General features: G+C 44.0%; 1 protein-coding gene across 1 annotated transcript; it reads left to right on the forward strand.

Moving 5' to 3' along the window:
• The first annotated feature begins 13,987 nt into the window (after positions 1–13,987).
• Positions 13,988–56,923, forward strand: LOC122934326 (zinc finger protein 850-like). Its single transcript, XM_044289707.1, has 3 exons — positions 13,988–14,259; positions 20,810–20,912; positions 52,209–56,923. The coding sequence occupies exon 3, from the start codon at positions 52,241–52,243 to the stop codon at positions 55,295–55,297; it is 3,057 nt and encodes a 1,018-aa protein (XP_044145642.1). The 5' UTR covers positions 13,988–14,259; positions 20,810–20,912; positions 52,209–52,240; the 3' UTR covers positions 55,298–56,923.
• The last annotated feature ends 15,166 nt before the right edge of the window (positions 56,924–72,089 follow it).

Raw genomic sequence — 72,089 nt, forward strand, 5'->3', positions numbered from 1 at the left:
GCGCATAGACCAAAAAGTAGTTGTCTCGCATCTATATTCAGCATGCAATGGGCCCGCTATCCACCTCTAACATATAGTTAGATCACGTTGATAGCAACAGCGACTCGTTCTTAGAAGTCAGAGTTATTATGTAATGCACAATAGTATGCCTCTCCGACAGATGGTTAGATCTTACTGTAAAGCTCCAGTCGTTTGTTCCATACAGGTCGGAATTACCGTGCGATGAACCAGCTATCCGCCACTAACATATAGTCAGATCTCGCTGATAGCACCAGACACCCGTTCTCAAACAAGTCGGGATTATCCTGCAATGGACAATGCTCTCCGTCTCCAACAGGTGCTTGAATCTTGCTGCAAGGAACCAGGTGTTCGTTCCAAACAAATCAGGATTACCTTTTGCAAAGGACATGGGATTACAAATCATACCCAGAACCTAAAACAAGCTATACAATACCTTAAATAATACAAAATACACGCGGACACCTTGAATGGGTGGAATAAATAAGGCCACGGCCACTTTATTAAAGATTAGCTTAAAATTTAATTAACAATAAATCATCATAAAATAAATTACCAATGAATTAACTCATCATCAATATCTTATTAACAAACCAATCATTAGACCAGCCATAAGCTCGGCCTAAACTACTGACTCAACTCGTCCGCTCACCTTATCAGTGAGCGACTTTTACCCTCCTTCTAACAAAGCGGCCGTGACAGAAAACAAAATAAAAGAGGGAAGGGCGGGTGGGGCAGCAAAACTTCCCTCAGGTACTTGTTCTGACAGCCCTCAGCTGTCCAACTCCTCTTTTTATCACCCCAACCTGGTCCCAGCCCCAAAACTTCCACCCAATCCCGAATCTGTTGCTGGGTATCCCTACACAATTCTGCCCAGCAACCAATCCCATAGGTCCCTTCCTGACCCAATCACTGACCTCCCATACTCTGCCCAGCAACCTTCCTATTCTTAGCCATAAACCTTATCTTTTCGGCGGGAAAACTTCCCGCCAAAATCACCTAAGTAAAACCTCTGGGATGATTATAATCCCATGAGGATCCCTCCATATTTCATTTTCGGGATCCCAACATGGGATTATAAATCATACCCAGAACCTAAAACAAGCTATACAATACCTTAAATAATACAAAATACACGCGGACACCTTGAATGGGTGGAATAAATAAGGCCACGGCCACTTTATTAAAGATTAGCTTAAAATTTAATTAACAATAAATCATCATAAAATAAATTACCAATGAATTAACTCATCATCAATATCTTATTAACAAACCAATCATTAGACCAGCCATAAGCTCGGCCTAAACTACTGACTCAACTCGTCCGCTCACCTTATCAGTGAGCGACTTTTACCCACCGGAGCATGCCGACTAAACAGGCGGCATGGGCCCCACCCCACCAACTGCTAATTCAATCATCGCCTGCAAGTTTAGGTTGAAAATATCCAAACCAATTGCTGACAAATGGATTCTATCCGAAAAATAGAGGCCGGGCAAACCACCTTCAAGGTCCACATGGCGAAAGGAAAATCCCCATACTAGCGGCATAAAACGAGCCATGATCCGATTAATCCTAATTCTGATCTTATCCAAATACTTAAAATTTGGACAAGACAACCATAGCAAACGAGGAATCATTTCAGAAAAAACAAGACGGGCGTCAGGAAACAACCGTCTTGTTCTGACCATAGTACTTTTCATGCAGAAGGCCAATTCAATAGTACTGAACTTTCCCACATCATTGCCTCCCGCATGAAAAATAATAACATCAGGATCAGGGTATAAAGAACACATTTCCAAAACTACATCCAACAAACCATCCCAACGCAAGCCCCTGACCCCGTTCCAATACACTCTAACGATGTCTGTAGACCAGGACAGGTTGTCACCGTATGACCTTTCCAAAGCTCTTCTATGTGCCCAATGCACGAACGAATGGCCGACGATCCATACGGTCAGTCCTGTAAAAGCTATAAACAAAAACACATTAAACAATGATAAAATCAGGACGCACATATAGCTTAAAACGATTAGATGACCATCTACCGATATTCTTTATTATGGACGTACTCAAACCAGACTCCGCTGCCGACGTGGCAGCACCGATCCGAAAGGAATGCGATGTGAGGCGGAAACTCTCAAGTCCCAAATCCCTTAAGCATTTTGAAAGAACAGACCTGAACTGATACTGAGTCACTGGAGAAGCATTCGCATGAATAAAAAACCTGCTACCACCCACCGGTCTGACATGCCCATACCGAGATAACATACTCACCGGACAAATAGAAACCGACCTGATCTTGTCCATACGAATCCAGGTACCCTTACCCAATTGATCTACTTTGGATGATGGAAGAAAAATTAAAACATAATTAACATGAATATGAACGTGCTGAGCCTCTAAGCCCAAACCTGACCTTCCATTCTTGGGAAACAACTCCCCAATTCTAAACGCACCAAAAAACATACAACAAAATGCCGTGGAAAAAAGCAATGCTTCAAAATCATCCAAGCAAACCCTAGAAGTAGCGTGACACAAAGCCTCCAACAATACTGGTGAAATAGGGCATCTATTGTCAGGAAAACAATTACCTCGCCTGTATCCTTTCAAAACCTGCTTGATCAGGAAATAATCTAAAACGGAAGGGGAGCCTAAAATTCTAAGAAAAAAGGAAATCCCAGACAAAACTCTCAAAACTGTAGCATAAGCCAAACCATCCTGAAATAATGCTAAGCAAAAAGCTAAAGCTGAAACTTCGCCACAGACATAAGGGGACCAACCTCTACCTTCAGCAAACCGACACCACCGACCCCATGACCGACCGTAATCCAACCACGTTGCAGGAGCCACCGATGACTGCAAATACGACATGCCTAGGACCAGATCAGATTCCACAGATGCCCTGGGCATAGCTCCCCTTCTGGGTCGGCCCCTTTCGCCAGCCGATGAAATCTCTGAAACTGAAAACGTGACAAGGAATCAGCAATAGAATTATCTATCCCAGGAACATGACGAGCCTTCAGCCAAATATTCAACTTTAAACACAAAAGAACTAAATGACGCAACAACTTAACTACCAACGGGCACTTAGATGACAAACAATTAACTGCAAATAAAACACCCATATTATCAGAATGCAAAATAATCCTCTTATTAGAGAAACAACTACCCCATAAAACCAAAGCCACCACAACAGGGAATAGTTCCAACAGAACAATATTCTTAGTGACCCCATTCGATACCCATGCCGGATGCCACTCTGCAGCACACCAATGCCCATTCCAATACGCACCGAAACCACACGAACCGGCAGCATCTGTAAACAAGTCCAAAGATGAAGCCACAACAAAATCCTCCTGCCAAAATGACCTACCATTATACTGCTGAAAAAATTCCAACCAAACCACGAAATCCTCTTTAACCTCTCTGCACAACCGAACATGAAAAGCTGAATTCCTAATACCTGAAATTTTTGAAGACAATCTCCTACAAAATACTCGTCCCATCGGCATTACCCTACTAGCAAAAGCTAACATACCCAAAATCGACTGAATCTCTCTCACTGTAGCTTTATGCCTTTTTAATAAATCAGACAAAACTGCGCATATCTTGGCAACCTTATCCAATGGGAGACAACACACGCCCTTCTCTGAATCAATGACTATTCCTAAATACTCCAAACGATTAACCGGGTAAATCGTCTTATCCACCGCCAGCGGAACACCGAAGTCAGAACATACCGCAAAGAAGGACTCCAACAATTCAGAACATACATCAGAACCCGCCGGACCAACAAACAAAAAATCATCCAAGTAATGCGTAACTGCCCCTCGCATGCATCTCACTGAAACCGCCCATTCAAGAAAAGAAGAAAAAACTTCAAAATAAAAACATGATAAAGAACATCCCATAGGAAGACATTTATCAAAGTAAAACAAACCATTAAGTTGGAAGCCTAGAGAATTAAAGCATGAAGGATGGACCGGCAATAAACGAAAAGCGGACTGTATGTCCGCTTTTGCCATTAAAGCGCCTTTGCCACAACCCCGCACCAAATCTACAGCAGAATCAAAGGTGGCATACTTAACAGAGCATAATGCTTTATCGATTTCATCATTCAACGACGCCCCATAAGGAAAGGACAAGTGGTGAATCAAACGATAAGCATTAGGCTCCTTCTTAGGCACCACCCCTAATGGAGAAAGGCGAAAATTAGCAAAAGGAGGAGAGGAAAAAGGACCTGCAATCCTGCCTAAGGCCAATTCCTTTGCTAACTTGGACTGAACCACTGAAGGGAACTGATCAACAGAAGATAAATTATTGACCCATTCACAACCAGAGCCACAAAATGACGGTAACCGAAAACCCAAAGCAAAGCTATCCAGAAGCAACTCCGCCATCATTAAATTTGGGTAACGCTCGAGCCAAGGACGCATGTTCTCCAGCTTTACTGGCGTCCAAGCTCTTAGACACATACTCTTTTGTGGAAGGCTGGGCCGGCATGTTAGCTCTTTTATAACACCGAACCAGCGGGTGGCTACCTCCACAAAAAGCACACTCATGTCGGTACTTGCAAGATGCAGGCCACTTACACTGCGATTCATTAAATGCAAAGCAAGTACCTTTCTTAAATAACTGCGAATGCGAGGCTGACGGAGCTGCCTGCTGCCTCACAGTCGCAAAGGATGAACGCTGCGGCAACAATAAGTTCAGCCACAGACCAACATCCTTTGCACCCCAACGCATGCTAGGATACACCGACAGCCTCTGTCTGAAACGTTCGTCATATATAAACCAACCAATTCCCCCGAAATTTTTATACGCCTCTAACACATTATCTAAATGCTGAAAAAGGCCAGAACACTTCATAGGAAATTTCTCTCCCATCACGCTACAAAAAATACAGTAAGCTTGAAGCCAATTATTAAAAGTCCGTGGAATGGGACGCCTTCTGTCCTCCTCAGACTTATCTTCCCGCTTCTCAAGTTTTGAAACAAAATCTTTAGAAGCGGGAAGAAGAGATAACATATCTACAAATTCATTTCTCCATATCTTCTCCTTTACCGACATGGAGAGATGAAAACCTAAAGGAGATAATTCACATGGCAATGTTTCTTTATAACACAATTCGGAAACACCTTTCCGTTTTGCAACTGGCCTTGGGAGAGATTCCTCACTATCCGACTCCCCACCCACCTCCTGACCGGAAAACCGCCAAGCGTCCAAAAAATCGCCTGTCACACCAGCCGGCTCAGGAGGTGGGGGAGGGGGGGGAACAAAATTCTTTAAGGAGGAAAGCACAGAGGATAAGGAAGCAATCACAGCACTCAGACCACTGGTGCACTCACCACCCCCAGAAGCCGAAGCCTGGACACCTGAAGAAGATCCCGGGACATCCTGCAGCTGTGGTCCATCCTCCAGGCACGCACTCCCCCCGCGCTCAACACCTAAGTGGAGCTGCTGGGAAGAATGCTGCACAGGCCGCCGTCCTTCTCTGCGCCTTCCCCTTCTTCTTGACTGGACCGGAACGTTGGTGGCATCAGTGGAAGCTCTCCCAGCCTCAGGGACCTCAGGAACAGGAACTAGGCTCCGAAATCTGCCAGAGGAACGAAAATTCTGGTCCACGATTTCCGGGGACATCAAATCCTGCTGCACCGCCGACGTCATCAAACTGCTGCTGCTTCCGGCGCCCACGCTAGCCGATGCCCTGCGTCTCTCCGCCCTCTTCCTCTCCTGACCTGGACCTGCATGGGGAAGGAGAAAAACGGGTGCGCTGCCTCTTCTCTCTCACAGAAGAGCGCAGCGCAGGCGATCTGGAGGGAACACCGGAATCCTCATCCACCATCTCAGACTGCTCCGCCGCCGCACCGGACCCGCCGACCACCACAGGGACCGCAGAAAGGGATGACATCTCAGCCAGGCAGGACTCCAGCCAGGACGCAGTATCGCCATCTCCCGCACGCCTCCGAAGTTCTGCGACGAAATCCTCCATCATGAAAGGCAGCAGACAGGAACAGACCGCAATTTTCCAACAGCAGCAAACGGGAACGGACAGCCAATCCTCACAGGAGAGCAGCAAAACTTCCCTCAGGTACTTGTTCTGACAGCCCTCAGCTGTCCAACTCCTCTTTTTATCACCCCAACCTGGTCCCAGCCCCAAAACTTCCACCCAATCCCGAATCTGTTGCTGGGTATCCCTACACAATTCTGCCCAGCAACCAATCCCATAGGTCCCTTCCTGACCCAATCACTGACCTCCCATACTCTGCCCAGCAACCTTCCTATTCTTAGCCATAAACCTTATCTTTTCGGCGGGAAAACTTCCCGCCAAAATCACCTAAGTAAAACCTCTGGGATGATTATAATCCCATGAGGATCCCTCCATATTTCATTTTCGGGATCCCAACAAAAAAGATGGTACAATACCCTCACGGTTTAGAGTTTTTTTTATACAAAGTTGGCATTTGACCAAGATATTTTTCTCACCCAGCATGGGTATATGTAAAATGACACCCCAAAACACATTCCCCAACTTCTCCTGAGTACGGCGATACCAGATGTGTCACACTTTTTTGCTGCCAAGGTGGGCAAAGGGGCACATATTCCAAAGTGCACCTTTCGGATTTCACCGGTCATTTTTTACACATTTTGATTGCAAAGTTCTTCTCACACATTTGGGCCCCTAAATTGCCAGGGCAGTATAACTACGCCACAAGTGACCCCATTTTGGAAAGAAGACACCCCAAGGTATTCCGTGAGGGGCATGGCGAGTTCCTAGAATTTTTTATTTTTTGTCGCAAGTTAGTGGAATATGAGACTTTGTAAGAAAAATAAAAAAAATAAAAATCATCATCATTTTCCGCTAACTTGTGACAAAAAATAAAAAGTTCTATGAACTCACTATGCCCATCAGCGAATACCTTAGGGTGTCTACTTTCCGAAATGGGGTCATTTGTGGGGGTTTTCTACTGTTTGGGCATTGTAGAACCTCAGGAATCATGACAGGTGCTCAGAAAGTCAGAGCTGTTTCAAAAAGCGGAAATTCACATTTTTTGTACCATAGTTTGTAAATGCTATAACTTTTACCCAAACCATTTTTTTTTTGCCCAAACATTTTTTTTTTATCAAAGACATGTAGAACAATAAATTTGGCGAAAAATTTATATATGGATGTCGTTTTTTTTTGCAAAATTTTACAGCTGAAAGTGAAAAATGTCATTTTTTTGCAAAAAAAATCGTTACATTTTGATTAATAACAAAAAAAGTAAAAATGTCAGCAGCAATAAAATACCACCAAATGAAAGCTCCATTAGTGAGAAGAAAAGGAGGTAAAATTCATTTGGGTGGTAAGTTGCATGACCGAGCGATAAACGGTGAAAGGAGTGTAGTGCAGAAGTGTAAAAAGTGCTCTGGTCATGAAGGGGGTTTCACCTAGCGGGGCTGAAGTGGTTAATAGCCCTGAGGGTCATTTTAAAAATCTGGTCATGTCTTTTGGGTCAACCAATGCTCCAGCGGTTTTTCAACACTTTGTCAATGACATCTTTCATCATCTGGTGGGGAGATCATAGTAATTTATTCTCCAGACATGGAGACTCATCAGGATCATGTGAGACAGCTGTTACAGATCCTAAGACAGTGCTCCAGACAAAAAAATATATCAAGGAGCCATTGGCTCCTAACCTGAAAAATTTAGGAGCCAAATGAAATTTTTAGTCGCCAAATTATTTAAAATACATATACTATAGCTGGGATGCTTAGGAGCATGGAGTTTTCTAAGCTACAGCCCACTCAGTTAAGGGGGTTGTGCACTCATTTCCATGGCCTGTCAGACTAGCCAGATTCGCTTTGGTAATCCCTAGGTGCTGGGTCCTGGCTCATTCACTTCCAGGCCTCCGCTGCTTGTCTTGGGTTTTTCCATGAAAACGTTTGGCTGCAGTGGTATCAAGACCATCACTGGCCACAGTGTGAGGGCCGGATCTTCACCCAGCAGACGTCTGCAGCGTGTGTCTGCTGGATGAAGGCCTTTTTTCTTAAACAGGCAGAGCAGCGGAGGGTCCATTTTGGTTTCCATCTGGAGCTCTGGCATCCGCAAATTGCGGATCAACAAAATGGATGACGTCCGTATGGCATCCATTTTTTTGTTTGCGGATCCATTGTAACAATGTCTATCCTTGTCCGCAAAACTGACAATTTCTATCTTCTTGGCGGGGCTACGTAACGGACATACAGAGACGGAAACAAAATACGTTTGAGTGAATGTAGCCTAAGGGTGTATTCACACGCAGCAGATTTGTTATAGAAATTTCTGTGACAGAAACGCACTTCCAATCATCTGAATGGGGTTGTTCCTGCAGCAGGTGCATAGTTTACTGCCTTCAGTTGAATGGGACAGTCACAGAAATGTCTCCAATAAATCTGCTACGTGTGAACACACCCTTAGACACCAGAATTACTGTAAAAGATTTACTAAAAACTAAGGAGGTTCATCAAACTGGTGTAAAGTAAAACTGATAAAAATAAATGTAACGCACAAGAGTAACTACAGCCCCAAGAGGTGCCCTCAGTCGGGTGGACTCACCCTGTCCACTCCCAGAAGTAATAAATATAGAATAAAATTGGCTGGGCACTCTCAGGATATCTGCACCAATTGAAATTTTATTGGCATATATTACAATAGCACTGAACAGCAGTATATATTGGCGGTAATAATAAACACTATATAGCAATATATAAAAAAACACACACAACATGCAGTAATATCTTGCAAAACAACTGGAAAATAGAAATCTAAAATATGATAAAAATCGAGGAATAAAATGGAATACTTGATAGTAAAATGATCGTATAAATATTCAACCGAATATTTATATGGAAAAGTCACCTCGGATACTGGTCGCAATAAATGGTGTCCTCTAATATTGTCCTATTCGATTGAATCACAGGGGTATCCAAAACTACAGTCCCAATACGTGGTCCACTGAACCAACTTTAAGCGGCGTCCCGCTTATCACATCCACCAGCAGCGTCTCACTGGACTAAGAGTCATATGAATAAAAGTGATGGATAAAATCGCTGGATAAAATCAAACGGTCTTACCGTCTCCCTTGTTAGTTCAGCGAAGGTAATAATAAGGTCCTCTGGGTCTGTGGACCGATAGTTCGTCAATAGCTTTGCACACTGGCAATTGTTTGGCACATGTGTTCAGGCCTTCCACATGGACTCAGGCCTTACAGGTTATATTCCAAGTGAGCCATTCGTGTGACAGACGATTCCTTAACAGATATCCAGTAGATTCTCCAGATTCCCAAGTGGTCCAAGTTTCTGGGGTCCTGTCTAGGCTAGACGCGTTTTGGGATATCACATTACCCCTTCCTCAGTAGCGTTTATTGCGACCAGTATCCGAGGTGACTTTTCCAGATAAATATTCGGTTGAATATTTATACGATCATTTTACTATCAAGTATTCCATTTTATTCCTCGATTTTTATCATATTTTAGATTTCTATTTTCCAGTTGTTTTACAAGATATTACTGCATGTTGTGAGTGTTTTTTTTATATATTGTTATATAGTGTTTATTATTACCGCCAATATATACTGTTGTTCAGTGCTATTGTAATATATGCCAATAAATTTCAATTGGTGCAGATATCCTGAGAGTGCCCAGCCAATTTTATTCTGTAAAGTAGAACTGGCTGAGTTGCCCATAGCAACCAATGAGATTCCACCTTTCATTTTCCAAAGGAGCTTTGAAAAATGAAAGGAGGAATCTCATTGGTTGCTATGGGCAACTCAGCCAGTTCTACTTTACACCAGTTTGATAAATGACCCCCTAAGGGTTTTTCTATAATCATAAAACCTTCATAAGGTCGTATGCAGGTTTCAGTGTATTATGCGGCAGTGCACACATCACCACTGAGGTGCACCAAAAACTGCAGGTGTCCAGCCTAAACAGTCACCCCCAATTATTCCACCAGACAAGAACATTTTGGGGCGTCATATCCTCTGTGCGGCAGTTGCCCATAACAACCAGTCAGCCTGCAGCTCAGAGAACATGAACGGGTCCGATTGGTTGCCAAGGGCAACTGCTAACAGTCTTCTCCTACCTGCCGCAGTGAGCGCCTCACTCACCGCCATCTGGAGCTGTGGCCAGCTCTCCTAGTGTCCCGGTGTGGGCGTGGCGGCCTGGACTTCAGCAGTCACCAGGAAGACGGAGAGGATATCGGACACCGCAGACCCGGCACACACTAGGCCCACCTCTGTTATCGCCTCCTGGCCATTCACCTTACTGGCAGGCAGCATAACCACCCCGACCACAGCGCCCCCTGCAGGCAGGCGCTTACGGATATCCCTCAGTATTTCGCGCAGCTGGCGCTGTGATGCCGAGAGTACCGGCAATTTCGGGTGGCACAGGAAGAATACCAGTCTGAAGCGAATAGTCCGGTTGTGGGGTGGCTGCAGCTGGTCTGGGCCCGGTTTCTCCCCCTTGCAGTGGTTGTCATATTTCGGGGTTCCATGCTGTGAGGCCCCCTGTTTAAATATATCTCCTCCATTCACCAGCTTGGCCGGGAAGAGCTCCTGCAGAAAGTTCTCCTGCAGATGTTCGCTCTCCGCCCGGTCCCACAGTTCCCCGACCACCAGGACTTGCTAAGGACCCTCGAAGCGCTCCAGTACCTCCCTGAAGTGGCTCTCCGTGCAGTCTCTCGCCATGCTGGCCTTCATGATCCTAGCAGCATCCTGACCTTACAGCCCCGTACACACGATCCACTACCCGCAGAGCTTAACCACTTCAACCCCGCTAGCTGAAACCCCCTTCATGACCAGGCCACTTTTTACACTTCTGCACTACACTACTTTCACCGTTTATTGCTCGGTCATGCAACTTACCACCCAAATGAATTTTACCTCCTTTTCTTCTCACTAATAGAGCTTTTATTTGGTGGTATTTCATTGCTGCTGACATTTTTACTTTTTTTGTTATTAATCGAAATTTAACGATTTTTTTGCAAAAAATGAAATTTTTCACTTTCTGTTGTAAAATTTTGCAAAAAAACCGACATCCATATATAAAGTTTTCACTAAATTTATTGTTCTACATGTCTTTGATAAAAAAATAAATGTTTGGGTCAAAAAAATATGGTTTGGGTAAAAGTTATAGCGTTTACAAACTATGGTACATAAATGTGAATTTCCACTTTTTGAAGCAGCTCTGACTTTCTGAGCACCTGTCATGTTTCCTGAGGTTCTACAATGCCCAAACAGTACAAACACCCCACAAATGACCCCATTTCGGAAAGTAGACACCCTAAGGTATTCACTGATGGGCATAGTGAGTTCATAGAACTTTTTATTTTTTGTCACAAGTTAGCGGAAAATGATGATTTTTATTTATTTTTTCTTACAAAGTCTCATATTCCACTAATTTGTGACAAAAAATAAAAACTTCCATGAACTCACTATGCCCATCACAAAATACCTTGGGGTGTCTTCTTTCCAAAATGGGGTCACTTGTGGCGTAGTTATACTGCCCTGGAATTCTAGGGGCCCAGATGTGTGAGAAGAAGTTTGCAATCAAAATCTGTAAAAAATGACCGGTGAAATCCGAAAGGTGCACTTTGGAATGTGTGCCCCTTTGCCCACCTAGGCTGCAAAAAAGTGTCACACATCTGGTATCGCCGTACTCAGAAGAAGTTGGGGAATGTGTTTTGTGGTGTCATTTTACATATACCCATGCTGGGTGAGAGAAATATCTTGGCAAAAGACAACTTTTCCCATTTTTTTATACAAAGTTGGCATTTGACCAATATATTTATCTCGCCCAGCATGGGTATATGTAAAATGACACCCCAAAACACATTGCCCAACTTCTCCTGAGTACGGCGATGCCAGATGTGTGACACTTTTCTGCAGCCTAGGTGGGCAAAGGGGCACACATTCCAAAGAGCACCTTTAGGATTTCACCGGCCATTTTTTACAGATTTTGATTTCAAACTACTTCTCACGCATATGGGCCCCTAAATTGCCAGGGCAGTATAACTACCCCACATGTGACCCCATTTTGGAAAGAAGACACCCCAAGGTATTCCGTGAGGGGCATGGCGAGTTCCTAGAATTTTAAATTTTTTGTCACAAGTTAGTGGAATATGAGACTTTGTTAGAAAAGAAAATAAAAAAATAAAATCATCATTTTCCGCTAACTTGTGCCAAAAAAAAAATTCGAGGAACTCACCATGCCCCTCACGGAATACCTTGGGGGTGTCTTCTTTCCAAAATGGGGTTACTTGTGCTGGGTGAAAGAAATATCTTGGCAAAAGACAACTTTTCCCATTTTTTTTATACAAAGTTGGCATTTGACCAAGATATTTATCTCACCCAGCATGGGTATATGTAAAATTACACCCCAAAACACATTCCCCAACTTCTCCTGAGTACGGTGATACCACATGTGTGACACTTTTTTGCAGCCTAGATGCGCAAAGCGGCCCAAATTCCTTTTAGGAGGGCATTTTTAGACATTTGGATCCCAGACTTCTTCTCACGCTTTCGGGCCCCTAAAATGCCAGGGCAGTATAAATACCCCACATGTGACCCCATTTTGGAAAGAAGGCACCCCAAGGTATTCCGTGAGGGGCATGGCGAGTTCCTAGAATTTTTTTTTGGCACAAGTTAGCGGAAATTGATTTTTTTTGGTATTTTCTCACAAAGTCTCCATTTCCGCTAACTTGGGACAAAAATTTAAATCTTTCATGGACTCAATATGCCCCTCATGGAATACCTTGGGGTGTCTTCTTTCCGAAATGGGGTCACATGTGGGGTATTTATACTGCCCTGGCATTTTAGGGGCCCTAAAGCGTGAGAAGTCTGGAATATAAATGTCTAAAAAAATTTACGCATTTGGATTCCGTGAGGGGTATGGGGAGTTCATGTGAGATTTTATTTTTTGACACAAGTTAGTCGAATATGAGACTTAGTAAGAAAAAAATAAATAAAAAATTTCCGCTAACTTGGGCCCAAAAAAATGTCTGAATGGAGCCTTACAGGGGGGTGATCAATGACAGGGGGTGATCAGGAAGTCTATATGCGTGATCATCCCCCTGTGTAGTGGTGTTTGGTGCTACTTTGCACAGCTACCTGTGTCCTCTGGTGGTCGATCCAAACAAAAGGGACCACCAGAGGACCAGGTAGAAGGTATATTAGATGCTGTTATCAAAACAGTGTCTAATATACCTGTTAGGGGTTAAAAAAATCACATCTCCAGCCTGCCAGCGAGCGATCGCCGCTGGCATGCTGGAGATCCACTCACTTACCTTCCGTTCCTGTGAGCGCGCGCGTTCACAGGAAATCTCGCGTCTCGCGAGATAACGCGTATATGCGTGACTGTGCGCAGCGCTGCCACCTCCGGACCGCAGATCTGCGTTAGGCGTTTTAGCCAGCGGTAGCCTGGCCTGCACACATATCTGAGAGAGATACAAAGTATAAGAGCATAGTCCAGAAAGGCGGCACAGTAGCTAACACGCTGTGGAAATAACAGCGTGCAGTACACAAGGAGAGAGACGCCTGAATAATAAGGACGTATGAAACAAGCAGCTGCAGGTGCATAGAGCCATCTAGTGGACACACTCGATAATTACAGATTATACTGTCATAACCATTAAGAGGCAGGCAGGCAGGCAATGCTGACAATTTTAACTATAGTGGCAATATCCAGGCCGACACCTCACACCCCGATACATGAGAAAGTCAACAGAGAGAAGGTCCTAGAGCTCACCAACAAGATTATTGAGCTGCTGACTAGAGAGGTGACATTGCTGGGAATGCCGGGACATTATACAGTAACGGTATGAAGGGATCTGGGTGATGACTGTATTATTGTGTTGTCAGGTTCCTATAAGATGTCAGGATGTCGCCGTCTATTTCTCCATGGAGGAGTCTGAGTATTTAGAAGGACACAAAGATCTGTACAAGAACGTCATGATGGAGGATCACCAGCCACCAAGTAAAAGACATGACTAAATACACACATCCTCTCACTAGTTATATGTAAGAAATTAATTGTCACCGTATGTTTTGCCTACAGTTAAAGAAGAGAGAAGAACTCCCAGTCCAAATCCTCTACAAGATGAGAGATGTCCCAGTCCTCTTCCTCTACAAAATGAGATATGTCCCAGTCCTCTTCTACTACAGGATGGTTCAGAAGAACATAAAAGCATTCCATATGATGATCAGATAGATGGAAATAAGGTCTCATGAAAGGTTCCCTATGATCTCTAGAAGTGCTGTGAAGATCTTGTGTTCAGTCTTGTTTTATAAACCAGTATTATATGTTATATCCTTGTATAATGTGAAAGGTAGAGATGGCAGGATTACAGCTAACTATAGACCTTGCATGTCGTCTGGATCTTCTCTCACAGTTTTCTGGTCAGTAGAGACTGCTGGTTGGAATAAGGAACCAGCTAGATGCATATATACAGGAGACAAAGCAAAACTTGGTAGGTGTGGATAAATGGACTTTTAGAGCTGCGGTAACCTTAATGAAGTAGGTTCAAACGCTTCTAAATAGAAAATATAACAAAATAACGGATACCGCGCTAATAATCTAAGGCGATCTATAGAGATAGATAGTATTAAGAACCTAAAAATCAACTGAGTAATCTGCTACAAAGTGGATATTAAGCATGCGAAAAAATCAGATGTGAAAAATTCAAATGCGAAAAAACAGATGTTATGAGTCTATGTTTCTCACATGAATTGGCAACCACTTCACTTTGCTGCGCATAGACCAAAAAGTAGTTGTCTCGCATCTATATTCAGCATGCAATGGGCCCGCTATCCGCCTCTAACATATAGTTAGATCACGTTGATAGCAACAGCGACTCGTTCTTAGAAGTCAGAGTTATTATGTAATGCACAATAGTATGCCTCTCCGACAGATGGTTAGATCTTACTGTAAAGCTCCAGTCGTTTGTTCCATACAGGTCGGAATTACCGTGCGATGAACCAGCTATCCGCCACTAACATATAGTCAGATCTCGCTGATAGCACCAGACACCCGTTCTCAAACAAGTCGGGATTATCCTGCAATGGACAATGCTCTCCGTCTCCAACAGGTGCTTGAATCTTGCTGCAAGGAACCAGGTGTTCGTTCCAAACAAATCAGGATTACCTTTTGCAAAGGACAAAAAAGATGGTGCAATACCCTCACGGTTTAGAGGTAAGAAATTTTTTAATCTACTCACAAGCATAAGTTTTCACATGCGTATAAAATACCCGACCCGGGTTTCGCACTTAGCTTCATCAGGGGCTGCGGTATAAATGCCGCCAAAAGTCCACGGGTATTTAACAACCCTTAACCCCGGAACAAGTACGGACTTCCGTTTGTCCAGGCAATATATTAAAACGTCAACAATATACAGATACTAAAATGACTATAATAATACATAGAAATTATCATTAAGATACAATAAATATAGAAAAATTTTAAATGACATTACATCCACAATAACTTAAAACAATATTAAATATACTTAATTTTGACAACTTGCTTGCATAATTAAGAACAAAATTAAGAAAAATTATTTTTATTTATTATTATAGGGGTTCAGGCCATACAGACTGATTTGATGTCCCATTCAATATCATGTCCATGTGGCTGCAACGTATTCATTTCATAAATCCATTGCGCCTCCCTTTTGTTAATTTGTGTGGCGGGATTACCTCCTCGCCAATGGGGTTTTACTAATTCCACACCGCAGAATTTGAGGCCAGCAGGGTCTTTTTGATGGAATTTTTTATAATGTGCAGAAACACTATGTGTTTCTAATCCCTTTCTAATATTTTTAATGTGTTCTGCGACCCGAACTTTTAATTTTCTCAGCGTTCTCCCAATATACTGGAGACCACAAGGGCACTCCAGCATATAGATAACACCCATCGATTCACACAAGATGTTTCCACTGACTTTTTTTTAAATGGATTTCGAGGTAGACACAATATCCTCTTTTTTGCTCAATTTTTTATCATCTCTTGAGCGGTTCCTGCAGCATATGCAGAAACCGCACCAAGTGAAAACATTACGCAATTTGGATGTATTAGAGGACTCTTTGACATAACTATGAACTATGCGGTTTCTGACAGTGGGGGCTCGTCTAAATAAAAAGGGCGTTTTTTTAGGGATGAGTTCTCCTATAATGGGATCATTCAGCAAAACATTCCAATTTTTTTGGATTATATTTTTAATTTGTGGACAATTAATGGAATAAGTGGTTGAGAAGGCGAATTTATATTTTTCTTTATTTTGTATTCTTTGTTCTTCAGACATATTTTCTTTTATACCTGATGTTTCTAACTTAATTTCTTCCTTCTGGTTTTTTAAGACTTCCTTTTTATATCCTTTTTCCACAAATCTATTTACTATGATCTCACTTTGTTCCTCATAATCCTCAATATTGGTACAGTTTCTTTTTATACGTTTTAATTGTCCCTTCGGCACATTACAGATCCATGGTTCATGATGACAACTACTCCTTTCAATGTACCCATTACGGTCAGTGGGTTTGAAATAGGTGTTAGTTTTGATTCTTCTTTCATCCACCTTTATCTCAAGATCCAAAAAATGTATAATCTTTCTACTAACCTCCTGGGTAAATTGAATATTCCACTGATTTGAATTGATTCGAGATATAAATGCTGTTAAACCTATTTCTGTCCCATACCAAATGCCAATGCAATCATCTATATATCTTCTCCAGAGTTGGAGGCTACCACCCTCCGTCTCTTCTCTAATAATCGGGTCAATATGTACATGTTCCCAATAGGACATAAAAAGATTGGCGAAACTGGGTGCGAATTTCGCACCCATCGCCACACCAGACACCTGTAGAAAGTAACTGTTATCATACCAAAAATAATTGTGTCCCAGACAATACTGTATGCAGTCTAGTATAAAGATTTTTTGTTCTTCCCGCATTTGATCATCTCTGTTCAAATAAAATCTTATTGCCTCCATACCTATGTCATTTGGTATGATGGTGTATAGTGAGGTAACATCTAAGGTCATCAAAAAGGCATCTTCAGGAATATTTTCAACTTTTTTCAAGACCTCTAAAATATGTCCTGTGTCCCTTAAATAGGATGGTGTAGTAATCACATACTTTTGTAAAAAAATATCTATATATTCTGACACACGACTAGTTATTGAGTCGATCCCTGAGACTATTGGTCTCCCAGGGGGACGTTCTGCATTTTTGTGTATTTTTGGTAAGTAGTAAATGGTAGGAGTCTTCGGATATATATTATTTAAATATTGATATTCTTTATCATTTAATACTTTTTGCATCAATATCAATATTTAAATAATATATATCCGAAGACTCCTACCATTTACTACTTACCAAAAATACACAAAAATGCAGAACGTCCCCCTGGGAGACCAATAGTCTCAGGGATCGACTCAATAACTAGTCGTGTGTCAGAATATATAGATATTTTTTTACAAAAGTATGTGATTACTACACCATCCTATTTAAGGGACACAGGACATATTTTAGAGGTCTTGAAAAAAGTTGAAAATATTCCTGAAGATGCCTTTTTGATGACCTTAGATGTTACCTCACTATACACCATCATACCAAATGACATAGGTATGGAGGCAATAAGATTTTATTTGAACAGAGATGATCAAATGCGGGAAGAACAAAAAATCTTTAAACTAGACTGCATACAGTATTGTCTGGGACACAATTATTTTTGGTATGATAACAGTTACTTTCTACAGGTGTCTGGTGTGGCGATGGGTGCGAAATTCGCACCCAGTTTCGCCAATCTTTTTATGTCCTATTGGGAACATGTACATATTGACCCGATTATTAGAGAAGAGACGGAGGGTGGTAGCCTCCAACTCTGGAGAAGATATATAGATGATTGCATTGGCATTTGGTATGGGACAGAAATAGGTTTAACAGCATTTATATCTCGAATCAATTCAAATCAGTGGAATATTCAATTTACCCAGGAGGTTAGTAGAAAGATTATACATTTTTTGGATCTTGAGATAAAGGTGGATGAAAGAAGAATCAAAACTAACACCTATTTCAAACCCACTGACCGTAATGGGTACATTGAAAGGAGTAGTTGTCATCATGAACCATGGATCTGTAATGTGCCGAAGGGACAATTAAAACGTATAAAAAGAAACTGTACCAATATTGAGGATTATGAGGAACAAAGTGAGATCATAGTAAATAGATTTGTGGAAAAAGGATATAAAAAGGAAGTCTTAAAAAACCAGAAGGAAGAAATTAAGTTAGAAACATCAGGTATAAAAGAAAATATGTCTGAAGAACAAAGAATACAAAATAAAGAAAAATATAAATTCGCCTTCTCAACCACTTATTCCATTAATTGTCCACAAATTAAAAATATAATCCAAAAAAATTGGAATGTTTTGCTGAATGATCCCATTATAGGAGAACTCATCCCTAAAAAAACGCCCTTTTTATTTAGACGAGCCCCCACTGTCAGAAACCGCATAGTTCATAGTTATGTCAAAGAGTCCTCTAATACATCCAAATTGCGTAATGTTTTCACTTGGTGCGGTTTCTGCATATGCTGCAGGAACCGCTCAAGAGATGATAAAAAATTGAGCAAAAAAGAGGATATTGTGTCTACCTCGAAATCCATTTAAAAAAAAGTCAGTGGAAACATCTTGTGTGAATCGATGGGTGTTATCTATATGCTGGAGTGCCCTTGTGGTCTCCAGTATATTGGGAGAACACTGAGAAAATTAAAAGTTCGGGTCGCAGAACACATTAAAAATATTAGAAAGGGATTAGAAACACATAGTGTTTCTGCACATTATAAAAAATTCCATCAAAAAGACCCTGCTGGCCTCAAATTCTGCGGTGTGGAATTAGTAAAACCCCATTGGCGAGGAGGTAATCCCGCCACACAAATTAACAAAAGGGAGGCGCAATGGATTTATGAAATGAATACGTTGCAGCCACATGGACATGATATTGAATGGGACATCAAATCAGTCTGTATGGCCTGAACCCCTATAATAATAAATAAAAATAATTTTTCTTAATTTTGTTCTTAATTATGCAAGCAAGTTGTCAAAATTAAGTATATTTAATATTGTTTTAAGTTATTGTGGATGTAATGTCATTTAAAATTTTTCTATATTTATTGTATCTTAATGATAATTTCTATGTATTATTATAGTCATTTTAGTATCTGTATATTGTTGACGTTTTAATATATTGCCTGGACAAACGGAAGTCCGTACTTGTTCCGGGGTTAAGGGTTGTTAAATACCCGTGGACTTTTGGCGGCATTTATACCGCAGCCCCTGATGAAGCTAAGTGCGAAACCCGGGTCGGGTATTTTATACGCATGTGAAAACTTATGCTTGTGAGTAGATTAAAAAATTTCTTACCTCTAAACCGTGAGGGTATTGCACCATCTTTTTTGTCCTTTGCAAAAGGTAATCCTGATTTGTTTGGAACGAACACCTGGTTCCTTGCAGCAAGATTCAAGCACCTGTTGGAGACGGAGAGCATTGTCCATTGCAGGATAATCCCGACTTGTTTGAGAACGGGTGTCTGGTGCTATCAGCGAGATCTGACTATATGTTAGTGGCGGATAGCTGGTTCATCGCACGGTAATTCCGACCTGTATGGAACGAACGACTGGAGCTTTACAGTAAGATCTAACCATCTGTCGGAGAGGCATACTATTGTGCATTACATAATAACTCTGACTTCTAAGAACGAGTCGCTGGTGCTATCAACGTGATCTAACTATATGTTAGAGGCGGATAGCGGGTCCACTGCATGCTGAATATAGATGCGAGACAACTACTTTTTGGTCTATGCGCAGCAAAGTGAAGTGGTTGCCAATTCATGTGAGAAACATAGACTCATAACATCTGTTTTTTCGCATTTGAATTTTTCGCATATATACAGGAGACTTGCAGATATTTTTGGGTCAGACAATGAAACATGGCACATGTAGATCCACTGTGTCTCTTGAACACATTTGACATGGTTCTGCTCCAAAGTGTGTTATATAAGTGAACCCCTTTCCTCCACTTTATTCCCTGTATAGGGATCTGGACTTTGTTGCAGGGGAACCATTAGGCTGCTGCACTTGAAGTAGTTTCTGTACAAGTGACTGGTGACCCACGTGGTCAGGAAAGGCAGAATACATGCAGTCCGATAAATGGTCCATTGTCAGGGCAAGCAGCTCAGGAACAGAATAGAGATCAGGCAAGGGTCAGGTCAGGCAGCAAAGGGTCAATCTAGAAGTCAGGCAGAAGTCTGTACACAGAACAAGCTTTGCATGAAACTAGCATACTAGAACCTACTGATCAGGCGCCTTTCCATGGCTTGTAGAGATCAGAGTGCGTGCATGCCGGCCCTATAAGAGCCAGAGATAGTGTGTGCACACATGACCTATGGGCAGAGAAGGTCATTATCGGCAGGAAGCAGGCCTCAGCTTGTGTGGGAGGACAGCGTTATTCCAGCAGCCGGGACCACTGGGAAGGGAGAGAGGGATGTCTGTGGGACTGGACCACTGGAGCCCTAAAGCTATGGAGCAGGTAAACCAGGCAGCAGGCGTGCCCACCAGCAGGAAGGAGAGGAGCTATAGGCATGGACCGCTGCCATAGCAGATAACTCTGCTGTCATTTCATCACTTTTTGTCATTGTAATTAATGATCTTTTTGGTCACATCAAACCTTCCACACGACTTCTCCATCAGTCTGCTGACTTTTACAATTTCTGTTTCACAGCTTTTAAATCTGGGTAAAGATCTGACCAATATTAAGGCTGAAGATACATATGTGAGGGGTGATGGGCAGATCATAGAGGACATTCCCACCGATAACCACCCAGGTGAGTAGTAACCACTACATAAAGCAGAGAAGACTCAGTAGTAGTGGCAGTTTTGGGGTCACATATTGTACTTTCTGACAGGTTTTCCTTTATTAGCACACAATTGTTACCGATACTAGGTGTCCCACAGTATTGATCAGAAGTTTGGGGTTTTCACCCATTCTTCTAACTTCTATGAACCCTCTTTCCGTAGTACTTAGAGGCTTTACCAACACTTCTACATTTTTGGGAATAGGAAAAGCCTTATGGTAGAGCAGAAATAGAAAAGAGCTGAAATAAAAAAGCCACCAATGAACAGTAGCAGCCGCCTGTCTGACCATAAAGATTTCACAATGTTCTGCCCTAAAGAAGTAATCAGAGGAGGACAAATCCCCAGTGGTCAGTGACAGCTTGCCGGCCATTCTGCTCCCCCCTTCCTGCTAAAGACTTCAATGCTATACCCCACTCTCCCCAGGGGCTCTGACCAATCCCTGTATATGGGGCCCCAAAATATCTCATGGCAGCTGTCAACTCTTTCACGCCCGGTGACATACATGTACGTCATCGGGTATGTGTTTAAACATGGCGCCCACTCCTGCCTGCTGCTATTTTTAAGAGACACCCGCGACTGATGTCCGCAACCTACAGTAATGCCGATCGCGGACATTTAACCGCTCAGATGCTGTTGTCAATCCTGACCACGGCACCTGAGCGTGCTGAAAACCAAAAGCGAAAGCTTGTGTGCAGCAGCCCGTGTGCATTGGAGTCTATGATGATAGCAATCAGATGATTGATTGTTATAATTCCCTATGGGAACTATAAAAAAGTGTAAAAAAATATAAAAAATACAGATAAAAAAATTCAAATCACCCCCTTTTCTCAAAATAAAAAAGAACTAAAATAAAATACACATCATGGGTGTCACGAAGTGCGAAAACGTCCATAGTATTATTTTTTAAATACGCACCCCTGAATGGTATCAATTAAAAGTTCAGATCTCCCCGCTAAAAATTAGTACATATAATTACAAAAAAGTTATACTACAAGAAAATTTAGACTAGCATATTCATAGTCACAGGTGCATATCCATAAAGCAAACATGGTTGATAAAAAAAAAAATGGCTGCACAACATTTCACATACAAACAATAGAGCTGAGAAAATGGGGATCATTCTAAATTAAAGTGCTATCAGCAAAGACTGAGGCAACCCTAACCACCTTCTACAGTCCCTCTTGAGTCTGAGATGCAAGAAGAAGATATTCAAACATCTTCCAGATATGAGGACGCAGAGAACAGTGAGCACATGGATGGTATACAAAGAAAGGAGGGAGTCCTTGTTGGAGAAAGCAGAACTACTGGAACAGAGCACACAAATAACGATACAACCACAGCAATGTGTAGCAACAATACCTAACAAGGGTCTATAAATGATTTAACCATATCTTTACTGGAAGCCACAAACAGTCTAATTGGAAGATTGGCCTCATTGAAGGGAGGATTAGGGAAATCTCAGAGGTCTGACTCATTTGCATCTTGCAAAGAGATTGAGCAGAATGTACCGGATATCAAAGAGCAAAGATTTGATGAAGGGGCAACAAATGGGCCTCCAGGGTCACTAATAATGGAAACAGAACAGAGCAATAGAACCAGTGACATTGATAAAAATGGAAATAGAACTGTCATGGGCATTTCAACAAAGAACACTGAATACTATCAAGCCGTAAATGATGAAAGCATGAACAATCCACCAATACCAGAGACAAGTGTTGATGAAGAATTTAAACAATCAGCAAGATGTGAAGAAACCAAAGTAGAGTGTAGTGAGGTGGTGTTCTCCATTACAAGCAACGTTATCCAAAGTAATCTAAACCTAGAAGAACATTGTCAAGTGCGGAAAAACACACAGCTCCAGATTTCTACCCGATCTGTGGAGACTTCTCATCGGACAGGCAACACAGAAACAACACAGATGCAATTCTAAAATTAAACACAAATATTCCAAGAAGAGATAAATCTGAAAGCACAGGCATCCTTTGAAGATAATATGTGTGAGATGCATAAGATTAAGTTAGACTCTGTTAACAGTGAACCCACAGCAAGTAAAAGAAAATAATGAAGATATGATTGTAGACTTGATAAAACAAAATGAGAATCAGTTGAATGAAACAATCCACCAGGAACCTGATAGAAAGAAGAAGGAGCAGGTAGGTGGTGCAGAAATGAAAGATTTTGAGGACATGCAAACTCTGAGGAGTTATATAAGGAATGGTGTAATAAAAAGGAAAAAGAAGGATGCAGAAGAACGAGAAGAGGAAAAGCAGAACAGTGAGAATAAAACACAATCTATTGAGAAAAATCATGATCAACTAAACAGACCTGGGCCAACAACATCTTCAGATATGTGTCAAGGAACAGGATCTGAAAGCACTGACCTACATCAGCTGAAACAAAGTCCTTGGGTAAAGTTCTGGGAGGTGGCCAACAAGGCTATGGAAGTAGCCGCAGTGAGTGCCATCCAGAGCAGCAACTTTTTTGGTCACATGGCTCAAGTGCCAGCTAATGGTGTTCTGGTGAGGAATGAGAAACAGCTGTCATGTCCGTCACATCCCTTTGATGATGCAAAAGTGATATCATCCACTCTGAAGAATATCTCAGAGACAAGTCATGGGACAAAGAAGCAGGAATATGCAGTGAGCAGTTACCTCCCACAGATCTGCTCTCGGCCGCCTGGTCAGGCAATACTTCAGAGGGAGAAAGTGTTAATCCGCCTGTCTCTCAGGGAGCAGCAGGAAGCCATCCAGAGACTGACGGATTTGCAGAGAGAGGCGGAGTTAAAATGGGCCAGTGACAGGAGAAGACAGATGCTAAGGTTTCAAGAACGGCTTTGCATAGCCCAGAACCAAAAATCTGAGTTGGACTTGGATCGTATGAACATTACACAAAGAAGATCTCCAAAGATGTCCCCAGAGCCTTCAGCAGAGGGGGATGTAGAGCGACAAAAGTCAGCAGTGAAGGAGCATCTGGAGAAGGTGAAACGTGAACGCACATACATCATGCAAACTAAAAGAGACAGAAACATGACCAGTTTCATAGAGTTGCTGGATCCTGTACTGACTGGGAAAAAGCGAGAGGACAGTGGATCAGACCTGAAAGGAGTAGAGAGGCTATGAGGTGCCGGTCTGACCTGCTTTTGGATCTTGACCTACCTGCTGATTACATACAGTATATTTGAATTGGACTTGCTTCTTTGGACACATCAAGGCAATGTGAAATGCTACATTCAGCGTGAGACAAGCAGTTTAGTATTATGGTTAGACTGTAACATGGAATGAGATTTTTTTGAGTGGTTAATAAGATAAAAATGTCAGTGGAAAAAAATATGTGAAACATGTTTAAAAAATTCTTAGCACTCAATATAAAAATATGATGCATGAAATGAGATATTGAAAATATCACACCATAGACAATGGAAATTCAGCTCTGCCTGGCCTGTAAGCAGTACATTATCATGATTGCTGTATTTTTCACTTTTACTTACTGTGTATCTAAATGTATCTGTCAGCAAATCAAGACATTGGTTTGCATCAAAAAAATAAAATAAAAAAGTGGTATCATACCTACTATGAATGGAAAAATAGAAGCTCTTAGCGCACAGTTTTGAACAAACGTGTGTCGGGCCCATCTACCAGGCGTCAAGGTGGCTTCCGCAGATGGGTACCTAACACTAATATACCGCCTCTCTTGGACTTACCTAAGCCTACAATTTTCAGGGCAGTGTAGGAACCAGCTACATTCATACTCTGCTCAGAAGCCCCAGGCAGATGGGCGTTGCTCAGTCTAAAAGAGGTTCTACCCTCAATATATACTACAAGAAAATTTAGACTAGCACATTCATATTCATAGTCACAGGTGCATATCCATAAAGCAAACATGGTTAATAAAAAAATGGCTGCACAACATTTCACATACAAACAATAGAGCTGAGAAATGAGGATCATTCTAAATTAAAGTGGTATTATACCTACTATAAATGGAAAAATAGAAGCTCTTTGCACACATTTTTTATCAAAAGATGTGTCGGACCCATCTACCAGGCATGGCGCCTCTTTTCTCAGCTCTATTGTTTGTATGTGAAATGTTGTGCAGCCATTTTTTTTATCTACAAAAAAGTTGTAGGGGTCCAAATATGGCGACCATAAAATAAAACAGATTTTTTCCCCCCACTTTTTAATTTTTTTTGTCACTATCAAAACGCAAGAAGAACTATACATATAAGGTATCACAAGATTCGAACTGACCTGTAGAATAAAAGTATCCAGTCAGTTTTATCGTACATCAAGCGTTGTAATTAAAAAACCCGGAAAACTGTGGTGGAATTGCTTTTTTTTTTGCAATTTCACCCCATTTGAAATTGTTTTCCCACTACATCATATGCAATATTAAATGGTGGCGTTGGAAAGTACAACTTGTCCCGCAAAAAACAAGCCCTCGTATGGCTATGTGAACAGACAAATAAAAAAGTTATGGCTCTGGGAAAGCAGGGAGCGCAAAACGAAAACAAAAAAAAATAACTCTGGGCTTGAAAGGGTAAATGGTCCCTTGTTGACACCTCAGAGAACAGTCACAGTCCTGGTCTGACAACATATAGGATTATTGTCTGTGCAGAGAGGTTTTATAGGGGAGCAGTTCTCTATTTGCCTTACACCGTGTGTTATCGGGTTCTAGACACAAATTGTAAACCCGGTGGTGTCCTAGTATCACACCCAAACAGGGAGGGGGGGGGGGGATTGTGTAATCAATATTGGAGCCACCTATAGACTGCATCTAGTAGTTCAAAAAGTAATAAATTCTTCTCTAAATGTTGGTTTGCATGTCCCTGTTGTACAAGCTGCCAGCTTTCAGAAACAGGTTTTGTTAAATTTGACCATCAGGTTGTTTGTAGGAAAAATTCATTTTTAAAATGTTCCTTATGTTATCAAATATAGCTCAGGTAGTCACTGGGGCGTACCACTGGATGAGGCGAGACACAGCGTCATCTCCTCTATCCTGCCCAGCTTACTCTCACAGAGCTCTGCTGGCCTCTTGATGTTAACACCTGGCAATGCGAAATCTCGCACAGCAGAAGACATTAGCAGGGATCTTGACATCTGCTGACTGTGGTCCCAGCATCTCCTGAGGTTGAAGCCGGGGTGTATACATATCTGCGCGCTTCACGTGTCAGGATCCTGGTGCCGGAATGAGGTCTTCTGTGTCTTCGTGAGATTTCTCACTGCCAGGAGCTGACATCAGGAAGCCAGCGGAGGTCTGCAAGAGCAAACTGGGCAGGATAGAGGAGGTGACTCCTTTACTCGCCTCATCCAGCGGTACGCCCCAGTGACTGTTTGATGACATCAGGTACATTTTAAAAGTGGGTTTTTCCTACAAACAACCTGATTGGTTTTGCTGAATATGACAATTTACAGAAAGTTGGCAGCTTGAACAGTGGGGGACATGTAAAGACTGAGCTCCATAGGCCACTTCTAGTGGCAGGTTCCCTTTAATGGCTTTTTAATAATGGCCGCCCTTTATTTGCATCAAAACAGTTATAAACCATTTTCACTGGAATAATAAAAGTTAAGTTTTCATGCAAACCAACATTCAGGGAAGAATTACTACTGGGTGCAGTCTATAGGTGGCTGCAATATTCATTACACAATTTCCCCCTACCGGATTGGGTGTGAAACCCAGGACACCACCGGTGTAGGATTTATGTCTAGAACCCCGATAACACACGGTGTAAGGAAGAATGTGAATTATACAAATTACTTGAATGTGGATATGACAGCTTCACCAATCTCTGGACTCATGGATTATTCAATTTTGTATTGTTTGTTCATTTTTTGGCCCCCTGTTTGAGTTTTATTTTTCTTTGTTTAATGAAGGACCTCAACAGAGGACTGCATCTGATATTCTAAGTTGATAATATGATGGTAATAGCGGAGGTGGACATCGTGCTTGCTCTGCCCTCCCTTTTCATGGGATGGTGGGGGAGTGATTATCTGTCTTTTCTCTGCTGTCCCCTTTCCCTTATTGGGGTCACCATTTTATTTTTTATTTTTTTTTAAACTTATTTTTATTGAAGTGGAAAAATGCAGACAATACATATCATACAGACGTTGATGTCCAAAGAAGTAAGATACATTGCACAAGCAAGAAACATTGATCGTCTCACAACATTTTTCCATTCCACTCATTTTAACTTTTCTCCCCTCCCCTCCCCAGCCCGCCACCCCCCCATCCCAGAACCCCCCTCCCCCATCCCAGAACCCCCCTCCCCCATCCCTGAACCCCCCTCCCCCATCCCTGAACCCCCCCCCCATCCCCCCAACCCCAAAAACACTGATTTGATTGCCTTACATGAAAAAGCCTATCTTATCACATACTTTCCGGTTTAAGCCTCCAGTAATCCCAACTTATTAGCCAGTTGCGCTTCCAGGTACCATTTGGTCAGCTTGAACGGGCGCATAAGCTCCTCAATTTCCCCCCGTGACAACAGCTTCTCAATGAAGCACCTCCATTTTTTAAAAAACTTTTCAATCATACGTTCCTTATCTTGCTCCACCTCAAGTCTTTCCAGATAAAGGACAGCCTTCATCGTGCCCAATACCTCCTCCCAAGACGGCACTGACCCTTCCAACCAATGTCTCAAAAGAGTTTTCTTCACAGACATCAACATAAGATGTACCCCTCCTTTGGTGACTACTGTACCCATTTCCTCATTCTGATTCAAGGGTATATAATGGAAAATACACTGTTGAGGTGTCAATCCCACCGTTTCCCCCCAGAACTCCTTTATTGTGTCTATTGATTTCTGCCACAAGGGTCTCACTTTCGGGCACTCCCACATGGCATGTAACAATCCGGCACTTTGGAGATTGCACTTGGGGCAGTTCCGCAGATAATGAGCAGGGGCGTCACGATACGACAGGTTGAAGGCATATGTTGCCCTATGCATGAGTCTTAGCTGCGACTCTCTCCACAGCTCATTATATGTGGCCCGCCTTACCAATTCAAACCCCACTCTCATTTTTTTTGCAATATTCTGATCCACCAATTCCCTCTCCCAAAGCTTGTACGCCCCTTTCACCAGCCCTATCGTTTGAATGTTGTGAAGCCTACTGTGCAGTTCCGACAGGGACATGTGGGAACCACTATTGCCCAACAGAGCCGCAAACCAGGCCAGGTTCTCCACATCTCCCAAGGAACTCGCCTGAGTTTTACAATAACTCCTGATCTGATGGTAAGGAAGATACTGTGCGTCTGGCATGTCATACTTTCTTTTAAGCTGGTCCCACGACAACCATTGGACCGTGTTTTCCAACAATAGATCACTAAGTTTCACGATGTTCTTGTTCCTCCATACTTGAAACAGAGCATTCTCCCTGCCCTGGGGGAAGGCCGGGAGTGACCACAGCAGCATTCTAGGAGAAATGTAACACGGGAGCCCGTAAATCTTTCTAATGGCCTTCCACGCCACTATGGTATCCCTTAACAAAACGGCTTGCTTAATCGACGCCGGGATGTCCCTGAGCCTGGAATGCAGTAGAGCCTCTAAATTTTCCCTGCCAGCAAGTTCTTTCTCGAGCCAAGTCGCCGAGTAGAAAGCAGTATCCCATACCCAATCTCGCGCGTGCCTAAACAGCGCCGCCAGATTATAGTGGCGGATATCAGGAAGCTGCAACCCCCCTTCATCCCGTAGCATAGTCAGCTTGGCATAGGCGATACGCGGTCGTTTGGTCTTCCACAGGAAGCGGTTAAATGCCCGCCGCATCCTCACCACATCCACATGTTTCAGTAACAGAGGTATCATTTGAAGCGGGTAAAGCAATTTCGGGAAGCTCATCATCTTGATTAAGTGGGCTCTACCACAGAGAGACAAGGGCAGATCCCGCCACCTTTCTAACTCAGATTCTATTTTCAAGAAAAGAGGGGGATAGTTCAGGGTATACAGCGAGCTCGGGGTGCGACCGATCTTGATGCCCAGATAAGTTATATAATCTTTCCGAATCTCCACCCCACTCATCGTGCAGGCCCCCAATTGCGGTGTTCGCCCCAAAAACAATAGTTGACTTTTGTCTACATTGACCCTATAACCCGTTACTTTCCCATAAGCGCTTAATGCCTCCAACACCTTCCCCAACTGGGCCTCTGGAGCCCCCATATACAGCAGGATGTCGTCCGCAAAACAGCTAACTTTCAGCACCTTACCCCCTATTCTGATTCCGTCAAATAAATCCGAATGAGTCAGCCACCTCGCCAAAGGTTCCATCGCCAAATTAAAGAGCAACGGAGACAGGGGGCAGCCCTGACGGGTTCCCTTGCCCAGTACTATAGACCTGGATAGGAAGCCGGGTATGTTTACTCTCGCCTGAGGAACCTCATACAGCGCCCCTAGGTAATTCCTAAAATGACCCATGACGTTGAACCTGTCCAGCACCATGTCCAGCCATTGCCAGTTGACATTGTCAAAAAACTTTTCGGCATCAATCGCAAGCAACGCCGGACATGGTGCTGTTTTCACCTCCCCACTCGCATGCAGACTAGCTAATACTTTGCGAATATTTGTAACCGCCGACCTCCCCTTCATGAACCCCACTTGATGAGGGCCAATCAGTTCAGGTACACATTGCGCCAACCTGGTGGCTAAGAGTTTGGACAGGATCTTGACATCCTGGTTTATCAAAGAAATAGGCCTATACGCACTCGGCAGGTTCAAGTCCCTCCCCGGTTTCGGGAGGACCTTAATATATGCCATCTTGCCCGAATCAGGTAGGCTCCCCCCCAGCATAACGCTATTAAACAATTTGGTCAGGGTCGGGACCAATTCTTGGTTCATTGACTTATAAAATTCCGCAGGATACCCGTCTGGACCCGGCGCCTTACAGTTCGAGAGGGATTTTATGGTCGCCCCAACTTCCTCTTCCGTAATTTCCCCATTTAAGGCCTCTAACCGTTCCTCCGGTAATCGTGGCAAGTCAATTTTATCCAGAATACTTCTAGCTTCCGCAGGATCAAACGGATCCCTAGAATAGAGGGCCTGATAAAATTCTCCCAGGATATCTACCATCTCTTTCGGTTGGGTGCATAACCTTCCTGTTCTATCTTTCAGAGGATGCAGCATAGATTGTGCAGTGAAGGGGCGTGTTAAATTGGCTAACAAACGACCCGCCTTATTACCGAAGCGAAAAAATTTCGCCTTCTGATAGTCCCCCGTCCATTTTTCCCTCGTTTCCTGGCAATAATCGAAGTTGTGTTTAGCCGTCACCCAGGCCAATTTGTTGGGGTTTGTGGGATTCTGCAAAAATCGGGTATAGGCTTCCCGCACCTCCATCGTGGCTTGGTCATACCGCTCTCTCGCCTCGCGCTTCTTCCCTACTGTATACGACATAATCCGACCCCTCAGTACCGCCTTAGCCGCGTCCCAGAATAAGCGCTGATTGGCCGCATGCTCCGCATTATCCTGTGCATACTCCCACCACCATCCTTTTACTTTGTCAGTGAACTCCTTATCTCTTAACCGATGCTGCGGCATCCGCCAGATAAAATCCTGTCCCCTAGGGACTGCGTCCCTGAGCTCCATAACCACTGGGGCATGGTCCGAGATTAACAGATCGGCAATTTCCACCTTTTTCACTTTAGACAACAAGACTGTTGACGCTAATAGGTAGTCAATCCTGGACCATGACCCCTGGGCATGAGAGAAATGGGTATACTCGCGGTCTTCCGGATGGTAGTACCGCCATGTGTCATGCAGCCCCGTATTTTGCAGTAACGGAAGCAGCGTCTGACTTCTCTGCCGTTTATTTGCGTTTGCAAATGTCCCCCGCTTTCTGTCCTCCTGTTCACTATGTACCCTATTAAAGTCGCCCGCTACCAGCAGCAGCTGTGAGTGCTCTGAGATAATGTCCCTTTCTAGGGTCTCGTAAAACGCTGCCTGGGAGCCATTAGGGGCGTAAACATTGTGGACCACTAACTGCCCCACTGGCGAGTTTAACTCCAAACGAAACCATCTCCCCAGTGTGTCAGCTGTCGCGGACAGTACATCAAAACGCAACCGTTTATGAAAAAGCACTAAAGTACCCGCCTTCCTTCCCACGGAGGTTGACCCCACTACTCGGCCCACCCATAATTTTCGCATCCTGTCAAAATCTGCTTCCTCCAAGTGGGTCTCCTGCAGGAATGCAATGTCAACGCCCAGTTTTTTAAGGTAACGGAGCACTGCCATACGTTTGGTGGGGGAGCGAAGGCCCTTAACATTCCATGTTGCAACTTTCATGTCGGTGACTCACTGAAAAGGACACTGCAGGAGGACCCCCGTAGAGCAAACGATCCTGTAATACATATAAGAGGCACCGGTATCAGCCTTACACTGTGTCTCAAATCAGTAATAACTCCCTCCCCCCCCTCCCAGCCCCCCCCAACCCCCCCAACCAGCCCCACAACAATAACATACATTTTCTAGACTTCGCTTTTTTCGCGCATTCTACCGCGTAGCTGTTGTCGCCACTAAAATCCAACCGCATCCCAATCCTTCTCCCACCATGCCCCACCCTCCAGCCCTATGCCTTGAGTTTAACAGACAACTACAACCCAAATTCAACATAACAGCAGGTCCGTTGATCTCTCACGTGTCCCGCCAGGGATCCTGCCACAGGTAAAGTCTCTGCTTAGAGGCGATTACAGTCACACATTTTCAGCTTCCCGCAGATCAGCTTCCGCTGCACGTGCCATAGATCTGCCCGGGCTCTGTCTTGCTCCTCTTCCCCTGGATGATGCCGTGGATCTTTGGGACAAGGACATGAACATGTCCGAATATAGAGGGTCCATCTCCAACGCTTCTCTTGCCTCCCCTGGCGAGTGGTAAGTATCAATCGACCCATCCGGACGGAAAATCCTCAGGGTGGCAGGGTATAGTAGAGCGAATTTGATCTTGTGCTTAGCCAGCGCTGAGCAGAGCGGAGTGAACTCCTTTCTTCGCCTCGCCACCTCAGCGGAGTAGTCGCTGAAAAGAAGGATCCTGTTACCCCTGATCATTAGGGGTTGCTCTTTACGTCTGAACTTCGCCAATATGGCCTCCTTGGCCGCATAATTCAAGTATTTCACAATCGTCGCCCTCGGTCTAGCGTTGTTAGAGCGCGACCCCGCCGGTAAAGGCGGACCCAGGCGATGCGCTCTCTCCACCACACACGTGCCCCTCAGCCCCAAAGCCTGCGGTATTTCCTCCTCACATATGTCCGCCAAGTGATTCGGAGGGATCGACTCAGGTAACCCAATAATCCGCAAATTGCTCCTCCTGGAGCGGTTCTCTAAATCATCTATCTTTTCCTTTAAGAACTGGTTACTACGCAGGAGGTCAGCGATATTACTTTGTGCTTTCTCCAGATCTTCTTCGACCTGCACCACTCTGTGCTGTACCTCTGTGATCTGAGAGGTATGCTGTGCCACCTCAGACTGCAGCTGTTTCAAAGCCGTCGCAACCGTGGCCTCTAGCGAGGCTTTAATGTCCGGGGCCAGGAGCTTAGCTACTTCTATGGCCATAGATTTACACGAGGAGGTTATATCACCTTTCGGCAGGAGGCCACAATCTCCTTCTTCGTCCTCCGACCCGGACGCTTCGGTACTTCTCTGTGTGGACTGGGAAGTCGAGCGGGTGAGCCTGTGACGCTTCTCGGACACCGGCGCCATCTTGCCCCTAGCTTTCAGTTCGTCTCCCGTCGGGGGTAGTGTTGGAACTTCCCTCTGCGAGCCGCCCCGGACCACAAACTTTTCCATGTGAAGCCCCTCGATGTTCCCGGGGGTATTGGGGGCTAGTCTCAGCCCCGGTATGCGGCGATTTCGCTGAATTCGGGCCGGCCGAGCGGAGCGCTTCTCACTAGCGGCTGGCCATGCGCGCGCCGGAACCGGAAGTCTCCTGGGGTCACCATTTTATGTTGATAACAGTGGACTGATGATGTCCCGAGATTTGTGATAAGGATTCATGACACGCGATCTGTGCTCCGGATTCCTCTTCCCCTAACTGGGAGTGAGGGTCTCTCTAAATCATCTCAGGGGGACCTCCTCTCCCAGGGGATATTCATTTGCCTTTACATCCCTTTAGAATCACCACGGTTAGTGGCTCTTGTACCTATGCTCCTCCTTTTGATTGTGTGTGCCCCAAGTACTTTTTTCCCTCATCCATGATAGCACCCATGCGACTAGGTCCTCCCATTCAGGACAGGGAACCTGAAGATAGAAAATGGTTCACACCTCAGTTCAGGTTTCCTGTCCTCCGGATGGGATGTTCCTAGAGAGTTCTTGCTCCCAGCTTGGGTTCACACCCTGGGGCTGGGGAAGGTCCGGGTCTACTCACCGTGAAGGGGCATATCCCATGCGGTGTTAGTCTCCTCAGGGAGCAGTTCGCCAAGTCTGCCTTCCTCCTGCCTCCTCCCAGCCTCTAGGGGAGCCGCTGTGGCCATTTTCAGACGGCTTCCGATTCAGTCTGGTGGGGTGCACGGCATCCCTTCCAAAAAATGGCAGCTGGGAGCCAATGCACGTTCTGGGCACGTGCTTGGAAATGGGCGGTGGTACGCTTCTGGCGTCATGATGTCACTTCCTGTGATGCAACGCTGTCGGAGGAGGCACCTTTTGCCGTCTGGATTCGGCATTTGGGCCTAGTGTTAAAAGAAGGCCAAGGCACGTTATAAATGGCAGCAGAAGAAGGCAGCCAGCTCTATCTTTGCGCACACAGTTCTATGCCGGATGCGGTGTCTAGATACAATGTCGGAGCTGGGTGATTCACGACACGCCGACCCCTTGGAATCCTCAAGGCCCACAAGCCTGATATTGGACTGGAGGAGTGGGGAAGTTACTTCTACGTATGGTGACAGATATCCTCTCCTAATATTTATGGATTGTTGTTTGCTTTTGTTATAGGTAGCAAAAACACCTAAGAAGTCATTTAAGCATAAAGAATGTAGTGGATGTAGAGTAGCTTTACCAGCATCTTATGTTAGACCACTATTCAGGGATGTGTGGATAAATTGGTTCTGGAAGAGTCACATGCTTTATCCAAAAGTATTAAGGCTTTGGTGAGATCACAAGTTAAATCATTTCTTAAGTCCCTGAAATGAAATCACCACAGTCACCAGAAAGGGCCGGTTACAGTAGAAAGACTGATTCTGAAAACTCCGGGGAGGAGGATGATTTAATTTCCAGCCACAATATCTCAGATGATTTTTCGTATTCAGTGGAGGATACAGCAGGGATGGCCCTTTTTCCGGCTGAAGATACTGAACTTTTATTAAAGCCTGTTAAAGCTGCCATGCAGATAGAGTACTTAAAACAGCCTAAATCAATAGCTGACCAAGTTTTTGATGGACTGGGCCCTAAACATTTGAGTATTTTCAGTGCATAAAAATATGAAAGCTCTTAATAGAAAAGAGTGTAAAGATCCTGATAAGAAATTTTTTATACCAACTACAGTCAAGATAGAGTATTCCTTTGAAGAATCTGTATCTGAAGTATGGGATAGGGCCCCCACAGTGGATGCGTCAGTTGCTACGATAGCCAAAAGTTTGGCGCTTCCATTCGAAGATCTGGGATGCCTGGGAGATCCGTTGGATAAAAAAGCTGACCTTTATCTTAAAAGAACTTGGGAATCAGCATCCACTAGTCTTGGGCCTGCTATTGCCGCCTCCTGGGATTCTAGGTCTTTAAGGTTATGGTTAGATCAGCTTGAGTCTCATATTAAGGAGAAGATTCCTAGAGAAGAATTACTTTCTTCTCTTCCTACCTTCCTTAAAGCAGCTGATCCCCTAGCAGATGCATCCACTGATGCAGTGCTGTTTTCTGCTAGAGCTGCGGCCATTTCGAATGCTGCCAGCCGCGCTATCTGCTTAAAGTTGTGGAAAGGAGACCCAGGGCTCTAAGGCTAGACTTTGTGCAGTCCCCTTTTAGAAAACAAAGGGGCAGGAAGGGTGATAAAAGTGAGAGATTTCCTAAAAGATCTGGCGTTTTTTTGTTCAAGCCCCAAGAAAGTACATCTAAAGACAAACAGTCAGGTGGGATGAAGGTTGTCACAGTTTTTTACATTTCCCAGAACAAATGGATTCTAGAGGTTATAAAACATGGGTATTGAATAGAATTCCTTTCTCGTCCACTCAACTGTTTTGTTCAAACGATATGCCCCAAGGATCTCTAAAAAAGAGAAACGTTAGAATTGGAAGTTATGGCTCTATTAAGCAAAGGGGCGGTTTGCCCGGTTTCCAAAAGAGAAGTAGGGGAAGGGTTTCTATTCCCCTCTTTTCTTAGTAAGAAAGCCAAATGGATCATTCAGAGTAATACTAAATCTGATGAGACTAAGCGAATCCCTAACTTACAAGAAATTCTTTATGGAAACAATAAAGTCAACGACAAATTTAGTCTTCCAGAATTGTTGGATGTCGAGCTTGGATCTCGAAGACGATTACTATCACATTTCGATTCATACCTCATCCCAGAAATTCTTTAGAACAGCAATTTGGATAGAAGGGAAGTTGTTACATCTTCAGTACAGGGTGCTCCCCTTTGGCATATCTCAGGCTCCAAGAGTTTTTACAAAGGTGGTAGCAGAGATAGCGACCTCTGTAAGACTAAGAGGTGTAACTTTAGTACCTTATCTAAACAATTTTCTGTTAATTTCCCATTCAAAGGAAGGGTTGGAGAGAGAGAGATAGATCTTCTATGTTCCACCTTAGGAGATTTGAGTTGGAAAATAAATTTGGAAAAATCAAACCTTGTTCCCTCTCAGATTTGTGTGTTTTTAGGAATCCAGTTGGACTCCTGCCAACAAAAGAATTTCCTTCCCCTCATAAAGAGGGAATCAATCAGGGAGCAGATTTTTTCCGTTTTTCACTCCTACCTGTGTATTTTCAGAGAAGCAATGGCTGTGTTGGGTCATATGACATCCACTATTCCAGCAGTAACATATGCACAGATTCAGTCCAGAGAGCTGCAGGAGGATTTTCTGAGATCCCGGGACGGCGCCACTTACTCTTTGGACCGAAAATTCCACCTTTCATCAAAGGCCAGATGTTCCCTGTTATGGTGAACAATACCGAAGAATTTGTCAGCAGGAGTCCCGTGGTCTTTCAAAGATTAGATAGTGGTTACCAAAGACCCCAGTCCCTGGGGTTGGGGAGCTCACTCTCAGAACAAGTACTGGCAAGGGAGGTGGGACTTAAACTCAAGGATAGCCTCCTCCAACTTCAAGGAACTAAAAGCGGTAAATATGGCCTTTGAATTAGCAGTGCCAGAGGAAAGGAGCAAGAAAATAATTTTTGTATTCAGACAATTCAACAATAGTGGTCTACATAAATCATCAGGGGGAACAAAAGTTCCACATCTTTTGCTTTTGTCCCAAGAGATTTTTCATATAGTGGAAGAAAGAATGCTTTTCCTTTCAGCAGTCCATCTAAAGGGAAAGGAAAACTTGATAGCAGACTTTTTAAGTCATACATTTATCAAGGAGAGGGAATGGTGTCTGAACAAGGACATATTTTTGGATATAGTCTAATAATATGGTCTTCCCACAGTAGATCTGTTTGCTTACAGAGCCAACAGAAATGTGGAAAGGTTCTTCTCTCTCAATCCTTTGGACAGTCCTCTTGCAATAGATGGATTAGAATGTTGGGGCAAAAACCCCAATCCCGGATAAGAGGTGAACTCCTAATTATTTAATTATATGAGTACCAAGAGAGAATAACTGATACACATGCGCACTGCCATGTACCAAGTTTCTCTAAACTTTATTGACAGATAGCAGAGATTATAAGGCAAATTTCTGGATCATTTCCAAAGTGGGAGACATAATTAAGCACTTACAAACCGGATTCCAAAAAAGTTGGGACACTATACAAATCGTGAATAAAAACTGAATGCAATGATGTGGAGGTGCCAACTTCTAATATTTTATTCAGAATAGAACATAAATCACGGAACAAAAGTTTAAACTGAGAAAATGTACCATTTTAAGGGAAAAATATGTTGAATCAGAATTTCATGGTGTCAACAAATCCCCAAAAAGTTGGGACAAGGCCATTTTCACCACTGTGTGGTATCTCCCCTTCTTCTTACAACACTCAACAGACATCTGGGGACCGAGGAGACCAGTTTCTCAAGTTTAGAGATAGGAATGCTCTCCCATTCTTGTCTAATACAGGCCTCTAACTGTTCAATCGTCTTGGGCCTTCTTTGTTGCACCTTCCTCTTTATGATGCGCCAAATGTTCTCTATAGGTGAAAGATCTGAACTGCAGACTGGCCATTTCAGTACCCGGATCCTTCTCCTACGCAGCCATGATGTTGTGATTGATGCAGAATGTGGTCTGGCATTATCTTGTTGAAAAATGCAGGGTCTTCCCTGAAAGAGATGACGTCTGGATGGGAGCATATGTTGTTCTACAACCTGAATATATTTTTCTGCATTGATGGTGCCTTTCCAGACATGCAAGCTGCCCATGCCACACGCACTCATGCAACCCCATACCATCAGAGATGCAGGCTTCTGAACTGAGCGTTGATAACAACTTGGGTTGTCCTTGTCCTCTTTGGTCCGGATGACATGGCGTCCCAGATTTCCAAAAAGAACTTCGAATCGTGACTCGTCTGACCACAGAACAGTCTACCATTTTGCCACACTCCATTTTAAATGATCCCTGGCCCAGTGAAAACGCCTGAGCTTGTGGATCTTGCTTAGAAATAGCTTCTTCTTTGCACTGTAGAGTTTCAGCTGGCAACGGCGGATGGCACGGTGGATTGTGTTCACTGACAATGGTTTCTGGAAGTACTCCTGAGCCCATTCTGTGATTTCCTTTACAGTAGCATTCCTGTTTGTGGTGCAGTGTCGTTTAAGGGCCCGGAGATCACGGGCATCCAGTATGGTTTTACGGCCTTGACCCTTACGCACAGAGATTGTTACAGATTCTCTGAATCTTCGGATGATGTTATGCACAGTTGATGATGATAGATGCAAAGTCTTTGCAATTTTTCGCTGGGTAACACCTTTCTGATATTGCTCCACTATCTTTCTGTGCAACATTGTGGGAATTGGTGATCCTCTACCCATCTTGGCTTCTGAGAGACACTGCCACTCTGAGAAGCTCTTTTTATACCCAATCATGTTGCCAATTGACCTAATTAGTGTTAATTGGTCTTCCAGCTCTTCGTTATGCTCAAATTTACTTTTTACAGCCTCTTATTGCTACTTGTCCCAACTTTTTGGGGATTTGTTGACACCGTGAAAATTTGAATCAACGTATTTTTCCTTTAAAATGATACATTTACTCGGATAAAACGTTTGATCTGTCATCTACGTTCTATTACAAATAAAATATTGACATTTGCCATTTCCACATCATTGCATTCAGTTTTTATTCACAATTTGTTTAGTGTCCCAACTTTTTTGGAACCCGGTTTGTACATCATAAATCGCAATCTGAAATAAGCATTTCTTGGCTACATGCCTGAAGCGTCCCCTTAATCTTAAATGTGGGTGTTCTTTTAATAATTATACAAATTTCTTTAAGGTACAAAACTGGAGGGGCTAATAACTAGGAGCAACCTAGAAGTCACGGTAGTCTCACACAGAGAAATTCACAGATTCTACACACAAAGGTGGTTTTTAAGGCTTATAACATAAAATGGCTGCACAAGGCACAACATGGAGTCTCAACCCTCGTAATTCCCCCATTTTCAGATATTCAATCATTGCAGGTAACAGATACACATACTTCAGCTGGACATTCCCCTTGCTGCTGGTTTCTGCATATATCTGTATCTGCGTGAGGAATCATCTCAACATGTCTTATAATCTCTCCTTTTTCGATCCCTGTTACGCATTTTATTCAAGCACATCAATGTGAGCTTAATTACAATGTAAATGAGTGCAACAATCAACAAAATCTGTATTATCCCTTGTACTATGCCCATACTCGAACAGTTCTATTTTTCAGGGCCGTAATATTGGCTTGCCACCAGTGGCCTCAACCCACCCTGTGATAGGGAGGGGAAATGCTGTAGAATTGAGGTTAAGGCTATCATCTCCTGGCCTCCTGATCCATAAGAAGTCTTTGCAGTTCATGTTAACTAATTCTGATCATGGTACTGGAATGACCAGATAAGGCATAGTCTTTGAACTCACAGGACTGTGAGTGCAGAGCCAACAGTTTTTATAATTGTCCGCGTTTGTCATGTTTTTCAACATAACCTGATGATGCCCAATAAGGGCATTGCCCCAGTCACTTTTCAGGTTCACATACAGAGTGTGAATGTTCAGGGCCAGGGTTAGCAGTACAAGAATCCTCATGCTTAGGGTTAAGCACTTTCTTACAATGTAAAGCGTGAATCCAGTTAGGCTTTTCTTCCACCTTTACAGAGGTTGCAGTTTTCAGCAAAACTTGGAAGGGACCATCAAATCTGGGCTCACGTGCCTCTTTATCACCACCCAATCTCTAGGTTCAAGAATGTGTGTACCCTCTACTGAATCAGGGTCTGGAATGGAAGCAAACAATTGTTTATGAGTGTGAACTAAACTTTTAGTAAGGGCCTTCATGTAACTGACCATACTATCAGTCTGCAACTGTTGAGGAAAATGCAGTCCTAGCCTTGGGGCACTGCCAAACAATACCTCGAATGGGGATAACCCTGTCTTCTTGTTTGGAGTGGTTCTTATGGAATATAAGGCTAGAGGCAAACACTTTGTCCAGGACCTCTGGGTCTCCCGCATGGGCTTCTGTATTTTCAGTTTCAATGTGCCATTCAGGCTCTCAACTCAGCCACTGCTGGGGATGGTATGCTGTATGGAAGGCTTCGGTCACCCCTAATGCTTGCATAACCTCTCTCATCACTTCACCTGTAAACCTCTATCTGACTCAATAACATCAGGAACACCATACCTGCATATCAGTTCACTGACCAGTTTCTTTGCTGTGTTCTTTGCATTTGCCTTAGACATGGGATAAGCTTCAGGCCACCCTGAAAAGAGATCAACTCATACACTCCTACCTTTGGTAGTTGTATATAGTCTATCTGCAGTCTCTAAAACGGGTAAAATGGCCTAGAGGTGTGCTTGCTTGGAGTCTTCAACACTTGGCCGGGGTTGTTCAATGCACAGACCATACATCCTTGTACAAATCAAGCTGCTACTGCAGAAAACCCTGGAGCAATCCACCCTTCGTTTACCACACTTACCATGGCACCTTTCTACGACAGATGTGTAGGCCCATGGGCCTCCTGAGCCATAGCTGGGTACAGAGGGCGTGGCAGGCAGATTTCTGTCTTTGTTTCTCCATAGTCCATGGTCATCTGGCCCAGCCCCTTGTTTAGTCTATAGTTATTTTTCCTCAGGTGGGGCCTGCTCAGACAATTTGATCAGAGTGTCTTTGGATATATTCACAGATTGTAAGGCTCTTACCGGGGTGGCATCAGCATTTAGTAGACAGAGTACAGCTAGCTTGGCTGCCTTATCAGCTCTTTCATTGCCTTTTACCTCTGCCGTGGTACGCCTTCTGTGAGCCTTTATTTTCACAATAGCAACTTCTTCTGGTAACAGTACAGAGTTAATTAGTTCAAGCACAGAGTCTTTGTTTTTGACTTCTGCAGGTCAGCCCATTAAAAAGTCTCTAGCCCGCCATATGGGTCCATAGTCATGTTCAATACCAAAATCATACCAGGAGTCTGTGTAGATGTTCACCTTCTTCCCTTCGGCCACTTTACACACCTCAGTGAGTGCCTTCAACTCTGCCTCCTGTGCAGACATGTGCGGAGGGAGTGGTTCAGCAACGGCTATCTCATGCTGTGTGACCACTGCATATCCAGTGTGGAACCAACCATCCTCTCCCATAAACCTGCTTCCATTTACAAAATACTCAACATCAGAATTATCAAGAGGTTTTTTATGCACATGAGAAAATCCAGAAGTTTCTTGTTGCATCAACTATATACAATTATGAGGATCATTTTCAGCTAAATCAAACAAAAGGCTATCTGTGCTACCTTCCCCCATTTCTAAATCTGTAATTGGTAACAAAGTAGCAGGAGAAAGCAGAGATTATAAGGCAAATTTCTGGATCATTTCCAAAGTGGGAGACATAATTAAGCACTTACATCATAACTCACAATCTGAAATGAGCATTTCTTGGCTATACGTGTTCTTCACAAATTTGTCATTTTAATAATTGTACAAATTCCTTTAAGGTAGAAAACTGGAGGGGCTACCAACTAGGAGCAACCTTGAAGTCACGGTAGTCTCACACACGGAAATTCACAGATTCTACACACAAAGGTTTTTAAGGCTTATAACATAAAATGGCTGTACAAGGCACAACATGGAGTCTCAACCCTCACAAGCACAAGACTGGAGTCGGGAGCTGGGCTATGCCTCCCCCCCCCCTTTTTACAGTCCAGTTCCTTTGCTGTCATATGTGAGGGAAAAACAACAATTACTCTTACCGGTAATTGTTTTTCTTGAAACTCATGACAGCACCCTGAGATTTCCCACCCTTAACTTAATTTAATCTTTAAAAAAAAAAAAGAAGGGGAAAATTTGCCAGTTGGGCAAATAGATGCATGATATTGAATTACTGGCTCCCTTTTTTGTATTGTCTCTTTTCTTATTTCAAGCCTATTCTTTGGTGGTTGGCACGCCTCCGAAGGTTTGGTTATTATAATCCCTGAGGTGTGTTGGAGGCGTGAACCATTTTATCTCTTCAGGTTTCCTGTCCTGGATGGGAGGAGATAGTCGCATGGGTGCTGTCATGGGTTTCAAGAATTACCATATTCTTCCAGCCATAATTTTTTTTATATTTCGGTCTATAGAGCTCTATGAGGGCTTGTAGTTTTTATTGGTACCATTTTTGTGGTATCTATGACTTCAATTTTATTTAAAAAAAATGTGGGGGGGAGGGGGATTCGCTCTGGTAGGCAGGGTAAGCGGTCGCAGAACAGAGGCACCAAAAACAGATCTTGATCAAACTGCAGTGTTTTATTCACACAAGCAGGCTTAACAGCTCAGTAAGCAACTTCCCCTTAGTTGAAAGTCCTGGTGTTCATTCACACCATGCTGCAGTTTCTTCATAAAGAGTCCAAGTCCAGGTGTGTGTTCACACTTTGCCAACAGGTCCATGCCCAAGTTTTTTTTGTGTGATAACATTTTTATTGATGTTTTGTATGCAAACCTATAGTCATAAAATATAACAGCATGTGTCTATAGACTTTTGGTGCATGTAAGATTATACATTTTTGACAGAATAACCATGTTTATTACATTGTACATGGATTACTATTCGTTAATTCAATAGCAACCTTCTCATATCCCTTACCCTCCCCCCTCTCCGTGTGGTCACCCTCCCATCAAGGACAAAAATATTCCATCATATTTATCGCCATGATAACACTCTAGACAGTACTCCAGCTTGTGTGACCTATACCTTTAGCTTTAGCCTCCAAACCCTCTAATGATCATTCCATTCCATATATGCGTTAATCGCTGAGATAACTTTCCAGGTCCAGTCAAACACACCTGCCATTGCTTCTTAAATTTCTGTACATTGCCTCTTTTGATATGAATACCACTCTCCAAGGATATCATATGGTTAACCGCATTTATCCACTCTAATTCAGATGGAGGGGTTGCTTGAATCCAAAGTTTAGCAATGGATTTGCGAGCAACATAGAGTAATTTAGTAATCGCTAATTTACAATCAGTGGAAATGTACAGGTCTTCTACATATCCAAGGAATCCCACCTGTGGAATCTTCGGTAACGTAACCTCATAACTTTCTTCTGTTTTCTGATATACTACAGTCCAAAAATCTTCTAGTTCCTTGCAGGACCAGAACATATGGGCTAAGTCTGCTTCCGGGGAAGCACAGCTAGCAGACCCATCTTAAACATGAGTAGCGGCGTCTTATACACACGATGAATAAGGAACAATTGTGACCGTCTGTGCGCCACACTCATAGATATTGCGGGTACTGCCCCCAGAACATCTCTCCACCTTTCATCTGTCATTTCTCCTATGTCTCTCTCCCATTTACCCTTAAGACCAGCTAGATGGTTTTGCAGTTCTTTATCCAATAGATTGGCATAGATCATGGAAATGATCTTACGCAAGAATCTGGCTTGTATCACTAAATCTATCACTGGCATGGAGTGCACTGTTAACGGGGTCCCTCGTAGGGAGGGGTAGGGCTTGTCTCAGCTGCAAATACTGAAAAAACACTTGTGTTGGCAATTGAAACTCTGCCTGCAATTGTTGGAAGGATTTAAGATTTTTCTCTAAGTAGAGGTGCGCTATTCTGGTAACCCCAGCTCTTTCCCAACTATCAAAACCTTCCAGCTTGAAAATCTCCTACAACCTTGGATTCCGCCATATATGAGTATATTTCATACAACCAGTTATTCCCATATAACTCTCATACCTTCTGCCAAACTTTATGTATCAGAAGTATGGTAGGTAGTCCAGGGGATCTCAACCGAAATTTGTGCCTTTAGCGCCCCCATCAGAGATTTTTCAGATATCAGGGATTGTGCAATTAATCTTCTAGAGTCTGAAGCAATACTTCCATCCTCTATCCCCCATCCCTGTATATGTTGCAATTGCGCTGATATAAAATAAATCCATGGGTTAAGCAGGGCTATTCCTCCCTCTGTATTAGACAATTGCAACTTATAGTGCTATTCTGGAGGTCTTCTTTTTCCATATTAAATCTCTGAATATACCATCTATTCTGCAGAATAGGTATTTTGGAACCCAAACTGGTGCATTGTGCAAGACATAGTGTAATTGTGTCATTAAAATCATTTTGGCCAAATTGGCGCACCCCATTACTAAGAGAGGTAGTTTAGTCCAGGTGCTTACCTTCTGTTTCATTTTTTTCTAACAATGGATAGATATTGGAAATACAGTAATCCTGCATATTGCGTGTAATCCATATGCCCAGATATTTAAAGGTGTCTACACTCGGAATCGGGGTATTCTCTACCCATCTTGTCTTCTTGCGGGGACATCAGCATAATCGCTGATTTAGTCCAGTTAATAACTAACCCTGAATAGCTCCCAAATTGATCTATAATATCCATAACCCGACACACAGAGGTACTCACATCATCCAGAAACAGAAGTATGTCGTCAGCATATAATGCCAGTTTTTCCTCTATCTCTGAGTATTTGAAGCCATGTACTTGAGGATCTTGCCTAATAAGCACAGCCAGTGGCTCTATAGCAATAGCGAATAGTAGCAGTGACAGCGGGCATCCCCTGTCGTGTCCCCCTTCCGGGTTCAAAACTGTCTGATAGTTAATTATTTACTCTAAGTTTGGCTCTAGGAGCCACATAATAACTGAATCCATGACAGGAATATAGGTCCGAATCCCATATGCCTCAAGACAGCTCATAAGTACCCCCATTCGACACTGTCAAAAGCTTTTGCAGTGTCGAGTGACATCACTGCTTTGCCTAGTCGACCTCCCGGAATTGCCTGCATGTTTCGGAACAGCAGTCTCAGATTTATGGCAGTGGATTTAGATGGTATGAACCGTGAATGATCCGGATGTATCACATATGTAACTATCCCTGCCAATCTATTGGCCAGAACTTTTGCCAAAATTTTTACATCTGTTGTGAGCAGGGAAATAGGTCTATATGATTCTGGAAAATCTGGATCTTTTCCCAGCTTAGGGAGGACTTCAATAGTGGCTTCATATAGACAGTCAGGTAGGCATCCCCTATCCAGTGCCTTTTTAAATACCTCTAGCATTGTTGGTAGTAATTCCTCTCCCATGGCCTTAAACACCTCCACCGGTAACCCATCCGGACCAGGTGTTTTCTCATTTGCCATACTACTTAGAGCCGTTTGCAACTCCTCTAACTTAATAGGCACCTCCAGACCACCCCGCTCTTCCTCAGAGAGCACTTTTAGGCTTGCATGACTCAAATATCACACCAGTTCGTCATCCCTGTATCTACATTTTGTAGTATATAGTTCCTTATAAAACTGCTGAAACACTTTTAGAATGTCTGAGGTCTCAGTAACTACCGTCCCCGACATGGTTCGCATCTTATGCACATACAATGACTCTGTTTGCGCCCTGGCTATTGTTGCCAACAATGACCCACTTTCTCTCCCTCCTCAAAGTAACATTGCCTCATGAAAAAGCGCCTATTACCTGCTTGCTCCACACTATAGGCATTAATTGCTTCCTGCGCCTCCTTCCAGTTCGCCAGTGACGATGGAGAGGGGTTTTGTACGTGTAGCATCTCTTTCTCCGTTAGTCTGCGCCTATACTCTTCTGTCATGGCTCTAGTTTGTTTTTGGATCTTAGATATTTGTGCAATGAAGGTACCTCTCAGAAATGCCTTTAGTGCATCCCATATCACCCCTGTGTCGGCTGTTCCCTCGTTAATCCGTAGGAATTCCCTGACTTGCTCTCTGACCTCCCCCATATCCATTAGCTTTGGGCCTCGTTCACATCACCGTTTCTCCTTTCCGTTCTCCAGCTCCGTTGAGGAGCAGGAGAACGGAAAGGACGGATTCTGCAGATAACTGAGACCTAACTGAGAGTAACGGAGCCTAAAGACCTATTATGGGGTCCGTTCGGTGTCCACTCAGAACATGATTTTTGAGCGGAGACGAAATTCCTGCATGTAATATCCCACCAACCCCAGAAACGACTTTATTTGCCTGGTGTTGACAGGTCGTGGCCAGCTCTGTATCGCCTTTATCTTGATTATCTGGGGTTTGATGACTTCGCGCCCAATGACATAACCTAGGTATCGTGTCTCCTCCAACCCTATAGCACATTTTTTGGGGTTCGCGCTTAGCCCAGCCCTTGGGAGGGAGTCCACTACGGCCTGTACTTTTGCAAACACCATAGACAGACCAAATATGGAACAACAACTAGACATACAACACCAACCTGAAATTACCACACCACACATAGAATAGGAAAAGGTAGAGAAGGTGACATCAATGTCTCCAAGGTGGCCCTCAAGGACTGGGCAGATGGAACACCCAGGATAGGAGCATAGCTCCAGCACCAACAGAGCCTGGAGAACAACTAACCTCCTTACTACCAGAAACGTGCATATAAAGCACCTAGTGACCACACCCAGCCAGGAAGTTAATTCCACATGCACCAGGCAGGGAAAGAATCAGGAATAAAGGAGCAGAGTACACACATGCTGCATAAACAACAAGTTGTCCCAGGCAACCAGCATGCACGGCAAACGTGTCATGGCAAACAACACTGAGACACAGCCTTGACAGCAGCATTGTGCTGTCTGAGCGTGAGCTGCAGGGAGAAAGTCACCCTTCCTCCCACCCCTGCAGCTGACAGAAGTGGATTTTTACCTTCATTTTTTTCAATCCCCGTCAGCTGCGGAGTGGAAGCGGGCGTGGTGGGGTTTTTAAGTCTGTCTTTTGAGGGTGGCCTGAATGGCCACCTTACCAGCCCCCTGAACTGTGACCTCCACAGCACTCTGCTCTCTTAACAGTGTCATCCACAGTGCCCTGCCCCTTTTAAAGCTGACCTACAGCAGTGAAGAAAAATGGCTGGGTTGTTATGGAAACCTGGTGTAAAACTGTGTGTATGTGGAGACTAAGGGCCTGCAAGTTTCTATTGGCTGATAGAGATCATGTGACCAGGCTTCTATTGGCTAGTGCATTTTTTGGAATATCTCAGAAATGGTATGTGCTAGAGAGCTGAGACCCTGTCTAAAACCTTCCCGGACACCTCTGATGTACCTGTGTGCCAAATTTTGTGATTGTAAATGCGATGGTGCTGATTCCTATAACGGACTTCATACACATATATACACACACATACATACACTAAGCTTTATATATATATAGATATATATATTTATACTGTATATAGATTGTGTTTCCCCGAAGCCCTTCCCTACCCTGTGTAAGCCCTACCCCGATAATAAGCCCTAATGCTATTTTGCTGGGTTTTTGGAGTAGGCTTAAAATATAAGCCATACTCCAAAAATAAGCCCTAGATACAGCGGTATTTTTTTTATAAAAAGGGAAATTGGGGGAAATATACAGGCTGCAGCAGCTCAGGAGCACTCACTAATGGCTCCTGAGCTTCTCTGAAACTGAGGGCGGGCGGGCAGCGCAGGCTTCAGTGAATTAGCCTTCAGTGAAGCCGCCAGACCGCGCATATATTGTGGCACTAAGCAACACCTGATGGGCGGGCTGGCAGCTTCACTAAATGTGGGCCCGCTCTACGATTCACTTTTACGTTGGGCGGGCTGGCAGCTTCTCTGTATGCCCTGTACTGCAAGAAGCCCGCGCTTCCCTTCACTTTCATGTTGGGCGGGCTGGAAGCTTCTCTGTATGCCCTGTACTGCCGCCAGCCCGCATATTCATATACAGTATGTACAGTCATGGCCAAAAGTTTTGAGAATTACAGAAATATTGGAAATTGGAAAAGTTGCTGCTTAAGTTTTTATAATAGCAATTTGCATATACTCCAGAATGTTATGAAGAGTGATGAGATGAATTGCATAGTCCTTCTTTGCCTTGAAAATTAACTTAATCCCAAAAAAACCTTTCCACTGCATTTCATTGCTGTCATTAAAGGACCTTCTGAGATCATTTCAGTAATCCTCTTGTTAACTCAGGTGAGAATGTTGACGAGCACAAGGCTGGAGATCATTATGTCAGACTGATTGGGTTAAAATGGCAGACTTGACATGTTAAAAGGAGGGTGATGCTTGAAATCATTGTTCTTCCATTGTTAACCATGGTGACCTGCAAAGAAACGCGTGCAGCCATCATTGCGTTGCATAAAAATGGCTTCACAGGCAAGGATATTGTGGCTACTAAGATTGCACCTCAATCAACAATTTATAGGATCATCAAGAACTTCAAGGAAAGAGGTTCAATTCTTGTTAAGAAGGCTTCAGGGCGTCCAAGAAAGTCCAGAAAGCGCCAGGATCGTCTCCTAAAGAGGATTCAGCTGCGGGATCGGAGTGCCACCAGTGCAGAGCTTGCTCAGGAATGGCAGCAGGCAGGTGTGAGCGCATCTGCACGCACAGTGAGGCGAAGACTTTTGGAAGATGGCCTGGTGTCAAGAAGGGCAGCAAAGAAACCACTTCTCTCAAAAAAAAATATCAGGGACAGATTGATCTTCTGCAGAAAGTTTGGTGAATGGACTGCTGAGGACTGGGGCAAAGTCATATTCTCCGATGAAGCCTCTTACCGATTGTTTGGGGCATCTGGAAAAAGGCTTGTCCAGAGAAGAAAAGGTGAGCGCTACCATCAGTCCTGTGTCATGCCAACAGTAAAGCATCCTGAGACCATTCATGTGTGAGGTTGCTTCTCATCCAAAGGAGTGGGCTCACTAACAATTTTGCCCAAAAACACAGCCATGAATAAAGAATGGTACCAAAACACCTTCCAACAGCAACTTCTTCCAACAATCCAACAACAGTTTGGTGAAGAACAATGCATTTTCCAGCACGATGGAGCACCGTGCCATAAGGCAAAAGTGATAACTAAGTGGCTCGGGGACCAAAACATTGACATTTTGGGTCCATGGCCTGGACACTCCCCAAGTCTTATCCCATTGAGAACTTGTGGTCAATCCTCAAGAGGCGGGTGGACAAACAAAAACCCACAAATTCTGACAAAATCCAAGTAGTGATTGTGCCGGCATACATACATAATTACTCTGGGTAGCCATCTTATATGCTTCTGGCATATGTAAAAAAAAACTGTGAACTCTCATCTTCCCGAAGCCTGGGTCACCTATGATATAGATGGACACTTTTATTACCACTACTCTTTGAGGCCGGCTATAAAAGGTCATAAAAGCTATACCAGGCCCAGCTCATCCTGTTCTTTAAAGATAAGATCAGCTCGCTGTCAAGCCTGTCTGGAGCGTGACGTCATTAATTTCCAGGTCTGGTTTGAGGAGAGCTAATAGCCCTTAATTAGCTCTGGGCATAAAACCAGTCCACTTTCATATTTCATTTATGAATCAACTTATGCCCTTTCTGACACCAGATCCAGGCTCTATAGAGTATTGTGGTTAATTGGGTATCAAATATGACTAGAGGATGTGATTCCGTAGCTGACCTATGGGTGGTAGAAGAACTACAGGTCCCAGCATTACCGTGTGTGGTCTCATTCTGTAGGTAAATATGTATTCTGTATACAAATATGCTGATGTATCAGGGAGATACGGGCTTAAGTATAATCCTCATTGTAGGAACTGAACTTTGATGGGGTCATAAAACACTTGGAGACCAATTCCTAGGATTGACAGTCACTCTGCTGCCATTGGCTGACAGGAGTAAGTCTCCTGCCCATGGGAGAGTTCATAAAAATCCATGCACAAGGACAGAGGAGAGAGACCCATGGAACATCACCAGACACTTAATTGGACATTGACGGCATATCCCTGTATCAGAAGAACTTTGAGGGTCTCCCCTGATACATACTGAAAAGGGGTTTGCAAGGATTCAAAAAGGACATATGAACGACCATCTGAAACCCTCCAGAGAAACTAAGTATTCTTTCATCTTTTTCCCTTTCGTTTGAACTGTCGTGATTATTTATATTGTTATTATTATTCTGTAGATTTATAGTAATTTTCATTAGACTTGTATGCACTGCTTTTTACCGCTTATTAAAGATTATAAAATATAAATAGCCAAGTCTTCCATATTCTAAGCTGCTGAACAACGTACCTTGCCTTTGAAGAGACGTTACCAGGTAGTTGGTTAAATTGCATTTAGGAATTGTAGCTGGGGGTGATTGACTGCGGTTGGTCAGTAAGTGATATCCGGGTCATCCACTGATCTGTGTGATAGTGAATGACCCGGATAGTCGGCTCGTGGACCGGGAACCCACGTAATGGCAGTTACCAAAGTGTAGTGGGGGGGTGTTAGCCGAATGGTAATACCCCGGTCACGTGAGGTCTCTGTGTGTGTGCGCAGACTCCATCACAGACCACTACGTCACAGCTGTGGGATCCGGAGCGATCGGATCCATAGTTCGTGACAGTGATTATGAAAGAATGGGTTGCTATACAGTCAGGAATTGGCCCAGAAGTTGATTGAGAGCATGCCCAGTCGAATTGCAGAGGTCCTGAAAAAAGAAGGGCCAACACTGCAAATACTGACTCTTTGCATAAATGTCATGTAATTGTCGATAAAAGCCTTTGAAACGTGTGAAGTGCGTGTAATTATTTTTCACTACATCACAGAAACAACTTAAACAAAGATCTAAAAGCAGTTTAGCATCAAACTTTGTGAACACTAATATTTGTGTAATTCTCAAAACTTTTGGCCACGACTGTATTTATGTATTTGTATTGCCAGGTCAACAGCCATTGATAATTTGGGTGAAGGCTGCATATAGTGCCGAGATGTCTGCCTCATACCTGTGAAAACGGCAAACTGCTCCCCGGGGGGTTAGTTAGCACGGAGATGCTAACCAGGATGGGCCCTTTTGCTGATCACACTCAGGGCAGGGGACAGCAGACTCTCCAGCACCGTGTGTCAGCATGGGAGCTTCATACCAGAGAATGAACAATAAGTTGTAATCCTTCATAACTTGTTCAGGATGGGGCTGATGTCTCCAAAACCCGGCTCATCATATCTGGTATGATGGGGGCATCGCATGGACACCAGACATGGCGTATCAACTTGCCTTCATCTTCTTAAAATAAGGATCTCATCTTCTGAGCGTCCTGGACATGTATCTGAACGATGAGATATGAATTATCAAGAAGGTCTGGGGTCTGTAGTTTCCCAGTTGGCCTGGTGAAGATATCTTTTTTATATTTTCATACCTGTTCCCTAGATGGCCAGTGGGCCAGCTGCATCGGTAATGAAGCTCGGCCAGAGGGGCTGAGTCAGAGGTGGGAGGGAAAATCCCCCTTTAGCCCTGCCCCTGGAGGAAAGACATAAACATGCAATCCCTGGATATTTGAGTGTCACAAAGTGGGAGATCTAATCGAATTAGTTTGTGCACCATTATTCTGCCCAAATCTCCTGGGAGGAAAGGACTTTTACCACACAACTGCTAAGTATCAGAACTTTCTATGTTTTCTCCTTTTTATTTTACAATTTTTTGCCATTTATGTATGTCTCTTGTTAATCAATTTTTGTAACCAAGTCTATTCTAGTCTGTCTATTTTTCATACATTAAACCTAAAAGTTTTATGGTTTGTCTTGTAACCTTAAGAACCTGTTAGCTCCATGAAAAGTGTGTGTGCAGTCTGAGGCTGTATGTTGTTTTCCGTGAGGCTTACTACCGTGTATGTGTGTCTGCTTGCGAGTGGAGCACTCAGGGGTGTCCTGTCGACCTTATAACTGACGGGTGGTGGCAGTGAAAGTTCTGTGTTAGTGCGTGGGTGTGCACATGCCAATTTTCTGTTTTCTATTTCTAAACAATAGTTTCATTTAAATATTTTTCTCATTTCACTAATTTCATTCATGTAATTTGTGTATGTGTCTATGTAGTATATACTTACATGTGTGTAATTTAATGATGGACCTTTTATATGTGTGCGTGAACTTATCTTATGATATAGGCTGGGATCATATCATGATTGTGATATATGTTTAGTTTGTACATTGGGAAAACTGCATAACATAAAAGGTATATGTGTCCAGAGGCTTTTGGTCTCCATCTGGCTTCTATACATCAGTATTCCATAAAAATATATTCAGTAAAAAAAAGTTAAATGTCACTGTATGGTATCTGTCACACACATGAATTCAATGTATACATCCTGGGCGTATATGTTAGAGCCCATAAATGTGATATGAACAGAGCATTATATATACAGTACATGCCGGTATTATTTATATGTATGTGGTATATGAGCAATAATGTATTTACTACATCTGTGAGATAGATAGAAGGTAGGTTTTCAGCTTCAATTTCTGGCATGTTTTGTGCTTGAGTGCAGTTAGCGGTCAGTGTGTGAGACAGACACCAGCTTATAGCACTGACTTACAGATCCCTTGTGAACCTATGACGATACTGGCTTCGGCACAAGAGTGGAAAATACAAGTGAACAGCCTGGTGACCTAACATTATCATCTATTGGTCCAGGCTACTGGTCTACTGTCAGATTGCTATCTGTTTTCCCATAGTCAATTGATATTTGAATTTTGCTCCATGACTTGTAATTTATATGGATTTTCTTTATATATATTATATATAACTGTTATAAAATATATATCATTTTAAGGTTCTATTATTTAAAAATGATAAAACTATTTATTCTTGGCAGATGACTGTACCAGGACCTCAAAGAAACATGTGATGTCAGATTTTAGAACAGATGATTGTGGTGTCACAGAAGATACACATGAAGAGCATGCCATTATCTCAGATGTACCCGCAGTCTTTCACAGCAAAGATCTTTCATCTGATCCTTTGGATGAATTTCAATCTTTTGATTTATCACAGACTGTTAAACAAAATAAAAGCCACAGAAAAAGTGTTCATCATCAAAGAATTCATACAGGGGAGAATGCTCTTTCATGCTCAGAATGTGCGAAATGTAAATCAGATCTTGTTATACATGAGAGAACTCACACAGGGGAGAAGCCATTTTCATGTTCAGAATGTGAAAAACATTTTAACCATAAATCAAATCTTGTTAACCATCAGAGAATTCACACAGGGGAAAAGTCATTTTTTTGTTTAGAATGTGGGAAATGTTTTACTAGTAAATCAAGTCTTGTTATACATGAGAGAAATCACACAGGGGAGAAGCCATTTTCTTGTTTAGAATGTGGGAAATCTTTCATAAATAAATCAAGTCTAGTTTCACATCAGATAATTCACACAGGGGAGAAACCATTTTCTTGTTTAGAATGTGGGAAATATTTTACTGATACATCAACTCTTGTTATACATGAGAGAAGTCACACAGGGGAAAAGCCATTTTCTTGTTTAGAATGTGGGAAATGTTTTACTAGTAAATCAAGTCTTGTTATACATGAGAGAAATCACACAGGGGAGAAGCCATTTTGTTGTTCAGAATGTGGGAAATCTTTCACAAATAAACCAAGTCTAGTTGCACATCAGAGACGTCACACAGGGGAGAAGCCATTTTCTTGTTTAGAATGTGAGAAATCTTTCATAACTAAATCATATCTTGTGATACATGAGAGAAGTCACACAGGGGAGAAGCCATTTTCTTGTTTAGAATGTGGGAAATCTTTCATAAATAAATCAATTCTAGTTTCACATCAGAGAATTCACACAGGGGAGAAGCCATTTTCTTGTTTAGAATGTGGGAAATGTTTTAGTCAGAAATCAAATCTTGTTATACATGAGAGAAGTCACACAGGGGCAAAGCCATTTTCTTGTTTAGAATGTGGGAAATCTTTCATAAATAAATCAATTCTAGTTTCACATCAGAGAATTCACACAGGGGAGAAGCCATTTTCTTGTTTAGAATGTGGGAAATGTTTTAGTCAGAAATCAAATCTTGTTATACATGAGAGAAGTCACACAGGGGCAAAGCCTTTTTCTTGTTCAGAATGTGGGAAATCTTTCGCAAATAAAGGAATTCTAGTTGCACATCAGAGACTTCACACAGGGGAGAAGCCATTTTCTTGTTTAGAATGTGAGAAATCTTTCATAACTAAATCAAATCTTGTGATACATGAGAGAAGTCACACAGGGGAGAAGCCATTTTCTTGTTTAGAATGTGGGAAATCTTTCACAATTAAATCAAGTCTAGTTGCACATCAGAGAATTCACACAGCGGAGAAGCCATTTTCTTGTTTACAATGTGGGAAATCTTTCATAAATAAATCAATTCTAGTTTCACATCAGAGAATTCACACAGGGGAGAAGCCATTTTCTTGTTTAGAATGTGGGAAATGTTTTAGTCAGAAATCAAATCTTGTTATACATGAGAGAAGTCACACAGGGGCAAAGCCTTTTTCTTGTTCAGAATGTGGGAAATCTTTCGCAAATAAAGGAATTCTAGTTGCACATCAGAGACTTCACACAGGGGAGAAGCCATTTTCTTGTTTAGAATGTGAGAAATCTTTCATAACTAAATCAAATCTTGTGATACATGAGAGAAGTCACACAGGGGAGAAGCCATTTTCTTGTTTAGAATGTGGGAAATCTTTCACAATTAAATCAAGTCTAGTTGCACATCAGAGAATTCACACAGCGGAGAAGCCATTTTCTTGTTTACAATGTGGGAAATCTTACGCACGGAAATCATCTCTTGTTATACATGAGAGAAGTCACACAGGGGCAAAGCCATTTTCTTGTTCAGAATGTGGTAAATCTTTCACAAATAAACCAGGTCTAGTTGCACATCAGAGACTTCACACAGGGGAGAAGCCATTTTCTTGTTTAGAATGTAAGAAATCTTTCATAACTAAATCAAATCTTGTGATACATGAAAGAAGTCACACAGGGGAGAAGCCATTTTCTTGTTTAGAATGTGGGAAATCTTTCACAATTAAATCAAGTCTAGTTGCACATCAGAGAATTCACACAGCGGAGAAGCCATTTTCTTGTTTACAATGTGGGAAATCTTACACACGTAAATCAACTCTTGTTATACATGAGATAAGTCACACAAGGGAGAAGCCATTTTCTTGTTTACAGTGTGGGAAATCTTACACGCATAAATCATGTCTTGTTATACACGAGAGAAGTCACAGAGAAGAGAAGCCATTTTCTTGTTTAGAATGTGGGAAATCTTACATACAGAAATCAACTCTTGTTATACATGAGAGAAGTCACACAGGGGAGAGGCCATTTTCTTGTTTACAATGTGGTAAATCTTACACAAAGAAATCATGTCTTGTTATACATGAGAGAAATCACACAGGGGAGAAGCCATTTTCTTGTTTAGAATGTGGGAAATCTTTCAAAATTAAATCAATTCTAGTTGCACATCAGAGAATTCACACAGGGGAGAAGCCATTTTCTTGTTTAGAATGTGGGAAATCTTTCATGCATAAATCAAATCTAGTTTCACATCAGATAATTCACACAGGGGAGAAGCCATTTTCTTGTTTACAATGTGGGAAATCTTACACACATAAATCAACTCTTATTATACATAAGAGAAGTCACACAAGGGAGAAGCCATTTTATTGTTTACAGTGTGGGAAATCTTACATACAGAAATCACATCTTGCCATACATGTGAGAAGTCACACAGGGGAGAAGCCATTTTCTTGTTTAGAATGTGGGAAATCTTTCATACAGAAATCAAGTCTTATTACACATAAGAGAAGTCACACAGGGGAGAAGCCATTTTTATGTTTGCAATGTGGGAAATATTATACAAATAAATCATGTCTTGTTAAACATCAGAGAATTCACACTGGATAGAAGCAATTTTAATGTTTAGAATGTGGTAACTAGAGATGAGCAAACTTTTGAAAAATTCAATTCTGCAGCTCGGTCAAAGTTCAACAAGAAATTTGATTTCTTCCAAATTAATTTGCTACGAATCACTATGTTAAAACCCCATTCAGCCTATTAATCAATGAGACCATTTTTAACAGCTCCTTAGACCAAAGTGCACCCATATAACGGCCATTAAAAGTGGTAATGCGCTAGTACAATGCAGACTTTTGGGTTAAAAAATAAATAAAAAATCACTTGCCTCATCCATTTGTTTGCATAGGGGCTGTCCGTTCCTCTCTTGATTGAAAAAGACCTGCTGAAGGACCTGCGCTTAGTGTGATGACTTCATCACGTGATTGTGCTGGGAGAGAACGGTGACATCATCATCCTTCGACAGGTCTTTTTTTAGTCGAGAGGAGCAAGTGCATTAGGTGAGTACGTTGTTTTAGTTTTTTTTTTAAGACCACTCCAGCCGCCATTTTAGGAAAAATGATTCGTAAATTGAAATTTGGCTTTATTTAAAATCAAATTTTTAATAAAATTCATACTGAATACCACTGGTTCCCTTCACTGAACACTAGTGATAACCATAAAGCAGATCTTGAGTTAGACATCAGAGAATCCACACGGGGAGAAATTATTTTCATGTTCTGAATGTGGAAAATGACATAGAATTCAGTCAAGTCTTATCACAAAACAGTGAATTCACACAGGGCCGCTTCAGGATGTTCAGGATGTCATCTGTAATTGCACAGCAGAGAGCATACAGAGGAAAAATGTTTTTCTACCAAGGGATTTTTTAAAAATTTGTCAACTTGCGTTACAAATTGTAGTTTTTATGGTGCCATTTTGGGGTACACATGACCGCCTAATTTCATTTTTTTTTTTTAACTGTTTCTGGTAAAAAGATATGGAAAAACATGAATACTGTTTATACGCTATAAAATTTGCAGCTTTTATTTTTTGGCTCAAATGACATAACTTTATTCATTATTTGATTATAGTGATACCGAATACATGTATTTTTTTTTAAGTTTTCTACTGTTGCACTATAACAACCTTATTTTTTTAAAGTAGAAAATGTTTTTGCATCGCCAAATCCCAAGACACACTTTTTTTTTTTTTTTTTTTATATGGATCTGTCTGAAGGCTTGATTTTTGCAGGATGACTTGTAGTTTTCATTGTTTTCCTTTTGGGGTACACATTGATTTGAATGGGCCTGCCATTCGTAAGATATGTCAAAAGATAGGACATGTCCTATATTTTGTGGAGCAAAGTCATGGATTAGAAGCCCATGTAAACACTCAGAAGCTCGTCCAAGGACTTTGGGGTCTGTGCCTCCACACCGTAAAAGATTGGAAATGTCCTATCTTTTGATGTATTTTGCGGATCTTGGACCCATTCAATGGGTCCGAAACGCCATACGGACTTCACACGGCCGGTATTCATGTTTTGCAGACCGCTATTTGCAGTCTGCAACAGGGGCACGGCAACCATACGTTTGTGTGAATGAGCCCTAAAATCAGGATCTGAGCTCTAGAGTCCACTAAATGTAATACACGCGCTCTCGGGTCCTGAGTAATTTTAAGTGAAGTACTGCGTGAAACAAAGTACTGTAATCAGGCGATCTGTCACATGATTCCCTTAGACTTTATATAACTGTGTCAAACATGTTGTTACCATTTGTTAATAAATATCTGCATTTTGGGCCTATGTCTCTTTATTCTTTAGATGATAACATATGGCCCCAGAAACTACGGAGTTGGTGGTCACTGTGTGTACAAATGGTGAGGAGAGACTTCCACCATGGATCTCAGACTTTGATAAATGACCCTCGAAGTGTCCTAAAAAATTCCACAAAGAGACTTTTTATTTTGTTTTTTGATAGCAGCTAGACTGCCGAAGGATGTGCCTAATTTATCACAAAACATACAATTAATCATAACTTAAGCGTATACTCTGGCTGTGTGTTTCTGAAGTGAAATTCTACTCCACTTCCTGAGAGGAGTAAATTTTAGACAACTTTTACACCTGAAATTGGTTAAATGTTTGTGAATGTACCAGGGCCAATTTGCTAACCCCCGCTATTCCCTAATGGCGAGAAGAGTGAAAAAATGTCTGAGTGATAAAGTATTGTCACACAGGCTTAGGCCTTGCTACTTTCTATACTCCAAAATCTGGCATGTAAGTAAATGACCCCATTTCTGTCTTTGAAAATTATCCTTTAATATTCCAACACTGAGCCAAGCGAGGGAGTCTCTTTCCATTCATCTCATCGCTATATTTTTCTTTACTAAGACAAATGTTTTACAATTCACAGTTTGATTCCCATGCACCACTCCAAATTTTCCATGTTTGGTTTTCCACCAAAGCGTGCAATACTGACAACAGGAGTCGATGCAAGGCACTGGAAACTATCATTAGAACTTCCCAGGCAGATCTGCATAGGGAAACGTACCGGCGCACCAGCTGCCTTGCTCGAGTCTCCGCTGTCAATATCCACTTTGACCCCACTGCTGGCCACAGTGGTGATCTGCTGCCCTTGCATTATGGCAATTGGGCACATGATGCAAGATGAGTAGATCAACGCTGTGACTAGCAATTTGCTGCCAAGTGGCTATTGGCAACAGGGGACCAGAGCAAGGCAGCTAAGGCCAGGGAGTAAAAAGAGTCAGGACCCAGTACCGGGGAGCAGGTAAGTGTTCTCCCCTTTGCAGGTCTGCTTAGAAGAGGGGGCTGCCAAAAACAAGAAAGATGCACAACCTTTTTAAAACCATCAACATTTCAGCCACAAAAGGCTGTTTTGGTTTTGTCATCAGAAAGAACAAGGAAAGCACCTGCTTTGCCAAAAATGTATTTTTTTTACTTAACATGGTCATGAACGCAACCACAGATGCTGGTTACACACAAATACATTTACATACTACTCTGAAAGGGCTATAACAGTGGTAGCGAACCTATGGCACAGGTGCCATAGGGGGCACTCAGAGCCTTCTCTGTGGGCACCTGCGCCTTGGAAAAAGTCTAAGGCGTACCAATATGCCTTAGACTTTTCCTGCCATTCATCAGGGCATGCTATGAATGGCACAGGTGGCGCATTGAATGTAGGCAGGTTATAGCTAAATGATAAAGTACATGGAAGATATACTATATTGGACTGTAGCATTCAGGTTACATTGCCATGTAGGCACTTTGCAATAAATAAGTGGGTTTTGGGTTGCAGTTTGGGCACTTGCTCTCTAAAACGTTCGCCATCACTGGGCTATAAGGTGGGCATAACTACTGTGAAGGGGCCACAAGGTGGGCATTAGTACTATGTGGTTGCACTAATGGGAAATGCCTTAGATTACACTATTATACATTGGGATGGCTCAGTTTCAAAGGCCAGCACAGCGCCCCATAATAGATTTTAAACATGGACAGTTAGCATCCCTTCCTTGTGTGATCATTCTTTTTTTTTTCTCTATCACTGCAGTTACCTTTTCCGGATCCAGTGACACCCTAGATGAGGTAGGACCAGTTGATACCGCACCTCACAGCCCTGCCTGACATCATTTTTTACAAAGACGTGTAAAAGAAAAAAAAAGAAAAGTAAACTGCGCAATTCGCCATTTTTTTGTAGTCACCTTGTCCCCCCAAAATATAGGATAGGACTGTTCTATTATGGGCCGGACGTTCCATAAAATGCGGAATGCACGCGGCCTTTTTTTTGCGTTTTATTTTTTTTGCGTGGTATCGATTATTGCAATACTTTTTTATGGTATCGAAACCGAATCTAAATTTTGGTATCGAAACAATTCTAATCGAGATACAGAACAGCGCAAGATTAATTTATATAGTTAATTTCCTTAAGGGCGCATTAGACAGGACACTATATATACACAGATAAATACAATGGTCCGATATGCAAATACAGATGCTGGTACAATCAGAATTAGCAAATTAAAGTCAGTTACCGGATAAAGGCGTAACCCTTTAGCTGTAATGGTGAATGCCATAGCCCCCCGGGAGGCAGTGACATAAGCAGGTTTTCCAAGGTTCCTCCAAACACGTTATACTACGTGACCCCCTTCAGAGAAAGACCATGGCCTGTGCTCTTCATGGGCATTTTAACTCTTATTCGGTCACACCCCTCTCTCCCCCTGGAAGGATTCCACTCCCCCTTCCTGGCCCTGGTGGCCAAAAATCTGCAAAACCCATTATGGCTCATCGCTCCTCACCGGAAGGTCATAGAGAATGGTTCTGGTACCAACAGATCTGCCTGGACCGTTGGAGCATGTGGAGACCAAGCACATCATGGATATTTGGTTCCAAATAGGAGTTTCCCGTGTGGCGAAACTAACCTCGCCACTGGGTTTTGGAGGGGCCTGTTGTCCAGCCTCTTGCCTCAGGATTATGGCCCGTATACTAATTTTGAAGGAGAAGACAGACCGGCCGCACAGCCTAAATCTGTGGAACTGTTTTGGGCAGGAAAGCCATGCTTGCGGTCGGCCAAATGTGACTTCAATGGAATTCGGGAACCCCTGCTCGGATCTGGGTGATTTTTTGATATGTTGTTCACCCAGATCAGAGCTATCCATAGATGTAAATTATGGGGATATGTGGGGTTTTGAGGTGGTTTCTGTGTTTTGGGGAAAAATGTGTGTTTTCTGCCTGTGAGTGATTAAGTTAGCCCATTATGTTTGGTAATTGTATCACAGGCAGAGCCCATTGTGTTTTGGTAATTGTATTTTGTTGACTGGGTTAAAGACAATGCCTATTCTGTTATAGTTTTTGTGTTTAAACTGTAAAGGATTGGCTGCTATGTTATGTCCTCAGTTCCCAACCAGGTCCACTGGGGTGGTACCCTTGTTGGAAAATGTGTATATAAGTCAATGCTTGTGTGTTCAATAAAGAGACCTGCTTTACCCCTTCATGAAGTTTTGGCTCATGTTTGGGGGATGGGATAACTACACTCTTGGGGATTGCTAAATTACAAGAGCTTATACTCAGGGGAGTATTGTAAGAGCTTGTTCATGGTTACTGCTCTCTGGATTTAGGAGAGGTTCACGCACTGGAAGCTGAAGCCCGGTCGTGGGTCTAGCATGGGTGGAGGACGGTGAGACCCCAACCAAGCTGCGGCGGTTCGTGGGGTCTGTGGTGGTTATGGTGTCAAGTTGAGTGCTTGGAGCCCTCGGGAAGCGCTAGAAGCATCCATCAACGGAGGTACCCAGTCGGGGTGCCAGGAGATCCGTTACACCATGTATCTCCCCTTCCCCGCGTCCCACATGCAAACGAAGACCAGGAGAACGTCTGTCTCGGTCCCAGAGACGTAAACGGTTTATTTCTGAGATGTGCGGTTAGTTAATAATTTCTTATGAACTTCTGGTTCCATGATGTCTAGGTAGTTCTTTTGTTCTGTATGTGATCAGTGATTAGCTCACCCCCCCGCCCCCATCTCAAGGGGGGTTTTCCTGGCAGAGGTACTTGCTTCTAGTTTGTCTAAGGAGAGTGTGAAATTAAAACACTTGATTTTCTGTGAGGCAGAACTCTGCCCTCTGCCCAACTACCCCTTATTCTGAGCAAATGGGCAGGAATTAGATCATAATTCCTCAAACCACCGTGTACCCTATGATAGATTTTATTAGGTGGGACTGGGTGAGTATAGTTATGCATTGGGTGCAGTTAGAGGAGTGGCTTAGTGTAAAAAAATTTGCCACTGGTTGCTGATGATCTGTTTAAAAAGAGAATACTGGCCGCAGCAAAACAAAACTTCTTGAAACAACTTTCGTTTAGGGCTCGTTCATACGAACGTGTGATGTCCGTTGCCATATTGCGGACCGCATTTGCGGATCGTCAATAAATGGGCACCTTTCCATGGCTATTCCGCATCACTGATGCGGACCCATTCATTTCAATGGGTCTGCAAATCCGGAGATGCGGAACGGAACACTACGGAAGCACTACAGAGTGCTTTCTGGGGTTCCGTTCCGTGCTTCCGCACCACAAAAAGATAGAACTTGCTCTATCTTTTTGCGGAACGGAAGGATCACGGTCCCATTTTAGTGAATGGGTCTGCGATCCCCATGCACCTGCCCCACGGACAGTGCCCGTGCATTGCGGACCGCAATTTGCGGTCCACAACACGTGCACGGGGTTCACACGGTCGTGTGAACAAGCCCTTACTCGGAGACAAGAGCAGCAAGACAGCATAGAAATAAATTAGACAGATTAAGGCATGAATATGAAAGTGTAAAGTAGCAGGGGTAAAATTATACTACCTGCTTAAAACAGACACAGTTTCTTATAACCCAGAAAACAAAGGAATAATTAGTAATCTAGTTCAGGTTTTCCGCAGCATGCTGCAGTCCATAAGCTTCAATGTTACTTGTGCAGATTACATCATTATTATTATTAGTAACCACTGATCTGCATAAGTTACATCTATAACAACTTCTAATTGGTGTGGGGGTTTGCTCTGGTAGGCAGATGGTAGTGGTGGCAGTATAGAGGCTCAGGAGACAGGCTTTGTGTCCAAACCGTGCTCTTTTATTCACTCCAGTGCATCACATCAAAACTGTGCAATTCACACAACAGCAATGTCCATAAACCCCACCTCCCACAAAGGATCCCCAAACACTGCAGGCGTCTTGGTGCCTGTTCACACAGTCTCTCACATCCGTGGTCAGTACTACACCTTGTCATGGGGTGGGTTTGTCCAAGTTCATGCAAGTTAGACAGGCCACATGTCGGCCTGGACAAGGGATTGGCTCCGGCCACAGGATCCCTTCTTTTGGTCCTTCGCTGAGCCTGCAGCAATTGGGCAGTCCTTGTTAGACGAGCGGACTACAGCGCTTAGCCCGACCGAGCGATCAGCCTCCCAAACAGCTTCCTGCAGTGAGACAGGAGACCACGCTTCATCAGCAGCCCCACAGTCAGTGAGCATCAAACCTATATTCACAGCCCTGGGTGTAGCAGGCAGACCACACCCAGCAAGCATAGTGAAGGATTAACTCCTTCCCTACCCAACTAAGGCCAGAGATAACCAACCTGCCAGGATCAGTGTAGACTGACACCAACAACTGAAACCCGTCCACCCGTGGTGGTCCGTGGGGAACAGACACCCACCTTGCTCTTACTCCACCAGGGCCACGACCCCCGGTGGTACGTATCTTCCATCCACTACCACTCCAGACATTCTCTTACATATCCCCCCCTCTTTGTTCACCCCTGAAGGCTTGACGACCATGTTCAATCCTATCAGGGTGAACACACATATAGCAGTGTACCCGGGAGAGGGCATCAGCGTTCCCTTGCAGACGACCTGCCCTGTGCTCAACCCTGAATTTAAAATTCTGGAGGGATAAGAACCATCTGGTAACCCGAGCGCTCCCCTCCTTAGCCTGGCTCATCCACCGCAGAGGGGAGTGGTCAGTCACCAGACGGAACCTTCTCCCCAACAGGTAATACCTGAGAGATTCAAGTGCCCACTTGATGGCGAGCTATTCTCTTTCTACCACGCTGTACCGGGTTTCCGCTGGGGTGAGCTTGCGGCTCAGGAAATCAACGGGGTGTTCTTCACCATTGATTTCCTGGGAGAGTACCGCCCCAAGGCCTACTCCAGAGGCGTCCGTCTGGACTATAAACTCCCGTCCGAAGTTGGGCGTCACCAGAACTGGGGACCCACATAGGGCCGACTTCAAACGGGAGAACGCCTCTTCCGCCTGCTCATCCCAGCGAACCATTACCGACTTCCTACCTTTCAGGAGTCCTGTCAACGGGGCAGCTATAGTGGTGAAATGTGGGATGAACCGCATATAATACCCTACCATCCCTATAAATGACCGAAGTTGCTTGGTCGTAAGGGGTGTAGGCCAATTTCGGATCACCTTGATTTTATTTATTTGGGGCTTAACGACTCTGCGTCCAATGACATAACCCAAATACCACGCTTCCTCCAGGCCCACTGAGCACTTTTTTGGGTTGGCGGTCAATCCTGCCTTCCTGAGCGAGTCTATCACTGCTTGAACCTTCGACAAGTGACTTTCCCAGTCCTGGCTAAATATGATTATATCATCTAAATATGCTGAGGTATACCGGAGATGTGGTCTGAGGACGATATCCATCAGCCGTTGAAACGTGGCTGGAGCACCGTGCAACCCGAAGGGCAACACTCTATAATGGAACAGCCCCTCCGGCGTGACAAAGGCGGTCTTCTCTTTTGCTGTTTCTGTTAAAGGTACCTGCCAGTACCCTTTTGTGAGATCTAACACCGAGAAATGCCTGGATTTACCCATTCGCTCTATTAACTCATCTACTCGCGGCATGGGATAGGCGTCAAACTTTGAAATCTCGTTTAGTTTCCGGAAATCATTACAAAAACGTAATGATCCGTCGGGCTTTGGGATAAGAATGATCGGGCTAGCCCACTCGCTTCTAGACTCCTCAATGACCCCTAACTTCAGCATAAACTTTACTTCCTCTGAAATGGCTTGTCGCCGAGCCTCCGGTACCCGGTACGGTCGTAAACGGACCTTTTCCTGGGGCTCGGTGACAATGTCATGTTGGATGAGATTGGTACGTCCCGGAAGGTCAGAGAACACGTCTTTATTCCTGCTAATGAACGCCTTCACTTCTTGAGTCTGCTTAGTCGACAAACCGCTACCTATCTTTACTGCAGGGGTGTCCTCTGGTACCACTGTAGGGCTGGGGACGTTCTCTGCAGCCAAGACAAAGCACGGGTCTTCCCCAAGGAGACTTTCTCCATCTTTCCAGGCTTTAAGTAAATTAACGTGGTACACTCGGGTTTCTGCCTTCCTGGCTGGTATACCCTGTAATTCACGGGGCCTAACTTCTCTCTTATCGCATATGGTCCTTGCCACCTGGCCAGGAATTTGCTGTCTACGGTGGGCACTAGTACTAACACTCGGTCGCCCGGGTTAAACGTCCTTACCTGGGCGGCCCGGTTGTACACGCGGCTCTGGGCCAGCTGTGCCGCTTCCATATGTTCACGGACTATGGGCAGAACTGTTCCTATCCGGTCCTGCATCTTCTCGATGTGCTCGACTATATGCTTTTGTGAGGGGTAGGCTGTTGCTCCCATGCCTCTTTAGCGATATCCAACAGGCCTCGGGGATGCCTACCATATAACAGCTCAAACGGTGAGAACCCCGTGGACGCCTGGGGCACTTCTCGCACCGCAAATAACACATAGGGCAGCAAGAGGTCCCAGTCCTTTCCATCTTTTGCCACCGCTCTCTTGAGCATGGACTTTAGGGTCTTATTAAAGCGTTCCACCAGCCCGTCAGTTTGGGGGTGATAGACGGAAGTACGCAAGTGCTTAATATTTAATATTTTGCAGAGCTCCCTCATCACTTTGGACATGAAAGGGGTCCCTTGGTCCGTCAATATCTCCTTTGGGATCCCCACCCGGGAGAACATCCCCATCAGCTCCTTGGCTATCAGCTTGGCTGACGTGTGGCGCAGGGGTATCGCCTCAGGGTAGCGAGTAGCGTAGTCTACTATGACCAGGATATGTTGGTGGCCTCTGGCTGACTTGTTAATGGGGCCTACCAGGTCCATTGCGACCCTTTCGAAAGGTACTTCAATAATGGGCATGGGCACCAGGGGACTACGATAATGAGGCTGGGGGCTGGTCCTCTGACACTCTGGACAGGACTGGCAAAACCTCCTGACTTCCTCATATATCCCCAGGCCAATAGAAACGCTGCAGTATACGTTCCTGAGTTTTCTGGACCCCCAGATGTCCTCCTAACACATGAGTATGCGCTAGGTCTAATACCATGCGGCGGTATGGCTGGGGTACCACCAACTGTTCTATTACCTCTTGCCGGACTTTGTCGACCCGGTACAGTAGGTCCTGGTTACAGGCCAGGTGGGGAAATTCCGAGTCGGCTCCCGGGTGCTGAGCCACTCCATTGATGACAGTCACCCCTTCTCTGGCCCGTGACAATGTAGGATCCTGGAGCTGGGCGGTCCCGAATGTGTCTCGGGATACTTCTAGTTCTGGAACAGATGGGGCTGCCACCGGCTCACCAGCCAACCCTTCTAGGTACAAGCTATCGGGTTGACACTCTTCCTCCTTATTGGTGACCCCTACAGCTGGTAGCCCCTCTTCAGGATCAACGGGCACCGGCTCTGCACCCCGTCCCTCCCAGAGAGACCAAAACAGGGGACAATCCCTACCTAGGATGGCAGCGTAAGGGATTTTTCGCCCCACCCCAACCACCTGCTGTATCTCCCTTCCGAAGGTAGACAAGGTCACACAGGTTGTAGGATATTCTCGCTGGTTCCCATGAATGCACACAATCCTGATGGTTTGCTTGGCTGGGCCGCGACTAGCCACCAGGGACTCGTGCACGAGGGTCACTAAGCTCCCCGAGTCTAGCAATGCCTTAACTGGGTGTCCATTAATAGAGATGGCACACAACGGAGGTGTATCAGTGGATAGCAGCGAAGCAGCAACATACACCGGCTGGCCGAAAAAGGAGGACCGGCGTGCGAACCCGCAGTCCATGGGCTCTGCCGCCCTCGGGCAGTTGGCAGCAATGTGTCCCAGGCTCTGACAGTGCCAACATCTAATCCCCGGGGCCTCTCGTCTCCCCAGGTTTGGCCTCCCAGGAGTGGAAATCACCTCCCCCCCCTTAAGCGGTTGAGCCCCCTTCTCAGGTCCCCTTTGTGGCAGGGAGAGTGAACGCGGCTTTTGCAGGAAGGCAGACTCTCGGACCAAGTCCTGGGTTGCCATGTATCTCTCGACTAGGCCAACAACTTGATCCAGGGTGCCTGGATCACCTTGTCCCACCCAGCGCTGTATTGCTCTTGGGAGGGTACGCACCAAATGATCCACCACCACACATTCCACCATCTGCGAGGGGCTCAATGTCTCAGGCTGCAGCCATTTTTTTACAAGGTGTAACAGGTCATAGGCCTGGGACCGAGCAGGCCGGGACTCTGAGAAAGCCCACCGGTAGACTTAATGTGCACGCACATAGGTATTAACTATTAACCCCAAGACGAGCCAACACCTCCCCCTTCAGCCTCTCATAGCTCTTGGCTTCCTCCTGACTGAGGTCGAAGTAGGCCTTTTGTGCGTCACCCACTAAAAATGGCGCCACTACTTCGGCCCACTGTTCTGCCGGTAACCTTTCCTGTTCCGCAGTGCCTTCGAAGACCATCAGGAACGCCTCGATATCATCCTCGGGGCCCATCTTTCTTAACGCTGAGCGCACCTTATCCCGGGCAGCAGGTAGGATTGCGGTCCCCCCCCCGGGACGGCTTGTTGCTGTAACACCCGCATGGACTCCTGCATAGTCGCCAGTTGCTGGGCCAGTAGACTATTCAACTGCCGCTGGTCTCTCAGGGCTTCCTCATGTCTCCGAGTAGCCTCCTCATTACTTTGCACCAAGTGTCTAATAGCCTCCTCCATTTTATCTGGAGCCACAAAACTAGCTGGCTTAATATATGACATACAGTCCAAACAGCACAATTTTCAGCCTCACTGCCGTTTGCCCGCTGAAGCCACCAATTGTGGGGGTTTGCTCTGGTAGGCAGATGGTAGCGGTGGCAGTATAGAGGCTCAGGAGACAGGCTTTGTGTCCAAACCGTGCTCTTTTATTCACTCCAGTGCATCACATCAAAACTGTGCAATTCACACAACAGCAATGTCCATAAACCCCACCTCCCACAAAGGATCCCCAAACACTGCAGGCGTCTTGGTGCCTGTTCACACAGTCTCTCACATCCGTGGTCAGTACTACACCTTGTCATGGGGTGGGTTTGTCCAAGTTCATGCAAGTTAGACAGGCCACGTGTCGGCCTGGACAAGGGATTGGCTCCGGCCACAGGATCCCTTCTTTTGGTCCTTCGCTGAGCCTGCAGCAATTGGGCAGTCCTTGTTAGACGAGCGGACTACAGCGCTCAGCCCGACCAAGCGATCAGCCTCCCATACAGCTTTCTGCAGTGAGACAGGAGACCACGCTTCATCAGCAGCCCCACAGTCAGTGAGCATCAAACCTATATTCACAGCCCTGGGTGTAGCAGGCAGACCACACCCAGCAAGCATAGTGAAGGATTAACTCCTTCCCTACCCAACTAAGGCCAGAGATAACCAACCTGCCAGGATCAGTGTAGACTGACACCAACAACTGAAACCCGTCCACCCGTGGTGGTCCGTGGGGAACAGACACCCACCCTGCTCTTACTCCACCAGGGCCACGACCCCTGGTGGTACGTATCTTCCATCCACTACCACTCCAGACATTCTCTTACATTGGACAAAAGTTTCTTATCATGACTACTTCATGCGGAAATCATTTATTCCTTGGGCCTTCCATTAATCCACTCCAATATTAGTACCAATCTCAATTTTTTTTCAGAGGAGCCACATGGGCTATAAAATCAAAAGTGGGCCTCTTCATTTATCACTTATCCAACACCAAGAATTGAGCATGATCATAAACATGCTAATGGCCTTCTTCAGTTTCAATAGACAAGTACATTTATCCTAGCTCATCTTTACATCATGACTAGGGATGATCGAACCCAGACCGCAATGTTCGGGTTCGTACGGGCCATGCGGTGTCCTGAACTTTGCCACAAAAGTCAATGTTCAGGTGAAGAATAAAGCTTGTTGAAAGGCTACAGCGCATTTTTTGGGGGGTGCAAAACGCCTCATTTGCATCCATGACGCTGTAATAGTATAGTTAATCAGTCTGTTAATTTTGTTGGTGACATAAACCCATTTTATGGTGTGAGATACACCACATTTGCACCCGTGACACAGAAATATAATTGTTCGTTTGTCTGTCAATTTTGTGGGTGACCTCAAAGAATGAAGAGAGCACCAAATAAGAGACGTGGCCGTAGTCGTGGTGCTCTGGTGTTGGTGGTGGTGGAGCCCCTGCTGCAGGGAGAGGACGTTGTCAATCTGTGCCAGCTATGCGCCAAAATGAAACACCTTCCTCTGGTGCACAGGTGGCAGGACGTTCTGCATCATTTTGTAGGCCTGAATACCACTGTACGAATGGTGAGTAGTAGTGGCGGTATTAGATTGGACGACTGACAGTGCCTCTAGTTCCTGCACATTGTCTAATATCCGGTCCCCTGCTGAAAGTGCAGAGTTGGCACCGGTGGCCCATGGGCATCTGTCTTCCACCTCACCCGATGCAAATCAGCCAAGCAGTCTGAGTCATGCACCAGTTAGTTATGCTTTTTGATGACTCTGCTGGTGGGGGTTCCGTGGGCCATCCACCTAGCCCTGCCCCAGAAAATGAAGAGAATGAGTGCACTGATGCCCAACCATTTATGTTTGCGGCTGAGGACGTGGCAGGACTACCAGCACGTCTCTGATGATGAGACACAGGTGTCAACTGCTGCGGCTTTCTGCAGTGTGTAGACCGGCAACAAGAGCAGGGGTGATGAGTGGGTGGAAGATGATGTGGAGGAAGATCAGGTCCTAGACCCCACATGGAATCAAGGTAATCCGAGTGACGTGTTCGGAGGAAGAGGCAGTGGTCACCCAGCTAGCCCCTAGCCAGTACGCCTCCTACTGCCCACCACATCGAGGGACTGAGCACACCAAAGCAAGCTCAAAGGAGTTCAGTGGTCCGGCAGTTCTTCAGGCAATGTGCTAACATCAAGACACGGGTGGTTTACATGCTATGCAGTCAGAGCCTGAAGTTATGTTATGTTATGTTACTAAGTCCTTATATAGCGCTCTAGAGGAACTCAATAGAAGTGAGGCATAAATGTTCTAAACTTGAGCACCACCTGCATGACCAGGCATCTAAATACAAAGCATGAGCTGCAGTGAAGTAGACACTTGAAAACCACAAAAGATCTCAGGCTCCTCCTGCTGCCTCTTTTACTGCAGGCTGAGCCTCTTCCTCCCCCTCTCGAGCAACTGGGCCACCTGGCACCCCGCAAAGAGAGGATGTAACAGCACCATCAGCAGTGTCATCTCCACACAGTCTCATAGAAGCATTCACCTGTCCATCCCCCAAACACTGGGTAGACAGAAGTACCCCCCTATCCACCCGCGAGCCCTGACCCTGAATACCCCCATTTCAAAATTGCTGTACTTTGAAATGCTGCCATTCTGTCTGGAGGGACGGACAGTTTTAAAAACTTTCTGGCGGTGGCTGTCCCACAGTACGTGGTTCCCAACCGACACTACTTTTCCAGGTGGGTCATCCCTGCCCTGAATGAACAAGTGGCGGAAAAAATCAGGACTGCACTGCGCAATGCCATCAGTGGCAAGGTCCACATAACCACTGACACATAGACCAGTAAGCACGGGCAGGGACGCTATATCTCCCTAACTGCCCACTGGGTAAATGTAGTGGCAGCTGGGCCCGAGGCAGAAAGCGGTTTGGTGCATGTCCTACCGCCACCAAGGATTGCTGGACGTTTCTTGGTGCCCCCTGTTGCCTTCTCCACCTACTCAGCTTCCTCCTCCTTATCCTCCTCTACCGCATCATCATCCGGTCAGTGTAACACCTGCACCACCAACTTCAGCACAGCCAGGGGGAAATGATAGCAGGCTGTTCTGAAACGTATCTGTTTGGGGGAAAAACCGCACACCACGCAGGATCTGTGGGCGGGCATTGAAGAAAAGACCAATGAGTGCTTGGTTTTACTGAGCCTCAAGCCTGGCTTGTGGTGTGCGATAATGGGTGAAATCTTGTAGAACCTCCAGGCGTAGCTGGTTTGACGCACATCTTTTGCCTGGTGCATTTGCTGAATTTCGAGGTGCAGAGATTCCTGAAAAATTACCCTGAGATGTCAGAGCTGCTGCAGAAAGTTCGGACAGTCTGTGAGCGCTTTTGGTGTTCTCACCCTGCACTCTGCACTGCAGCATAACTTCTGCCTTTCCGTTCACCGCCTCATATGCGACGTACCCACAAAGTTGAACTCCCCCTTGCACATGCTGCTGGAGAGACTGTGCAAGCAGCAGGCTATAGTGGAGTTTCAGCTGCAGCACGTATGGGTGAGTTACTCTGCGGAATAGCACCACTTCACCACCGAGTGGGCCTACATGCAGGACGTGTGTGCCGTGTTGCGCTGTTTCGAGTACTCCATTAACATGGCCAGAGCTAATGACACCGTCATCAGCATTACTATCCCATTTCTATGGCTACTTGAAAAACGCTTCAGACGATGATAGATGAAGTGGTGGCACAGGCGGAAGAGGAGGAGGAACAGGGATAATTTACACGGTTATCAGGCCAGTTATTCACAGGTGGCTCAGAGGGTGGGTTACTGCACCACAGATCCCCCTCCCCATAACAGTGCAAAAAAAAGGTGGATTAGGTTTAAAGTTTTTTAGAGTTAAAGTGGCGGGGCCGGGGTAGCACAGGAGAGACAGAGCGCCGGCCGGCCCTGCCAGCATAACATTCGGGGCACTGGTCAAAACATCCGGGGCTCAAGCCCCGAATGTTTTGACCTAACGACGGCCCTGGCTGGGGGGATACAGAGGATACAGCTCTCACCAAGGACAGCTTGTCATTGCCTCTGGGCAGCCTGGCACACACACTACAACCAATGTAAACAAGGTCATGTTTATTAGAATGAACCAGGCATGGACCCCACAGGAATTGTCCGTACTTTGGGCTGATTAGACAAGTATACCTGCCACACCCAGCCGTTGTTATACTCCAGCGCAGTTTGTTCACTCTGTTTGCCATTTCCCAATGTCTTGGGGCCTTCCCAAGTTAAAAAAAATAAATAAATGTAATTAAAAATAAAAAAAACAGCGTTGGCTACCTCCTCCTCTGCTTCTTCCACCTACATCACCACATTGACCACCTCCTCAACCTCCTACTCCACTTGGATCTCCACCTCCTGGTTCAAGAATATTATTTTACATTTTTTGTATTCTACATTATTTTAAGTCATTTCTCTATCCATATTTGTTTGCAGGGCAATTCTCCTGCTCTTCCCCATTTTGCATCCTTTTGAAGCCCTCTAGCCCTTACTACCAATATTTTACAGCCATTTACAGCAACAGAGTTCGGGTATCCATTGACTTCTATAGGGTTCAGGTTCAACTTCGGGTACCCGAACCGAAATTTGAACTAAAGTTCGGCCAAAGCCATCGAACCCGAACATCCACGGGGTCCGCTCATCCCTAATCATGACCCTTTTAATTGATTACTTAAGAATTTTATTAGCCAAAGTACATCAGGATTCTTCCCTAACCAAGCTATTTCTTCACTTTAATTCTTTCCTAAACTAGTTTCTGAGATGAGAGCACAAGATCTAATCTTGATTCTCCAACAGCCAGGATGAAAGGGACAGTGCAGGGACAGTAATATGAAGCTGCAGGGCACAGAGCAGACTAATTGAACAGTGTCAACATAGATTAATAGATAAGGAATTCTATTAGGGCCTCATTCACAAATTGGGGTGCTACACCTGTCTCACATTCTGTATTTCTTCCCAGTCCATTTAGAAATGTTCCTTATTGTTTACCATTGGTACCATTTTTGTGGAACGCCGAACATTTTGATCACTGTTATTCAATGTTTTGGGGGGAAAAGTTGATCAACAAATAATAGAATTTTTTTCATTTTTTCTCCCGTGACGGCGATCAGCACACATTTATTTATTTTTTATATTTTAAAAGTTCATACATTTTTTGACGCTGCGATACATCATATCTTTGTTTTTTTTTTAATATTTTTTTATTTTTACATTTAAAATTGGGAGGGGGTGAGGTTTGAACTTATACATATTTTTTTTTTCTTTTACAGTGATAACTTCTAACCTCCGTAG

This window comes from Bufo gargarizans, chromosome 4 (genome assembly GCF_014858855.1).
Source record: "Bufo gargarizans isolate SCDJY-AF-19 chromosome 4, ASM1485885v1, whole genome shotgun sequence".
Classification (NCBI taxonomy): Eukaryota; Metazoa; Chordata; class Amphibia; order Anura; family Bufonidae; genus Bufo; species Bufo gargarizans.

Coding starts and splice junctions, on each gene's coding strand:
- LOC122934326 (XM_044289707.1), top strand. CDS start 52,241: ATGTCAGATTTTAGAACAGATGATTGTGGTGTCACAGAAGATACACAT.